This window comes from Rousettus aegyptiacus, unplaced genomic scaffold (assembly GCF_014176215.1).
Source record: "Rousettus aegyptiacus isolate mRouAeg1 unplaced genomic scaffold, mRouAeg1.p scaffold_m13_p_11, whole genome shotgun sequence".
NCBI lineage: Eukaryota > Metazoa > Chordata > Mammalia > Chiroptera > Pteropodidae > Rousettus > Rousettus aegyptiacus.
Window position 1 is genome coordinate 52,782,736 of NW_023416286.1, and position 72,089 is coordinate 52,854,824.

Genomic DNA, 72,089 nt, shown 5'->3' on the forward strand with positions numbered 1-72,089 from the left:
CAAGAGCCTAGTGTGGGAAGTGTAATAGGCATTGAAACTTTTTGTTCTTATTTACCTGCTAAAGTGAGCAATTAGGTTTGGAGAGTATGTTGCTTCTCTGGGATTATTTATCTTTGGGTTGAAGCAAAGCATAGGAAATTGATCTGAAAGAGATCTCTTTGTGGAAATGTTACGAATAAGTAAAAAAAAAAAAAAAAAAGCAGTGTGGTATGATGTGCTTTCATGAATACCATCATGTTTTCCTGAAAACACTGTAAAAAGAGAGGAGGAGAGGAGATATAAAAACAACCTTTTTTTTTTTTTTTTTTTTTTTGAGATCAGCGGCTTTATTTATAAAAGGTAGAACACATACTTACTCTAAGGACAGATTAACCACTATCTCTTCAATAAAGCAACTTATCTCAAATATGCATAATATTAAAATAAGAATTTAGAATATGAATTTTCCATTCACATTTTTTAAAAGCGATCACTATTTTGCTTTTTAAAAAATCAAGAGGAGTATGCAGAAAAACAAAGTTTGTGGGGGAAAAAGTTTCAATTACTTGTTTCTCTAAATTCAATAAAAGAAAATAGTTTTATTTAAATAATGTCACTGCTTACCAACAAGGCTATCTGTAGTGATCTTTTATTGTTGGTCAGCGTAAACTATAAATCTGGACTCTGTCCAGTCATTAAATTTTTAGTACGTCTTTAACAGTTATTATAGTTTGATTTTATCATATTATTAGTATTCTCATTGTCTTATCATAGTGTTATTTTGTCATAGTTTTTCAAAGTTTCCTTCATTTTTGCTTCGAAAAATAGCTGATACATAAAAAACATTACTATTAAATCATATGATAAATGTTAACATATTCACTGTTTATAAAATAAAACTCTATTATACCTTCTTAATGTTAATTTTACTCTTTAATTTCCTTTAGTAGAATCTGAAAAAACAGCGTAACATAAACACAATGCAATTCCTTTTGTTTTGCTTGCAGTTTAAAAATCACGAGATTCAGAAGCATCTTTTTTCATATTAACACTCTTTAACTTATAAAGCTTATAATTTGATGGAAATACATGCACTCATTTCTAAGTTATCAATGTCCCAGAATATTGTATGATTTAGTTTTTTAATCAACAAGGTGTGTTTAAAAAAATTACATAAATCAAGACATTTGGTTATATTTTCTTAAGTTCTCCAAGACAATTTACTTTTGGACTAAGACCAACTCCTGAAATTTAATCTTAAAAAAAAAAAATTGTTTTGCATAAAGTCTATGAACAAGAGAAAAAAGAAGAATATGCTATGCTTTTATGTACACCATTGTTTCCCCCTGAAAACACTACAATAAGAAAGGAAGTTCACAGAACATAAAGCAAATAATAAAAGGAAATGCAGAATGTTTCCATATCCTCACTGTAATGCTAGTGAATGAAACAGGAAACATGATAGCATATGATTATTTGACTATATATACTTTTGTGTGTTGAAATGTGACATCACTTTCCAACAGGGATTCCCTTTGCTAATGAGTATAAATCTGTCTCTAGCCATTTTCAGTCTTAAAAAAAAAAAAAATTTCTGTGAAGTGCTCTTCAAAGTGAATTGTCTTTGGAATAGGTGAGACTGTTATTTTTTCTACTGTTAAATCAACGGCATTGGTTTTAGATACTTCAGGTACTATGAAAGCTTCTAAATGTTTTGGGGTTTTTTTCCTGGACAAAAGGTAATTATTGAGTAATTACTAATCAGATTATAAAGTAATAAAAGATTCATTTTCACTTAAATACAAAATTTAAACATAGCCAACCTGTTTATTTTTACTGATTCAGATTGTCATAATGGATCTAATCAATGTGTGCTAATTGCCTATTCTACAGCAGGAAATCTGGGAAAAGACTTCAAATTGCTTGGGCTGTGGTCTCCTCGGCAACAAAGCATGGGAAACATATAGATACCTCAGTTTTCATCTGAGAGGACCCCAAGGAATTCAGCCCTCCAGTAAACACCAGATGTTTGCTTTGGCTTCCTTAAATATAGTTTTTCAGAAATGCATTCAGGTAGATTCCAGAGGTGCACAGGGGCATTTGCACAGCTTTTAATATTCACCACATGATCACACTTTTGTCTTACAGTCAAAAATATCATGGATGTGGGAATTGTTTGAGGCTAGAGCAAGTGATTTGAGGAAGGAGAAAAGATAGCTCTTGAATAGTGGAAACAGCAGGCAATGCAAGGGTGAGAAGGTTTTAAAGGTTGTATCTAGGAAAGTTATATCATCCCTTTGGAAATTAAGGACAGTTAATGTATGAGCCAGAGCTTGTACTCAGGATATCTTTTATAATTGTCTTTTCCTTTTTTTAATGCTCTTGTTATTTAATAAACACAGTTTTGAAAATGCCAGGCTGTCTTGCAGTCCTAATGGATTACTTGATCCAATTTTAGAAAAAAATTTAAAGGGGTGGAGGCATTTAACAATGAGAATATTTCTGGTGGTAGCAGGGAGTAACTACAATGTGAGAAACTCAAGATGAGCAAGGAACCCATAGGAGCTGTCCGAGATAACTCTTGCCACCGTGAGGGTCTCATCCCAGCTCTCTTCTCTGCTAAACTCTTAACCCGCTTTTTTTTTTTTTTAAAAAAAATGAATGCCATTTTTTTTCTAAGTTATGGAAAATAGTTAAGTGGGACCTCTTTTTACTCTACAAACTGTAGAGTAAATGACTAAAGTAGACAGTGTGGTATTTATTGAGTTCAATTTTCAAGAAAAAAAAAAAAACTTTCAACCGAGGATATCATATTGTATAGCAGGATGACTTTAAGTCCCAAGACAGATGCAAAGTGAATTATTTTCCTCAATCTTAGATGAAATTGTCAATTTGCATGATTTGTCTCAGAAACATGTTTTCCCCTGGTCTTGCTTTGTGGCTTCTCAGAGCACTCCAGTTATGGTAGTTTCTTTTTGATCTGCCTTTCTAGAAAACCTCCCATTTTGATTCACCTGCTTCTTTTACTCCGGGAAAAATATATTAGTGCTATTTGCCATTTCCTCTCTGCTGAGAGACCATTACCTCATCCAAATAAGCTTTGCATTTAAAGAGAAATACTTTATGTATTCACACAGACTGGGTAATACAGCAAGGACAGTATGGAAAATCCTTTCGGTCAGAGTGACAATGATCCAGTGAAAAGTCTGCTCGGTGCCAGTACCGGCTGCTATTTTCCAACTTATCTACCAAGTTTTCGCTTGTGTGAGGTTTGCAGGAAGTGTAAGCGGTATGCAGAATCCCTTCCTCCTATTTCAAGAAATTTTGATATCTTTATGCATTCTTATCATTCATGTTCAGATTTATCTTTAAGATAACCCACTTAAATTGAAAGTCTGCTTCAAAATATGAATAAAATTGTTATTCTCCACAAATATGTCATAACCTTAACACTCTTGAGTGTTCCATGTGCCAGTTCCCAATATCGACCAAAGACCCTTGTTTCAGAATTTGTTTGTATCATTTAAAATGAGCTAAGCAATAATTGTTGCTTGAGTAAAACCACCAATTTTTATCATTCAAACATATTTGTTTGAGAATGTTCATTAGTTAAATTTTTCTCTCTTTAGTGGGCAAATGCAAAATGTATGGTTCTTTTTGCAGCCCCCCTAGGTGTTCATTTTTTTTCCTAAGAGAATTTCTTCAGGGACCAATTATTATCTGAAATCTTTAATTAAATTTCTATGATTCTTAAATTTAAAAAAAATCTGTATGCCAATGTATTTAGGAATTCATTATAACTGACACTATTTTTGTTCTTTTAAAAGAAACATATAAATACTTTAGATTTTAAAAACTTACCTTTGACTTACTGTTTAGTGCACATTGATACAAAATGACACTGAACTTATAAGCCTTAAAATGACAGAGAAAGTGTGTTCCCTGGCCATAATGTAGGGACTAACATATTATAGATGTTCAGTAAATACGTGTGGGATAAAAGAATGAGAATGAGAGAGATATACCTACAAGGTCTAAGAGCTCTTTATTTCTGAAGTTGGTTCTGTTGATACAGCTGGATGGATACACTTGTATTTGCTTCTTCGTTATTGTTCCAAGTATACCTTTGATACCACACCTCTTGTCAAAAAGGTCCACTTGCCCAGTAAATAGTAAAGTATGGATTTTCCATTAAGAGTACAGAGGAACTGCTATCCTCGGTTGGAACTATCAGACAAATTCTATACTTTATTTGGGATAGAACATCTGAGAAAACAAGATCAGGAAACTGATAATTTGTTTTAAGTGTAAATGTCCCTGGTGGAACCAAATTTAAAACACTTATGCCTTAATTCTCAGGATAAATACTTTAACTAGAGGCAGTACCCTGAGCCAAGTTATCTTGCTAGCTATTGCTGAAGTAATCCCTGAGGAAACCAAGATCCAGACTCTATCGAGTGGTGTAAAGGGTGATGTCAACACCTTGAATTAAACCTTGAATATATATGTGTATGGTCCACTATAGAGAAAGTTTTGTTTAAATGTACGTGCAATATTATGTTTTCTTAACCATACAGGTGAAAATAAATAGTCAAAAGTAACTCCATTCTTAGACTAATGACATTTCAGGATATGGATATGGACGTGCTTCTAGCTTGTATTAATTCTGTTTTCTTTTCATACATATGTGTAAAGTAACTTGCAGTGGAGTGTGTGTGTGTGTGTGTGCGTGCGCACGTGCGTATGCAAGCGCATGTGTGCATTAGTTTCTTTGGTATAAAAGGTGGCCGGTAGGAGAAACATTTTTTATGTAAAATTATGGAGAAATAAATATCAATGAAATTCAAAAGCAACTTTTTTGATTTTCAAAATAAGCATTTATGTGACAAACCATAGTGCATATTTTAGTGTTTTTGTGTACTATAACTAAGAGGTATAGAATGGCGAGTGTTTCTCTTGGCTTAAAGGTAGTATCTAAACAACTTCAGTGCCAAGAATAATTCTCAAAAATGTGAGCATTAGTCATTGCATTTAAAAATCCATATGCGGTAAAATTCATTTAAGAGAGACATGTGTTTTAAGAGTTATCCAAGTCAAGTATTAAAAAGACAACCTGGCTGAAATTTTACTCTTTCTTTTGTTCTCTCTCTCTCTCTTTTTTTTTTCCCTTATCCATCTGAAAGCAATAATGTATCTCTTTCAATACAATTTTCTCTTATAGAAATATTTCTGCCTGACCACCTATTATGTTTAATTAACTAAATTTTCTAATATTTTGCTTACATATTTTTAATGTATGTAAGATTCTCTGTTAAATTTAGGCCAAAATTTACAATTAAGGTTCATATAACTAATGCTAATTAATAAATCCCCTTTATTTACTAAAACTGAAACAGAATGTGATGGCAAGTAAGAGTTGTTTTTTCTTCCTGACAATGTATGGATATTCCAATATTTACTGAAGAAATACAACTTTTTCCTAGCCACATGTAGGATATCTACAAGTGTTTGGAAAACTTGAGTGATTACTGTATGATATTTGGCTCTTTTTAGTTTTGGCCTCTCTTTTACTCTATAATTGGTGACTTAATTTGTAATTTTGTTGCTCAGTGTGAGCACCCATTAATCAGGAATTCTATGATTCGTAGGCCTTAGAGGGATGCATAGGGCTTAAATCTTTCCTGTAATTAGTCAGAAAGAGTATTTATCAGTGCTTATGCAGCAATCATAGAATAGATATTACCAACTTATGAAGTAGAACTCTAAACATTCTTCTGTTATGCAGGGTAGGTTGGTTATGCAGGGTTATGCAGGGTAGGTTGGCTACGCTGTGGCAAGATTGTAGCAGATCTAGTAGTACGGTTTCGGTGGGTTGACTAGGAGGGGATATCAAGGTATTCAGAGACAGAAAGCCTCTGAATACCTGAGCTAAGCCCTTGAGAATGGCTCTGGGAGTTAAAACCTGGAGTGGACACATTCAAACACCAAATTTAAAAATAAAGGATAGAATCAAAAATCAGAAGAGAACGAAGTTGCAAAAGAAGCATACTGGGAACAAATAAGCAAGAGCTTAAGATAGTGCTATGAACTGCTTACTGGATCAAGCCCTCTTTTGTTGTAAATGTATGGAATGCAGCATTTTGGGTTGACATAGAGTGCCATTTCTCAATCTTGGTGGCATACTGCAGTGACCTGGGGATCTTAAAAATATCTTGGAGATTCTGACTTAATTGTTCTGGGATATATAACCTTGATTCGGGGATTTTTGAAATTCCCTAGGTGATTCCAATACTCAAACAAGGTTGAGAACCACCGCACATGGGCTTGAAGGTAAGCCATAACAAAAGCATTAGTGGTAGTAAAAGGGAAACTAGGAAGCAAATGGAAATCAAGGTTTTAGCATGATTTGCCCCAATATCTTTCAAGAGCGACAAGGTGAACTGGAAGCCTTTGGTGCAGACTTTCATTCAGGTTCTGTATAACTCCCTTGTGACAAAACTAATACAAAAAATGGTAATTGTGAAAAAGTTAAAGGTTTTAACCAATGAGCTGCTATAGCCAGTTGACATGTTTAATGATGTTAAATGAAAAGTATCATGGCCTCATGATTTGTCTTGTCAGGAAAACCTGTTTTCAATTGGGTGCCCCTAGGAGAAGAGCTTCTTCCTGCTAAAAGGGTTATACTGTTTGTCATTATTTTGGGGTTAACGAAACACAATTTATGTGACATCCAGTTTCCACATATAGTTACAGGATGCCCACTTGAATTTGATATTTCAATAAATAATGAATAATTTTTTAGTGTATGTCTCTTACAATATCTGAGATATCCTTATACTAAAACATTATGCACTGTTTATTAAAATTTCAAATTTCACTGAGCACCCATTTTTTGTTTGCTTTTGTTTTTCTAAGTCTGGCTTCTCGACATGGAAAGAATCCATAGCCAGCTAAGTGAGAAATATACAGAGATAAAGCTGAGAGATGGATATACATTCATAGAAAACAAAACCCATTCTGGGAACAATAATTAACTGGTGGTAGGCATTCTTTTAGAATGTGTTTAGTAAACCCAAACAAAAAATAACTGTCAACACCACAATTCAAATTAAAATTATCTTTGAGTATTTTCTAAGTGAATTAGAAAGTTCTGCTATTTCTTATAAGATACCTGACATAAAAAAGTAACCATTCAGAGCCAACCTTATGCTAGAAAAAGAAGAGCATGGAGGCCACAGACAAATATCCACAGAACCTATAGAACTCAATCAGAAGAGAAAGAAGTAGACACCAAAGAAAAGGCAAAACTAATCTATGGTGATAAAAGTTAGAATGATGAATAACATAATCCCTATGGTAGGGAATTGATTGATAAACAGGCATGAGAGAAATTTCTGGAATGAAGGAATTGTTCCATATTTTGATTGGGGTGTGGGTTATAAGGATATATGCATTTATTAAGACTTATTAACATGTTAATTTAAAATTTGTCTATTATGCTTTAATTATTAAAAAAATTAATAATTTGGAAGACTCTGAGAGAGAGAATTGATAAATGCATTGAATTTAAAAGTGGAGAGCATTTCTAGTAAAATGTCACCAGGTTGTCTTACTCACCAACAACATGAACAGCTGTGATAAAGACAAAAATGACATTTTTATCAAATTTCAAGAAGAAATTAAGCTGAGTAATAGCATGCAAGTTAGTAACTAAACATTTGAAAAGATCTTGAAAATGAAGCAATGGATTCTGTCGGATGAAATATACTTGAGATAAATTAAAGGTTGAAGGTTGTAGATTTGAGGAGGGGAGTGCTGTTTTATAAGTATAGGTGTTCACAGTAATCCTTAGAAATTTTAGTTTGAAAAATGCACTTTCTTATAATTAAAAGTGTGGCATAATTATTAGAAAAGCTAATATGGTCTTACACTGAGATGTTTGAAGAGAACCCCACTCTCCTGTCTAAACCCTCTAACCAACTGGAGTGGACAGAGGAGCACGTAGATGGAAATTCAGATAACCCCTTCACTCTGGATCAGGGCTAGGTTGTAAGATTGTCTTGGGCATGTGGTAACAATGGGTTTCTGACCCTGAACTTCGGCATCTCATAGACTTATCCACACACTTACAGAAAGTCCTGCAGAACTGCTGGCCTCTCGTCTGAGGGCAGTCAACACCTTTACCACAAAGTCTAACATGACAGAGAACAGAATTCTTCCTCAATGCAGGCAGCTAGCCTTATAAGGAGGAGGGGGCCGAGTGAAGATGTCCAGTTCCTCCCCCAACATCCAGTCTGATTAGATACTTTGGCACCAAGGTATGACATAAGAATGAAGGTAGAGAGAGAGACCAGAAGTGGTATAAAAGTGAGTGCTCCTCTACTTTGAAGGACATATCAGGATTAGGGCGTGTTTCCACTTAACAATGAGCTGCTTTAATAATCAATTAGCTATGAAAAGCAGTGAGTAAGTAATAGATTAGATCTTCATACTGCAGTGCCTCCAGCAATCTGCTAAATCAAACAGCTCTTGATGTTATTTTTCAAAATTTATGCATACAGTTAACTAAAATACTTGTAAATATGTAGACCTAGCCTTTAAATGGAAAAATGTCAATAGTAGCAAATAATGGTGGGAGAAATTTAAGGTATTAGATGATAGAAGAAGGAAGTAAATCTCTGTCACGTAATTATACTTAATTTGGATATTGATTCAAAATGCGGGATACAACTTGTAGTGGAAAAAATCAATTTAATAGGGAAAGAAACATTAAATTGTGAAGAACAACCTACTGTTATTGAGATGATAACTATATGGAATCAGACTTTAGACCTAAATAGAGGTCCAAGGAAGAGTATTTTTCCAATTATCCCTCTAATGATGGAACTCAGCATATATCACATTAGTTACACTAACTGCTTTGCTTCTTTCTAAAAGAGAGCCTCCTGCCCTAATTGGAATGATTCCTTCAACAACCTGACTGGACACATGTAAAAAAATGGAAAAGAGTAAGACTTCGGCAGATATAACTGTGATATAAAAATGTGTTGTTTTCAATGATAGACTGTCAGATCAAGAAGTAATGAATAGAATCAATAAATACTAACAAAAGGAAATCACTAATATGGCTGGATATGTATTGATGTTTTACACACACGTGTGCATGTATACACAAATGACAGTAAATCATCTATGAAGAATATGGCCCATAGTTGCTTGTTACTACATTTTATCTTACTATGTTTATGAGGAAGACTGAGCACACTGTCATCTTCAGAGAGATAAAATCCTGTTAAACAGAAAATAAAGCTGGCAGTGAACTCCATCATTGCAATCATTTTCTGAACTCATGGAGGGAGATAGGAACATTTAACCAGAAATATCGTTCATATAAGTTACATTTCATCTCTTCCTCAGCACTTCCTGAAACTGATGTGGAGCTCTTTCACAACAATGTTCGTGTGTCTTTCCAGGACTACAGGGTTCTTGTACCTGAGAATTCAATAGAGAATGGCAATTTTAACTAGGCCCCTATTTTGGTGGTATTAACTTGGGGAGGGAGGATGAGTCCTATTTCTCCTTTACATTTCTTCATCACAGTTTTTGATTTAGCAACTGTGGAAAAAGGCAACCTGAGAAGCAAAGAATAGGGCACAATATATATGATCAATGTGTACAACATCATTAGAAAATACCAAAAAAGCTACCAAAACTTTGCAAAGAAACTTACATTTCATTCTCTATAAAAGAGACCTTTGGATTATTGGCATTTACATAGTTAAAAAAATTTTTTTTTAAGTTATACGTGTTCCAACAATTGGCATGTAGAAACAGTGATATAAACCTACTGATAAATTGTATATTTAGGAAAATTGATAGGTATGGAAGAAAATTAGTGGTTTTGTATATTGGTGAGAATATCTGAAATCAATCCTCAATTATGTCTTCAATCTTTTTTTTGTGTGTGAGATATGAGTTTGAGTTGTTTATACATAATGTTATAGTGCTTCAAAAAAGAAAGAACAAAGTAGCAACTAGCTCAGTCTTGATAAAACAGCTGTAATTTGGCTCAATTTGATGATTTAATATGATGAGTAATTTTTTTTCATCTGTTAAGAAAAATAACATTAAAATCCATCAATTGTTTTAGTCACCAGAAGATATTATGAATATCAGACCTTTAATGTAAATGAGTATTTTTAGAAGTTAATAAAAAGTAGAGGGGATTGTAATATTCTGACATTCTCTTCAAGTGTTGGGGAAACAAACCTCATGTTGTCTTATAATAATAGCAATATAAACTTATCACAGCCAGGAGATTTAAGAGACAGTAAAAAAAAAATCATGGAAAAATTTTAAATGTATTTAAAAATCATATTTAATATATGACATATATTTGGGAAAACTAAACTTTTAAAATGCCATTCTTTTCAACAAATGAGGAAGGGTTAAATATTTTATCATAAATTGTGTGATGGTATCTTTTGTAACTATTAAAATATTTTAAAAACTTTAAAAAATAAGAAAACGCTTATGTTATTTAAATATTTTTCAATGTCAGCATTATTGACATTTTGGGCAGATAATTCCTTTTGTGGCAAACTGGTGTATTATGGAATGTTTAGCAACGTTCTTGGTTTCTACCCATCATATGCCAGTAGCAATTCTCTAGTCTCCAAACCTTGTCAAATGCTCATGATTGGGCAAAATCACTTTGGGTTGAGAACCACTGCTTAAATTAAAAAAAAAAAATTCTTTTTACGTACGATAGATTTTCAAGGAAAAGTGACAAAATGAAATAAGAAAAATTCACAGGTCTCTTAATGGTGAATTTAGGAATGTTCATACATTTACAAATATTTTCTCTTGTTTCTTTACTCAATTTTCTATTTTGATTATTAATTAATTTTATAAAAATTATCTTAAAAAGCGAACTTAGCAACTTGTAGCTTAAAAATTATTTTAAAATGGAAGACATGTTTTTCTCTTACCCAATTGACCAACCACTTTTGTTTTTTGCAGCATAACCTTAAAATATTGAAGAAACCTGGAATAATCAAACATTTAAAAAAACTATTACTCATTATTTTTAGTTTTTGCAAGGCCAATATTACCTTAAAGTAATCCAAAGATAATTCTCATGTGTTCAAACAAGAGAAACATGACAGCACATTTAAATGTTATTATTCCTGCTTCTTCTATATCCTGTGACTAGTTTTGTCCTTCACGAGTAACAAGAATAATTGATCTGACTTATTTACTCCATCACGTTTGTAAAAGCTTTCCCAGATGGTTACTACATCTCTTCTTTACTCCTGATTTCCAGAATGAACTTGTCTAATTTTCTTTTTTAAAAAAATAATTTATTCTACACTTTTATCAGTTACGTAAAAATGAAAATTTAATGTATAATGGAAAAAGTGGAGCAATTTTATCTTCAATATAATGTATCCAATATATTGCTTTAACAACATAAATATACTTGTTTACCTACACAATTTTTATCTTATTTACTTAATTCTTTTTCATTAATATTTATTTATCTGTAATTAAAGATTTAGTTATTCTTATGGGAACAATTATACTCTCTGCTTATGATCTTCATTCTTTTCTTTTTAAAAAACTCCTAGGGTTTATAGTACAATTTCTTTTTTTCCTACAATAAGCTTGGAATTCTCCTTCCATCAATCATAATTATGGTTTAAAATGATCTTTCCCACCTTACTATCCTCCAAGATGTTAACTGTAGTTATATTTTTGCTTAAGTAAGCAATCCTTTTTAGCACTAAAATACCATTTTCTTTACCTTTGCTTGTTTCCTGTATCAGATAGACATTTGTTTAGCTGCAATATCATTAATACATATATTTTCTAATATTCCTGAACAAAATGTCATGAATAAATGTCTATGACAATTCACAGAAGTAAAAAATATTATATTTGTCTTGATATTTTTGTGATTATTCAGAGAATTACATTTGATATATGAAAAACTTCCCCTTAAAAATTAGAGAAAAACTTGCTATTTCAGGTGTGTGTGTTAGAATAGATAGAATGCAGTTATACAGGATCCTGTTAAACCTTAGTGAGGACTGGCTAAATTGTAAAGTTACTCTTGTCTATATGTCTGAATTTTCACTCTGTATTTGTGGTCCCTCCATTTTATTCTTCAACATTTTATATACCCTCTTTAAATTAAAATAAAAATTAACTGTCAAGAATGTTACCACTATTGCTGAAAAATCTTTAAATATTTGAATTGTCTGTAGCCATGTAATAATTTTAATTAATTAATTAATTTATTTATTTACTTATTTATTCATTTATTCATTCATTCAATAGACATTTTCTGAGCACAGGACATGTCTCAAGCAGAGGTAGCATAATGGCTGAACCATAGCCTCAGATTTAAATTTGGTTGATTTTTTTCTCAATTTTGAAGAAGTTTTTTTGTGCCTATTCTTTCTGGTGACCTTGCCCTTTTCTCATTAACTGAGATTGTATTAAATAGTCTGTTATTAGAAGTTTTAATGAAGCCTAAAGTAAAGCTTCATTCCACCTATAATTTTCTTTACTTCTCTAAAACATAGCAGTTAGTCATCATCTCAGGTACACTATTTATAATTTTTTTCTCATTACCATTTCACTCCAGCAACGAAATTACTTAACCATCACATGAATAATTCTAAGTCAGTTACACAAGAATAACTAGGAATTTGAGGAGAAAATGAATTTAAATTCCTCTATTTTCCTACCAATTTGAATTCAGAAAAGGAAAAGAAACGAGGGCCTAAGTACTTTGGAGTATCTTAGTAAGTTCACATGCTTGACAAAGATTGGGGAAAAAAATAAAATACATTCTTGTTTACAAATTCCTTTCAATGAAAAGAAACTTTGCACACATTTAATATATTCAAATAATTTATAAATTATATAATAACATGATACTATAACAATTATACATGCACTTTAAAAATCACAAACAAAAATTTAAAAGGACGAACTTTTAAGTATATAATAAAAATTTTACATTGTTCCCATCCCCCTAATATGGTTTAATAGCCCCTCATTTCAGGATAGACTGTGCTTTTGGAAACAACTGTAGACTTTGTTTTTTGCCTACATAAAATGCTAGTGATTATACTCAACTGCATAATCTCATAGAAATGTTTGCATAAAACAGTAATGAAATTGCATTATGTATAAAAAAATGTAGTCAAATAAGTTCATAAGAGGGCTAAACACATCAAATTAATACTGAGACTTTTCTTAGAAGATATTGCATGGTTTTTGATTTAAGATCAATGAGAAATCCCTCCTCATAAAAACAAAAACAAAACCAAAAACAAACTTATGATTTGGCTCATGTTATGAACAAATCCATTTTTTTCTAAGACTCCAGCCGAGTGGCAGGCACCTGCAAAGGGACACATACATGTGTAGGCACATGTACACACACTTACCACACACACACACACACACACACACACACACACACACACACACACAAATTCCTCTGAGAGTTTTAATTAGAATCCAAGTCATCATGGCGTTAAGAGATATACTAATAATCCTTTGAGCAAGGTGTTAATTGTTAATCTCATTTTTCCTGTCTAGTAGCCATGTATAACACTGTTTATAATAGGCTTCCTGTGGTAAAAGAATGGGCTGCTAAACCTCAATACATGTTTTCCAGTAATCATTTTAGTGACCATGGGTCCTTATAATAGTGGCTAATCTCCATAACATCATCATTAGTGGATGAGGGTAGCTAAAATTATAGAGACCCTTTGCTCTAATTATAGACTCTGAATTGCAAATCCATTCTTTAATCAAATGTAAATGCATTGTAAAGGGAATTGTAAGTTCTTTCCAGGGAGCAATATGCATTCATGCTAGCAGGCTAGAACCAAGCAATATAATGTGTTTGGGGAGCAATAACTGAATATGCTCTTTATAGAGCCTGAATTATAATATGGATCCTCATTGGAGAGATTGTCACAGGAAGTCGTATGTTTCTAGTTTTCTAGCATCATTACAAAGGCATGACATTAATATTTTATTTGTCCAGAATCCTCAATAGCAAGCCAGTCAAGTATGTTTTCAAATACCCACTTTTCCCATTATTTGCTTATATTCTGATGTTTTTAAGAGCATAAAGAGAGGAAACATGTCTCTAAAAATCCAGAATCCCATGAAATCCATTCAGTTTTATATATTTTGTTGTTATAAGGGTGAATTTCTATTATCTTTAACCTCTAACATACAAAACTTAAAACAAATCTATTTACCTCATCCCATAAATATTTTATCATTTAACGTGGAAAGTGAGATATATTTTTAGCTTATTTGCAACAATTTGATTTTAATAGAATACTGGGCAATTTATGGAGATTGTTTAAAAGTCTTATTAACTTTTAAGAGGATTATAGCTATAAACAAGCTTGTCTAGTGACTGCTGCTGCTATTGTCTTATTGACAAAATAGAAAAATCAGCTCTACACATTTTCTTGTCATAATGTAAGCAACACTTTTAAGTCAATTTTTATTGGCAGAAAATACAAACGCAAAGAGAAAAAGGAGCAGTAGAAGTGTTAGGAGGCCAATTTGTACACTCTCAAATATTTATTTTCATCTTCAGTATTTAATATGTTCCTATACAAAAACAAATAAATTCTTCCTAATCGTCTTTAATTTTTAGTTTGTGAGATGATCTAGAATCTTACCAGAAGAAACCTAATGAGAAATTATATACTTTCCACATCAAAATTGACTTGATTGTTCAAATAAGTCATGGTTTTTCTTAAAATCATTATTTTCTTTAATTAAGTTCCTTACCTACTTTCCTCTCTCCCCAAACCATCTTTCACCTATAAAATCAAAAGAAAGCTCATCATCTAATCTTAGCCCCTTTAATTGCATACTGCCTTTGTGTTATAATTGTTCCCTAATGTTTTTTTGAGCAAAATATAATTTATGTATAATTATACAATATTCACTGCTGAGAAATTTTAATAAATTACTCATTGAATGTTAATGAAAAATACAACTAAGTGTGGTGTGTTTTGATTTTTAAATTATTATTTCCCTTTTATGTTATAATAATTTTTGTTTTTAAACTGTTATTTTGAGATATTTCAGATTTTTGATTGAAATAAACAATCCATTTGCCAGGTAAGTCCAATAGAACAAAGAATAATTACACTCAATATTAATAAAACCTTGTGTTTAGCTTTTAGTTTTAAAGTAGAAAAATATCTTATTAGTTTCCCGGAAAACTGGAGGATTCATTTATTACCATGACGTTCTTCTCTTTGCTTTAATATTACTATGCTTTCTACAACAATTTTCCTATATTTGAATTATTGCTGAAAGTTACAAAGGTTAACATTAAATATATTAACTTTTTAATGTTATTCAGCTTTTTCAGCCATTAGTCTTCCTTAGACGTCTGCCATTATTTACATAATTATTTCGTCAATCTAGCCACAGCTTTTACCTTCAGAGTGTAATACAATGAGTATTCATATTTCATTCTGCTCAAGAAAGGCAAGGAGCTAGATGAATGGCAAAAATGGTGTCCATTCATAAGGCTGACCTGAAACAGATCTGTAGGGTGGTGGAGAATTTACTTCAAATCTATAGGAGAGAATGTGAGGCTAGAAGCAACAAGCTTCAAGTTGGCAGGTAGTGAACATACATTCATTGTCAGTGGGTTTTTGGAAAACCTATGTTGTGGTAGATATAAATTCTAATTTTTAAAGTAAATTCGGTTCTTATAAAATAAGCAATATTTCTACCATACACTAATGTATCATATTTTTAACTTGAATTACTTCTAGAGAAATCTTGTTTTTACCCTGAGTTTTTATCCTTACTAACCTGAATCTTTCTTGTTCACTCTTGCTTAGCAAATATACCTGGTGGTATTGAGGTTTACCGAGGCGGTTAATATCCAGTTGGTGCCTTCTTGACATTGTTAAATCACTTTCTGTGTTTTTGGTTATTATCCATTGAGATTTATGTGCTCATTGTGTTCAGCCAAAGGGCCACTGTGACAATGCCCTGAGTTATCTCACCCTCCCAAAGTAACTGTCTTGAAAAGGCAGATTTAGAGAGGATTTTTAAAGCTTAGTTTCACTCTTTCATTTCTCTAGAAGTACTATAATAACAAAGGATTCTATTTAAGTTTCAGACCCCACTGCGAATAGAAACTATTAAAACATGATGGAGTGTCTTATTCTTGTCAGACTTCTAGTCTAAAATTTTCAACTGCAGGATCTGCAATGGTATCTGACCAAAATGTGAACAAACATAGTGGATTTTAAGTTTTCTTTACACATAGTTGTAAACGTTTCATTTTTGTTTTTAACTCACCTTCAGCAGAGAATGTAATTATGGAAAAATAGTATAATAAATCAGGAAAAATTGCGCTGTCTTTAAGCCAGAATTCCAATCATTGTGATTTGTGTCACCACTCACTTCTGCTGATCTTTCTCTTCGGAAGAGTTTTGTTCTGAATATTTGTAGCTTTAGAGAGATGTTTCTGTAATTCATCTTTAAGTTTGTAATGTTTATATCTACCAAACTGAGGAAACTAGGCTCTCTTTTTTGTTAATCCATGAAGAAGTTATTTTTTTAAATATATATATTTTTCACAATTAAGAAGCATGCTCCTTACATGAAATAGAGGAAGAGTGTAAGTTGATGAACTGATTGTATTGCCTGTTATTACTATTCCATTACTGCTCTATTATTTACATTAAATCTAGAAAATAATGTTTATTTTAAAGTGAGAATCAGGAGGATTTATTACATTGATCTTTCCTAACACATGGCTAAATTTCATATCCTTTCATCTCCTACTCATTTGGCCACAACAGTCTCTGCTTTACAACTTTTCCCTTTAGGCCCTGTCCCTGGCCCCGACTTTTATGATTATTTACCCTCTTCAAACTTATTTGTTCATTTACTTCTTTTTAAATCATTACAGCCATTTCTCATGTCTCATGAACTAATTAGGAAAATCAGCAATTTCTTGGTAAGAGCAGAACAAAGGATAACTGTAAAAGAAGAGTTATCTAGAATACTAATATTACCCAATTTTAAAAATAGTACTTCAAATGCTTTCTAAAATATGTACATGTGTATTATCTTATGGGGTCCTAGTAATAATTCCATGGAATATTTAGATGTGTTGATTATTTTCTACGCATCTTCTCCCCAATCCCTTCTCTGTTATTTTCCCCCCTGTCTGCTCTGTTTATATCAGGCTTTCTTATAGCTAGCTTCCCAGGCTTGGTCTTCAGGAGGCACTATCAGGAGTTCTGAGGCAGATCTGAAGAGATCAGCTTTAAGCATCACATCTCCTAAAGTGGCTATTCCCCTTCAAGTAGAGTTCCCATGAGTTGCCTCATCTCCAAAGCTCCAGTGCTCAGTGGGCTACACTAACATGATTTCCTTGCTCATCCCTGAAGTTCTAGAGTTTGTAACAACTTCCTTCTGTGAACTGTCTTATCATCCCTTAAATTTGCTTATACCTTTGTAAGTAGTTCCTTTATGAACATCTTTATTTGGTCCCTATAGAGTGAATTCTACTTCCTGCTTATACTTTGAGTGACAATACTGGGCATATTTTTTTAGCTACGGATTTTATTGATGGGAAAATTAAAGCACAACAATGTAAGTGAGTCGTTTTAAGTCGTACAGGAAGTTCAAGATGGAGCCAGGCCCAGAAGCAAAGTCTTGGATTGGAAGAATCAACATAGTTAAAATGACCATATTACCTATAGCATTATACAGATTTAATGCAATCCTCATCAAAGTCCCATTGGCACTTTTTAAAGAAATAGAATAAAAAAATCATCAGATTTGTATAGAAGAACAAAAGACCCCGAATTGTCAAAGCCATCCTGAGAAAGAAGAACGAGGCTAGAGGCATCACTCTACTCGGCTTTAAATTATACTACAAAGTGACAGTAATCAAAACAGCAAGGTAGTGGCAGAAAAACAGACACACAGGCCAGTGGAACAGAATTGAGAGTCCAGAAGTAAACTCATATTTATATGGGCAAATAATTTTCAACAAAAAAGCCAAAAACGTACAGTGGAGAAAGAAAAACCTCTTCAATATATGGCGCTGGGAAAACTGAAAAGCTAACTGCAAAAGAATGAAACTAGACTGTTGTCTATCAGCACACACCAAAATTAACTGAAAATGGATTAAGGGCCTGAATATAAGACCTGAAACAATAAAATGCATAGAAGAAAACATAGAAACAAAACTCAAGGGCCTTGGACTTAAAGAGGATTTTATAAATTTGACCTCAAAAGCAAGGGAAGTAAAAGCGAAAATAAATGAAGAGGACTGCATCAAACTAAAAAGTTTCTGCACAGCAAAAGAAACTGTCAGCAGGTAGAGACAAGCATCCAAATAGGAAAATATATTTGCAAACAATGCCTCTGATAAGGGCCTAATATCCAAAATGTACAAATAACTCATACAACTCAATAATAACAAAAAACAAATGATCCAATCAAAAAATGAGCAGAGAACCTGAACAGACACTTCTCCCTAGAGGACATACAAATGGCCAAAAAATATATGAAAAGATACTCAACATTGCTACCTATTAGGGAAATATAAATCAAAACCACAATGAGATACCATTTCATACTTGTTAAAATAGTTATAATCAACAGAACAAGTAATAACAAATGCTGGAGAGAATGCAGAGAAAAAGGAACGAGAGGATGCAGAGAAAAAGGAACCCTCATATACTGCTGGTGGACAGCAAATTGGTACAGCCACTGTGGAAAATAGTACGGAGTTTCCTCAAAAAAGAATTGATTTACCATATGATCCAACAATCCCTCTGCTGGGTATTTACCCCAAAGACTTTGAAACTCATATCTGAAAAGATATCTGTACACCGATGTTCATAGCAACATTTTTCACAGTGGCCAGGCCATAGAAGCAACCGAAGTGTCTTACGATAGATGATTGGCTAAAGAAGCTGTTGTACATATATACAATGGAATAGTACTCAGCCATAAGAAGAGATGAAATACTGCCATTTTGCAAAAACATGGATGGACCTTGAAATAATCATACTAAGCAAAATAAGCCAGACTGACAAAGTTGAAAATCACATGATATCACTTATTTATCGGATATAAACCTAAAAGCAACAAATGATTAGGAAAGACAAGCAGAGACTCGTGGACATGAACTAGTGGTTACCAGAGGATAGGGAATAGGTAGAAGGGGTAAAGGGGTCAAATATGTGGTGGTAACAGAAAGAAATCTAACTATGAGAGGTGAACACATAGTATAAATATATATACATACCTTACTGTTAAAGTGTACAGATGAAACTTATTGGATTTTGTTAACCAATGTCACCATAAAAAAAAAAAAATGCTTACACCTTTGTAAGTAGTTCCCTTATGAACATCTTCATATGATCCCTGTAGAGTGAATTCTATTTCCTGCTTATACCTTGGCTAACGAAACGGCATATTTTATTAGCTGTGGATTTTATTGATGGGAAAATTAAAGCACAGCAATATAAGTAACTTATTTTAAGTCATATATGGAGTTTAGGATGGAGCCAGGCCTCGAAGCCAAGTCTCCCTGTGGGTAATTTATGCTCACCACACTTTTTATATTGCCTAATGATTATCTTAGTCAAATGAGTAGTAACATTGTTCCATCTTACTTACTGGAATAACCTAATATCCTGGAACAGTAAAAAACACTATGTGGCTGTCTCACCAACATATAACAAAGCCCCTGTAGCCTGCCTTCATGCATCATTGATAAGATAGAGTGAAAAACATTTATTTGGCCTAGTTTATGCACATAGATGCAGGTGATGAGTTTTGAGTATGGACGTGAGGATTATGAAGCAGTGGACACACACAGGGGAGCAACATTTTTTCAAGCTTGTAGCCAAGTATGTTTCCTCTGCAGCACGCTTTCTGAAGAGCACCTGTGCTGACCAGCAAGCTCAGAGCAACAGTGGACTTCCAGCAGGAGCACGCAATAGTACAACTGAGGAACAGTCCAGGTTCAAAATCCGTGACTACATCTAAGTTTAGTTTCCTGACCCTCCTAGAGATTTTTTGAGGCATCTAAATGATTTTTTACATAAATTCCATTATGCATGAACTAGTGTGAAAACTAGATATTCTACTGTCTGCAACTAACAGCTTTAGTCTAAGTCTTCTAGAGGAGATAGTAGTTATGCTTCTCTCCAGATATTTAAAGTTTCTTCATCCAGACTAAAAACTTTTTTTTTCTATTTGTCATACCATTTTTTTCTTTTTTACTGCAATAGGAGGTCTTACATATCCATTCCTGAAGGCGATGCTTTGTTTATTTCCATGTTCAAGGTTCCTCTCCTTTCTGTCAACCATAATTTACCGTCGTTGACTCTTTACTCTCTCCTTTCATGCAGTAAAACATGCATAAAGGAGATCTTTTCAGGGGATTTTTTTTCGTTTTATTTTGTTTGTTTTGTTTGTGTGATTTTTGTTTTGTTTTGTTTTACTTTGCTTTGTTTTGCTTGTGGCTGCTACTAAAGTTGTCTCTCAGGCAGTAAAGCTAAGTATAGAAGTTGGAGGTTTGAAACTTTTATCCCTCCCCTTCTCTATTGTGGAGAATAACATCCAATATAACTAGATTTTGTAAACTTTTATCTTCTCCCTTCTCCATGCCCCTGCCTATTTTCTTACAACTTGAGATAATAGAGCTCAAGGGGTGAATAAAATAAAGGAAGAAAAATAGTATAATACTTTGGGATTCACACACATTGAAATCTACCTTGTTTTTTCAAAAGAACCTGAGAAATAAAGATAGATTTATCCAAGTTCTACCAAATAAATGGAGAACCTGAAAGTACTTTAAGCTTCAAAGACTAACATTCTCTTTATTGACAGTCCCAAATGGTAAAAATCTTGTATTGGGGGCTTTCATTATGTCCTGTCCTTTCTTTGCTGTTTTCATCCATCAGCCCTACAACTTATATTTTTAAATTTTTGATTCTCTAATAATTTTATAATTAATAATATCAAGACATTGTTGAAACTGGCACACCCACATGTTTTTACACACAATGGTAATATATATGTCGATATGCATATATAAGTTATATTCGGTTTCAGCTCTTTTGCCTTTCTGCTGTTTACAGAAAAAAAGAAGTGTTTTGTAGGCTGATTGCATGTTTGTAGTTGCACTCCAGGTTTTTTTGATCCAGCTGGTGAGTGTCTCTCCTTATAACCAGTAGTTGTCTCTGAGTTATTGCCCAACTCCCAGTCAATGCTCCATTAGAACACAAGCCCTTAACCCATCTCTATTTTCAATAAAGAGTGTCTTGAAGTCTTTGATATTGAAGGACCTACTTAGAACTAGTTATGCTTTAAGCATTTTTTTCTTCACACATTCATTTATTTTACAAACATATATTTTGTGACATATAGAAGATGCTAAACACTTTCTGAGTTCTAGAGAGATGAAAAAGAACAAGAAAGATATGATTGGAAAAAAATAATGATAGTTACAGGATGGTGACCTCTTCAACTATAGATAATTTCTGAGCAAACAGTGACACAGAGGACCGAAGGATCAGGTTTGAGGAAAATAATTATGCGCATCATATCATTTCCTCTTGCTGTTCTCAAAGTAGAGAGTTCTACATCTTTAAATGAAGATCGTGTCATCAAAGGGCTTTGATTTAAAGCACTCATTTAAAAGATAATTATCCATTAGTATACATTTGAGAAACACCTTAAATCATAAATCCTTTGAAAATGAGGATCAGACTATTTTTTTAACAATTACATATAAAAGAAAAATCACATAAAAGAATTTTTATATTCTAGGATGAAACAATTGTTTTCTTTGTAAATTAATGTATGTGGCTTTAGTCTCCACTTATGAGAATAAATAATGTTCTGTTTTCAAAATGGTAATGTGTTTTATACATTGATATTGTGCATTTTAGGCAATTAAAGCTTTAGAAAGATGTACAGAGTGCTCATGTTTGCTGTATTATCAGCAGTCACATTACTGCAAGCACTTTGATTGCAAAATAATTAAAATTCCTTTTGCCAATGTATTAAAGTTAATTAATGAATATTAAAATAGGCAATCTATTTCCGACAGTGGTGTGTAAGGTTGTATTTGCTGATTTGTTATGAGCAAAGCCTACACCATCCAGTGCTAGCTGGTGACACTATGCTAAAAGAATTGTGGACAATTTAAACTTTAGATATTTGGTATATTTATGATTACACTTTTGAATTTCAGTTGTATATTCTCTTTGGTTCTTTTGCATTAAATGTATTTTCAAACATTTATTACTTTTATGTGTATATGAAAATAAAGTACCCTTCTGACTTCAGATGTGTACATGGTTAGACGATCAGATACCTAGGGTCATAAATAAAGTCAAACCATTGTTGTATAGATCAGGATGCAGTGGTGCATCATGCACCAACGATACTTGTTTTCTGCTCTCTTGGAAGTACCTTCCTTAGCAAAGGTCCCTGTTTTCGCATCTTTAAGATTTACAGTTGCAAGTAGCTGTTCAACTTAATCGTAAACCTGATCATATAGCAACTCTATTTATTTACCTCATATTCTAAGTGTGCCTTTTATTTTATTTTTTATATTATTTATTTATTTATTTATTTATTTATTTTTTTAGCTGAGGCAACCCTTGGTGACCTCACAGAGTGCAAGGACCTTGTCAGCTTACAATCCCTTACTTTTTATTTTTACACCAACATCACTTGGTCTTCCTAGGTGGTCTCTCATTCAAGAAGTAACCAGGCCCAACCCTGCTTAGCTTCCGAGATCAGATGGGATCGATTTTGTTCAGGGTAGTGTGGCTGTAGACTCTAAGTGTGCCTTTTAAATCGAAACAATAGATTATCCACTAGAGGACTGAGGAGGCTGTAATTTGGCAAGAAGTGTGCTGGAAATAGGGGTATCCAGGGCTCAAATTGAGTGCTTGAAAGTTTGCTTCAATCCACAATTCATGTACTGTGGCCCCAGGTTTTTTAATAGACGATCATTTCAGCCATTGGTTGGTGAGTCTGTTGGTACTAGAAGACTGAATCAGAACTTCGCAGTAAGGGCTTAACTTTTTTGAAATGGATTCTCAAATTTTCAAATATTCATATTCAAATGCACAAAAGGAGATTGTGCATCATATATTAATGTGATTGATGGAAATAAAAATTGCCCTGAAGAAACTGAAACCAATGCCCCTGGTGATTTTAAATCTCTTCATAAGTTTTCTTCAATGCATAGAAATGTCACTTTTGAGGTTTTGCAACTTTTCAGTCAAACCATAAAAGAAAATAAAATTTTATTTTTGGATTGTTCATTTGGATAATTCAGTTGGGATTATCCTTGAATGTTTCTGCATTCTCTTCATTTATATAAAAATTCATATAGATGTTGATAAATCTGATAAATTTCCATGTGAGAAACGATAGTCTTTGATATATTCTCCTGAATTAGGATTCCGTCTTCTTTTTCAAAAGATGACAGAATTCATCTTTTATGTGGGAGAAACAACTGATTAAAAAGAAAAGACTAAATAATCATTTGATTATAACTCAGGTTTAATGTTAAGTTTCAGCTGTGCTAATACAACTGACATTGACAAGCAGCTGGAATGCATAATTGGGTTAAAAGTATTTCTTCTTACCCCCTTACTAATGACAGGTTGGTAAGAGATGGTAATATTATCAAAGTAAACTTTTCCACAAAGGGTAATATACCAGGGCAATCAACTGGTATTAACTATGAAGCTTCCTGGATTTAGAATGTAAACTCTTTTTTTTCCTGTATTGGAAATGTTTCTTACATATGAATAGATAAAAATTAAATGGCATTTTAAAATGTTAATTTTAGAGCCATAAAAATTTAATATTCTGGACTCACTACAGTGGAGGCAATGCTTTTGTCCTTAAATTATGTCGACATATTCTTAAGTACATTGTTTTCTGGTTTAAATCCTCAGGGTTTAAAAACCCTAACACAGACTCATTAACTTTTCTCATTTTTGAGTCCTCTCTATTTGAACTTACTTTCCACAAAAAGACCAAAACATTTCTGATTAGGGCATGAACAGAAATGCTAACCACGAAAAGACAAGAAGACAAAAGTAAATTCTCATTCTTCTGTTTCTTTTTTGTTTTTTTTAGTCCCTGTCATTTTTCATTTCTTCTTGCCCTCTTGGCGCCCATGCAACCCCTGGTTATCTCTCTCTGAAAGCGCTAACTACTTCATAACGTAGTTATTTGTTTTCATGTCTCTTCCTGCTTTGTAAACCAGTACCACTAAAACAGGAATTGGAGGAACCCACTGATCCTGGAATAATTTTGGAACCAGGTTTTAAATGCATCGGCTATAGAACAGAGGTGGAGAAAGGAGCACAGGAAAAGTGCTGGGAGAAGAGGCTCCTCATTTATAAATACAGAGGTAATAAGGCCTACTTCCCAGATTTGTTGCAAAGATTAAATAAAATGACTTTTCTGTTCTGTTACTTAGAACTACTAGGGAAATAGAAGGCACTCTGGGAGGCTGGCAAGCAGTATATATATGGAAATGGGATACGTGGGCTTGCTTTTCCGGCTCTGGGGAGCTGATGAATACTAACTAGCATGGAGGAAAAAAAAAAAAAAAAAAAAAAAAAAAAGAAGGAAAGAAAGAAAGAAAGAAAAAAGGACCCCAAAAAAACCAATTATGTAAGTTTAGAACTTTCTTCATTGATCATTTCTAAACATGTTCAGTGAATAGTGCAAACACAATTTTGGACTGTTGATGAAACATATTCCACTGTGGCCAGTCCTAGAAGACCATACTGGGAGAATTTTAATCAATTTTTACTGCCACATTTAAGAGGCGTATTAACCTACTAGCATGTGTTCATAGATTGTGTTTGAATGCTTCTGCATTTAAGAAAACTGATGACAATTCTCAAAAAAACACCTTGGAAAAGAACAAGTAAAAAGATTATGAATTTTCTCTGAAGAAGACAATTATTACAAAAGAAGCAGGTTTAAGAATGGGGCAGCGAGCTAAGAATGGTTCTTACATGTTTTAATTTTGAGAAATAAAATTCCAAATGAGGATATTTTGTGACATAAAATTATACAAAATTCGAATCTGAGTATTGGAATACATACTGCCATGCTCACTAGTTTTCCACAGATGCCTTCATGCTACAACACAAGAATTGGGAATTTATGGCAGAGACTAAATGTCCTGCAATAATGAAAATATTTCTTATTGTCGATCACATTTTAGAGGATCCCAGGTTGAGGACTTTCAATGTATGAGCATTGGGAGGAGAGAGCATTTTGGCCTCCAGAGGACTTTATCGCTAGTGAATGTTCTGCCCATAGCGTAGATAACTGGGTTGTGGAATATAATGGGATATTGGCAAAGCAATGATGGACTTAAATGTTAGGAGGAGTAGACTCTTAGCAAGACAGTGAATCTTAAAAATTTGAAAATTGTGATATTACAAATAATGGAACAGATTATTGAACTTTCAATTTATTTCAGAAAATCTGATTAGCAGACAGAATTACTCCCTTTTCCTAGACGTGTGGAGTTTTTATTAGAGCTGCTTAGAAATGGCATTTCCTGTGTGAGAATGTTCCTTTGCATATTCCTTGTCACTGGCCTTCCTGGGGTGGAGAGACACAATGATGAGATTTAGGGGCAGTTCGATGTGAGTTTGCGTCTTTCTTTCTCATCTCGCTGTCTTTATGTAAAGAATTTCACCTCCGCATACCTCACCCTTTTCATCTATAAAACGGAAGAACTGCAGGACCATATGTGCAGCGATGCACCTGTATTGTGGTAGGACAATTCCACAGGCAGTGAGCTTCTTCTTCTACTGTGTTTACACACATACTGTGTTTTCATCTCTCTTTCTTCACTTGAATCATTTTGTTGTCATTTTACTTTTGTGCAAGATTGTCCTTTCCTTGAGATATAGACTCTTTGAAAACAAGGAACTTATCTTGTGCCTTTACCCTACTCCAGAACACAGCATACTACCTACTGCAAATTGGGCAAATAATACACTTTTTTTTTAAAAATGAAAACGTGTTTGTTTTAATTAGTATATACCTGTAGAGTGTTATACTTTTTTTCTCAGAAAGTGTCAATTACATTAAAAAGTCACAGTTTATCTGATATAGAATAAAGCTAATTAATCTATAATTCAATGGCCTAAACAATTATTTTGAGAATGTGAAAAATACTGAAATAATTTCTGACACAGCTGAAAAAAAAAATCTTTGTATTTGGCATTGCTGTGAAAATGAATAAAATTGGTTCTTTTCGGCTTGAAAATTCAAATATTATAGAATATCACTGTCCAATGGAATCAAATTATAAACTACAAATACAAACAGCATATGCAATTTAAATTTTTCTAATAACCTCATAAAAATATATAAACTGGAGATATTAATCTTATTAATATATTATATAACCAAATACATCCAAATGAGAATGTTAACATGTAATCAATATAATACTATTAATAATATATTTTACATTTTTTTTATGTATTAACTCCTCAAAATGCCACATGTATTTTACCTGTGTAGAGCTAATAGTTACTTGTGACTAGTAGCTACTATGCTAGACCTCACAGTTCTATAGTGTTTATGGTAAACTTGAGAGAATGTGACTATAAATTAAGCAAAATGCTTCACTCATCAGCTGGAATTTAGCAGAGAAAACTTCCTCCCAAGCCATCATTATTTGGAGATAATTCTGTCAACTAGGTAATTCTACCTGTGTATGAATGTGACTTAAAAAAAAAATTGGTGTTTGAACCATGGCACTGAATATGTTGATATTGTCCTCTCTAACCAGCCACTGGTAGAATTGTTTGAAGATCTGTCCATACATTTGATGCTGCCTCCTCCCCTGGTGAATACCTGAAGAGCTTGCTCAGAGAAACTCCTTGCTGGGGAAATCACTCTGGGACAGCTCGAGCTTCTGTTACTGTTGTTTCCTGGGAGCTGCTGACTGTGCCAGATTAGATGAAGCTGTGCTTAGGCATGTTCCTGTTCGTGATGAATGTGTCTCGGTGCAAGTCCCAATTTGTGCTGCTTGGCATCTGTGCAGACAGGCAGTGAGCTTCTGGCTAAACTTAACTGAATTGTATGGTCGGAGCTCAGTTTCATTGCCTCAGGTACATGCGACTGTAAGACATGCCTTTCTATGCAGACATACTTTTAAATGCAAGGCGAAGTTGAAAGCCGTAACAAGATGTGGGGCACGGTTTTTCCTGGGGGAGGGGGGAAAGGATATCGCTGATATAATTTACCTGTTTATTCACAAGCACATTATTAGTTACCAATAATGGGATTTTCTTGTCGTTTTCATTTCCTTTTAAAACCATATCGACAAAAACTTAGGCAGCTGTGATTTACATATTTAAAAAATAAATAATTGAAGCTTCGATATATTCTATTATACAGATTTTGAAAGCCCATTTTTGCTCTTGATAACTGTTTGGAAGGTTTTTATGGGCTGACAGCCAAGCCTAAAACTAGTTTTCTGGGAAAGGAAAGGAACGACGTAAAAGACCCCTTGCAGCTCCCGCCGTCTGCCATTCTCTGACTCTGAGATAAACCTTTGGCAATGTGATGACTTCCTAATGTCTGAAGTGCGAGTGACTTCAGAACACCATAAAGGGAAAACATCCAGCTGCAATTTATTATGGTCAGGTCAATTAAAAAGATTCAGAGCATTATCATCTTGTTTATATCTATCAGGGATCATTGGAGAGAAAAAATATGTCTTTGTGGTCTCAGCTCCTGTTTCCCCCTTCAGATAAAGAGCCGTAGAGACCCGTAAATAATTGTTGGGATACATTTCAGCAGCAGCTTCTCAACATAGGCAAGCTATTACATTTAAATTGGTTAATATTCTATTGTTAATGGTCTGCCTTTTCTATAGAAAGAATTCAGGAAAAGGATTGGATTGCTACATAAATAGCATGACTCTCTGTCTTGGCTTTTTCCTGTGAAGTTGCTGCCAAAGACGATTGCAGTCTTCGTGTTTGTTCAATAGGTAAAAAAAGCCTCACTTGTCACAAACGGTGTCTCATTTATTTATCTAGATCCCTTTCCTTCTGTTTCGCTGCATCCTGTTCTAAAAATACAAGCATATGGAATCTGACAGTGCTGGTTTCTGCCCTGTCAGTATTCTGTTTATGCCACTTGTTTCCTTTAAAGAAAATTACCTGCCTTCAATCTGACATCTCTTGAGACTAGTTTTATAATCCAAATATAGTATTTAGATGGTCAAGTGATTAAACAGTCCAGAATAATAGCTACAGTCTTCAGAATTTCACATATTTTTTTTCCTGTGCTTCAGGAGAAGTGTTTTAGGGCAGTAATTTGAAAACAAATTCAAACGTGGATGAAGAATAATATGAAGGAAATATGTAGTTCTTATGCCAAATGTCTTTCAAAATCTTAACCCACTAGTTTTCAATTCTGAATTACTACCCGCAAATACTGGGCTTGTCATCGTGAGGAGGTGTTCTTGAGAAGGTGCCTGACAATGTTTTTATCTTTGTTCTGTTAACTTCACTATTTCGGAGTTCTCTTGTCTAAAGATGAACGTGAGAACTGTGAAACCCTATTGAGATGACTGAACCTATTTGTGTGTGTGTGTGTGTGTGTGTGTGTGTGTGTGTGTGTGTATGTGTGTGTGTGTTTAAAGGACACATGCCAACCCAGGGCAGTTGTCATTAATGTCACTTACTGACAATTTTGATAATTTTTCTCTTTCTACTTTGGTCCATGTTCCTATTCCTAATTTGCTTTTTCTATCTTCCAAACTTATACGAAACATTTCTATTTAAATTCTTATCACATATCTTTTAATCTTTTTTACTGGTTGAGATAGAACTAAGTGGGAAGATAAAATTGAGAACAAAACGAGTGAAATTTCAAGGTAGTAGATAGAAATATGGTTCCAAGCAAAAGCAATTCCTCCCAAACCAAATGGCAATGCGCTGCTGTTTAGATTGTTAGTGAGTCCTTTAGTGAGAGCGTTCCTGGTACATGCCACCTTGAAAAGTCTCAGAGCCACTATGTGAAACAGACCCAAGGAGCACGGGGCACAGTAGAGAGAAAGCATGCCTACAGGAGGACAGATGAGCATGAGTATTGGTTCTGCTTGTACCTGTGTAAATTTGGATCTGACGTTTTAATTATTCACATCTATGTCCAATTGGGAAAATCATATTTGCCTTACCTCCCTTCCAGAATTATTGAGAGGATGAAATAAGCAAGTGGATATGAGAATGAAGTAAAGAGTTGCTGTAATAAAATTGCTCACTCTGTGGACATTAGGTTAGGTGTATGTTTTGAGGCCAATGGTTTCCTATTTCTGTTAGTGCCATCTTCCATATTTTCCTTCCGGAAAATTCTACCTCCTTTCTCTTGCTCAAAGGACTCAGCCTGCGGCAGGCCATGAGTCAATCTTTTGTGTACAACTTGTTGCAGGATAAAGACGGGGAAACACCAAGTTTCATCCACAGCACCATGAAGAATTCACCATGAGAAATTTAGTGGCAGAGACCAGTCTGGTTCTTTCCAGCACCAGCCATGTTTGAAATATGATAGGCACATAATAAAAAACATGCACCAAAAGTGATTCACTGCATAAGTGTACATATGAGTATTTTACATATAGTTACCTTTTACTTCAAGTTAACTTAGTTTATAGAATTTCACTAATAATATAGTCTCATGTTAATTTGATTTTGGAGCTTTGAAATAAAATATTTAAAATTTTACTTCTTGGGAGATTAAAATTTCATGTATCCAACTATTCCTGTGTCAAATTGTGTTCAGTAAATATTAGCTATATACCTTCAAATTATGAAATTAATTGTTTGAACCATGATATAGATTGGTCAACATTTTTATTTTTATATTTATTTTAGATATAAGGAACATTTTTTAAATTAAATCAATGAAATCATTTATACTTTAAAAAAAAACTGTCATTCAGCCAATATTTATTATGAGTCTATTCAGTGGCAAGTACTATGCTAGATTTTGAGAATAAAATAATAAGACCCAGTTCTTTCATTTCACCATTTTAAGATTTATAAAGTAGACAAATATGCAACAAGTTATTATTATAAAATGTTTCTAGTTCCATGAAGAGTAATGAATAAATGTTACAAGATCCCAGAGGAGACAGTACTCTTTCTCTTTCAACCATGAATAAAGACGAACAGCTTTGAAGGATGAGGTGACTTTGTGGTGATCCTGAAAGATATGTAAGAGTGTGTCGTGTGTGTGTGTGTGTGTGTGTGTGTGTGTGTGTGTGTGAGAGAGAGAGAGAGAGAGAGAGAGAGAGAGAGAGAGAAGTTTGTTTTGAGGGGATGATGTTGAAGAAACGTAATATTATGGTAGAAATGTGTGCTTTGGGAAGATCACTTTGTTGTGGTAGGCAGTGGTATATTGAAAGGGAAGGAACTGGTAGAAAAAAAGAAACAAGACTGATTAGGTAGGATACAATGAGGAAAGTTCGAGCGAGTATTCTGAGATCAAATATGAAAGTGGCAAGGTTCATGAAGGGTAGGAAACAAAACCAGGTGTTTCAGAGGCTGATTTCACAAGAGTGAGCACAAAATAGGATTTGTCTGTAGGGTGTGAGGAGAGGGCAATGCATGTCATAGTGAAGCAGAGAGAAGTATGCAGTAGTGCTGAAGGATAAATAATAATCCAGTTGTCTGAAAGATGGGGCGCAATATGAAAAGTAAGTTTGGAGAAAAGACAATACGTTTTCTATAATCTTGAAAATCAAGCGTGGTTTTTGAACCAGTAGCATTGGCATGACCCAAGAGCTTGTTCAGGCTCTTGGGCCCCACTCTAGCCCTACTGGATCTGCATTTTACATTAAATGAATCTCATATCCATTAAAGCATGGTCGGAGAACACTTCTAAAAGACTGACTTTGAGAAATCTGTATATTGTAAGAGAGCAGCTACAAAATCAACTCCTTACAAGTAAAGGAATATGAGGCCTAAATACAATTGTCCCAGGAATTAAAGACATCAAAACATTATTTTTAAGTGAAATTGACTTCAAATTCAGTGAAAATGGGATCCTAGGCTTAAAAGTTATGAACATTAACAAATATATAAACTGTTTTAAAAAGAGATGCCTGAATTAATCAGCCAATATGGAATATTTGGCCTTCAAACTAATAAACAAAATTTAGGTGCTCATGGAGTACTTGGAAAGTGATAAGGATCTGTGATGTTTTCTAAATACCGGTTTTAATTTTGTATCTTGTTGTGTTGTGTACTATGTTAAAAGCATTTAATTTCTAAGCAATGATTTTGGCTTGAAATAGTTGCATTTCTGAAGCATTATTTAAAATCACATCTTTCATATTTGGAGTCAAAATTGCTGCAGGAAAATTTTCTGATCGTCATATTTTGGTATTACATCTGCTCAGTCTTTATTTACAATAACGTAATGTGAAGCAATGACAAAATCACAAAAGATGTTTTAAATTAACAACTGTACTTCACCTTTTTGGTAAAGTTTGATTTTATCAAGCCTTTTCCCCCTGCACTCTCCAATTCCATCAGGATTGCCAACCCTGGAAATGAATCCCTTTATTAATAAACTAAACCAGGCAAAGCCAATCAGGGCTAGTCATATGCCAACTGGTTACAATAGCTGATTCTAATGATGAAATATAACCCAGTGCTAAAGTCAGACCCAAAACAAACAAACAAATTCCTCCAGATTGGATGCCACATGGGCTCACTTGAGACACTAGATATTCGGCATGAATTTTCTAATGGATGGAATCAGATTGAGTGTGAGCTTTGTTTTCAAGAACCATGTAATTTCTGTTCTCTGAAAATGATTTTAAAATAGCCAATATCTTTAGAGTCTCCCAGATTCCTGAGCTTGGCCTCTTTACAGTAGTTAATTTTATTTATTGTGATGATGTGGTATTTGGAACTCTACTTGTTCTTGACGCTTGTGGTTTTGATCCAGGCAAAACTCTATGACCACAATAACCACATTAACCTGGCTTCCAACCTCATATTTTACAAAGTAATTCAGTACTATCCCCTCTTCCTAAGAAGTCTTCAAGATGATAATTTATTTTTTTAAATATATAACATTTGAAAACACTTTTCTGTCTTCTCAAATTAATAAAAATTAGAAAACATTTTGCATTCTGACAATATATTATGTAGGCTAGGGATTGACTTTAGGTCTAGACAATCATTTTACTGCAAAGATAAACTTACCATAATTTATATTTAAATATGTATATACATATAATATATATTAATCTATACCTAGAATATTATAGATGCATATTATATATATGTTCCTGAAAAACTGATGAACATTACATGTTGTAACAACACCAAATAAAGAAATATAAATTTTTGTTATAAAACAGAAAGAGTTTGTCCACTTGGCGCTAGCAGAGCTAAACACTAAACACTAAGAATTGCAGTGAAGAAATATTGTCTGTTTTATTGATGGATGGCACAATCCAGGAGAATGGGAAGCTAATGCTCAAAAGCCTGAACTCCCCAATGGCATGTAGGTTATAGATTATATAGGGTAAAATCAGAACATGCCATGCAGGGGTCCCCAACTTTAGGATCCAGGTTGCACAGCAGGAAAAGCGTCGTCTGTATTTACAGCTACTCCCCAGCGCTAGCATCACTGCCTCAGCTCTACCTCAGATCACCAGGCATTTTTTTTCTCGTAGGAGCACTGGTCCCTGGTGCCAAAAAGGTTGGGGACTGCTTGAAAGGGTTCAGGATAGTGTTGGGAGTTGACTGGTTGGAGGTGAGATAAGAGTAATAAACAATTTGTTCTGGTCTTGGGGACAGTCCTGAGGTCTTTTCTGGTGTCTCTCTGTCTGGTTTCATGAGAAAGCAGCCAGGGGGTTGTTCCACTTTAGGGTTCAGGGGCTGAGATATAACTTAGGTCAAGATGTTATCTTTAGTCTGCTAGAGGTCTGGACTTTGTGACCATTAGTAAGGTCCAGGCTACCATCTTTTGCAGCCTCAGGGGTTGCTGCTTATCCAAGGGAGAGGCTAGGTCTCTGAGGGGATGGGGGAGAGAGAGAGAGAGAGAGAGAGAGAGAGAGAGAGAGAGAGCGAGAGAGAGAGCGCTAAGATTTCTAGAGCTAAGATTTAAAACTAAATTTAATCAAAGCCATTAAAATCCTTGGTTTTATTTTTAGTAGTCTGTTTGTGGATATTGCTGGCTCAAACTATTTTGCCTGCTTTGTCGTGCTGTTAAGTTAAAATAGAGATTGAAATTAATTAAAACTCAATTTGCCTGAACCAAGGCTTTGTTCCTGTGGCCTAACTGCTCCTCACATGAATATAAGGAGATGGGGAAAAGCACAAGAAGATGAGCAGTTTACAATTCATGTTTAGGGTACAGTCTTTTTGCTCTATAGATAACTCTTAGTAATCTGGTCTCTTAAACCTGGCCTCAGGAGGATTCATGTATAAAGCAAAAGCATTTTACAAACTGGTTCAAGTCTTGGCCTGAACTATTGAGAAGCTTTGACTTTGAGTCATGGCAATACAATGCGAGTAGTCTCACGAAGAGCTTTAAAAATGCACCAAACCCGAACCTGATAGAATTTGGTCATCATATTTTTACTTGCCTAGTAATATTTATAAATGCAATACCTTCTTTGCTTCCTACTCAATTTGAAATGTATCCTAATTAATGGGCAAATATAAAGATTGTCCATAATAGCAGAATCAAAGATTTCGACTTGCTGTGGGCTCATATATGAGTTTTTGCAAGTACCAGAAATAATATTCTATCCCCTTTTTTTGTGTCACCAAGTTGTCTCCTGAGCCATAGGTGGTGAATTGGATTTAAATGTTTTAATTACATTAGATTTCGCTACTATATGTATTCAAAATTATAATTGTATATAGAAATAGTGACACATTAAGATGATCAACAATAAAAAAATAAAATTTTAACATATTTTTATACATTCCAAAATATTTCAGATTCTAATCTTCAGTTCAAATCTCTCTTCTGATTCCAGACGCATTCCTCTGCCTGCTTTCTTGAAATGTATTATTGAATGTCTTATAAGCATCTCAGATTTATGATTCCCAAACTGGTTCCTGACTGTCTCCCCAAACCTGTTCATACTCTGTCTTCCTCTTCTTTGTATATGGCATTATAACCTACGCAGTTCCTCAAGCCAGCCAGAAGCCTAGGCATCATCTTTGATGGCTCTCTTCTTTTGCATGACTGCTGCCTAACCTTTTGCCAAATCCTGTTTCTTTTCTAAGATGTATGTCAAGTCCATCTGATTCTTTCCACTGCCCTGATAGCCCTTCCTCTTTGACCACTACAGTAGCCTTTTTTCTCTACTGCCAGTCTTCTACCAACTAAATCAGTCCCTTTACAGCATCTAGAGACCATATAAAGATATAAACTACATCATATTTTTTTCTTTGTATGAAGCTCGTTATTCACTTGGAATAAAATCCTAACTGCTCACCTCAGGCTACAAGGTTTCAATGACACCTATCACACCCATGTAAACTAATGCCACTCTCCAACTTGCTCATCAACTTCTGCGATGGCGACCACCTGCTGTGGGTTGGGTTCTGTTCCCAATTCCCAAAAAAATGTTAGAGTTTTAACTCCTGGTACCTGTGAATGTGACTTTATTTGCGCTGCCGAGGATGTAATTAAGTTAAGATGAGGTCATTAATGTGGGTTCTAATCCAAAATGACTGGTGTCCCAATAGGAGGAGAAGACACAGACTCACAGGGAGAACACCAGGTGATGATATAAGCAGAGATGGGAGTGATTCAGTTGCATGCCAAGGAAAGTCAAGAATCAAAAGTCCCCATCAAAGGCCCCCAAGAGGCAAGAAAAGAATCTACTCAGAATCTCAGGAAGTATGGCTCTCCTGACACCTCAATTTCAGACTTATAGTTTCCGGGACAGTGAGAAAATAAATTTCTGTTGTTTTACCACCAAGTTAGTGGTACTTTATTCCATCAGCCATGAAAAGTGAATCCACCTCCTTTCTGTTTTTTAAACACATGAATTTCTTTTCTATCTCAGAGCTTCCACGTCTATGGTTTCCACTGCCCAGAATATACTTTTTCACTCTAGTTTTCTGAACTTGAATCCAGCCTTTCTGGTCTTTGCTTAAATGTTACATCTTTAAATATGCCTTGTCTGACTATCCAACATAAAATCATTGCTCTTGTTTATGTTCCCCTGGAAGCATCCTGTCATTTAGGAACGACCCAGTGATTGATTGATGGGGACCTTTCGGGAGCAGGTTTCCTGCCTGCTCCACCTCTCAGACCTAGCCTCTGGTCATATTGTGAGGCCACATCACCATCAGACACACTCAACCATTGTTACTTTAGGGTCTTTGCACTGACTGTATAGTTTCTTCCTGCTGAACATACCAGAGTCAAATATCACTTTATATTATAGAGACTTTTCCAGACTACCTCAATTTATATACCCTTGGACTCCATTACACAGCCCTATTTTATTTTTCTAAATAGTCTCTACACTATTTGTTTACTTGTTTTTTATCAGTTACCTCTCTCTTCCACACGTACGTACATGTAAGAGACATAACTATATATATAATTTTAAAATCACTGTTTACCAGTCTCTATATAAGTGATAGACACATAGTAAGTATGCAATAAATAACTATTCAAGGGATGAGTAAATGAGGAATGATTTACTGCTCTCCCAAATTTCTTTTAAGTCTTGCATATAATGACCAGTGTTTTGTTTTAATTGCGAAAATGAAGTATCTAAGCATGTTCCTTTAATTAAAGTAAGTTTGAAAGTGAAAAGTACATCTAAAAAATCCCAGGTGCTTCTACAACATCTTTCTGTCACACAATATCTAGCAGAAAATGATAAATCAAGGAATTTGCATTTGGACATTACACTTTAGAAAGGGAAGCACCTTGTTTTGTCAATCAGAATCTCTGAGATCTTTGATGAATGGTAAGTGTCTGGAGCAAATGGGATAGTTACCAATGCCTTCAGGGTCGAACTGGTTTGCTTAGGTAAGTGCTTCCTGGTTTTGTTTTTACCAGAAACATAGCAGTAAGAAAAGACTGTCTCCTGCTAAATATGGATTTTGCTCATTTTAGTACAACTTAAAATCCCTGGATATTTTTACAAGTGGGATTCCTGAACATTTCCAAGTTTCAAAGAGTTCTGTTTAGCTTAAATAGTAGGAAAAATATGTGGTCACGGATCACCTCAGCTAAACTGTCACATGCAGAAAACAGGCTTCTAATGTAGTAGTAGTGTATTTTTTTCTGAATCTTCATGTATTAACACACTGGATAAATAAAAAGTGATAAATAAAACAAAAAAATCAAGTGCAATATTTTTATACTTTGTTGGCAATATATGTCTATATCTATAAGAATGTTATACATAGGATTTCATCTTCTACTCAAATGGGTTATGGTATATTTAGCAGTGTATTTACATATATTGGGAGAAAAACACTAAAATCTCATAAATATTCAGAAGTATTAAGACAAAGATTATACATATTGTGTATGTGTATATATACAGAGAGAGGGAAAGAGAGAAAGATTCGTAGGATATAGTTAAAGGCTAAATTTCGACATAGCTCAACTTTTCTCATTAGAATCTTCAGTCAGCTAAAATCTAACTTTCCCAATCATTGGCCGAGTTTTTATTTGTCTGTCATTACCCTAAAGTTTTGTGTGGATCTCAGAGGCTGTGCAGATGCAGTTGCAAGAGAACTGGGTTTGTCTACACTGAGCGTACTTTTCACATATGTAAACCATATTGTTTTTAATAGTACGTGAACTGTTCAATGTGTAGTAGCATTTCTTAGTTGTTGTGAACATTCCTTGGAGAGATATTTTTTTATCAATTCTGTAATGAGTAGATTAAATTTCTGTGCGTGTGGATCATGTGAGAAGATAGGGCCTCGCACTAGAGACCTCAGAAAGTGAGCTTTCATAGACTGGCTGAATTCAAGGGTGATAGTATTCTTCTAAATGATCTCTGAGCATGAATGGGGTCATTCCCTTCAGGGACTAGGCTATACGTTATGAAAGGAGCTGTTCGACACAGAGGACTAATAACTCATCCCAGAAGCAAAAGTCATGAAGCTGCATGCTTTTCTCTACAGGTTGCTGGGTCCCAACTAGCAGGAGTTGACATGGAATTTCAAAAGGAAGACAAAACACAGCACACCTATAAATAGTACTCGGATGGACACATATATTCCATTATTGGGTGCTTTAGGGTCAAATAGGATCCAGGCCTCTACCACCTATTCCTATAATGTAGCTCTTACCCTTAACTGTCATCCTCGCATCTGCTCTCTTTTCCACATCTTTTTTTTCCTTCAAAGTTATCGGCCTAGGTTTGGATACTGCCTTCATAAGTCTATATTCCTAGGAAGTATAATTAATAATCTATAACCTTTTACTCTCAGTGTGGTTGTTAAAGGGATGATATTTTTCAGATATATTTAAAGCTACTTTTTTTTTTCTAGAGTACAAAAAGAAAATAAGATTTGATTAATCTTACTAGCTCAAATAGCTCCAGATCAAATTTATGATAATTTTGCTATTCAAAGATGAAGTGATTTGCACAAAACTTTAGATAATAGATTCTGTTAAAGAGAAAACCACAGGCCCAAAATAACATCACTTGTACTAAAGTCCATATCAAACCTAGATTTAATACCTGACCTAACAGCTATTTCAACCTCTCTAGAAATATAACTTTAATTGATCAGCCTAGAATTTTCTGACCAAACACCAGTAATCTGTCACTTGAGTCCTCTCCCCATGCCCCCACCCCAAAAAGAAAAGGTAATCTGCATGATAAAAACCCTTGCCATTCTCTTCCCCTCTAAAGATAAAGATGTTCTGGTCTAAAAATAATCCTTTCTTTTCTTTTGTTAAAAGTTCCCTTGCCCCGCCCTTTTTCCTATAAAACCTTTCATTTTGTACAACCTAGATTCATGAATTGCTTAATAGTGCCAATTAGATCTTCACGTTTACTCATTTGAATTTTATTTTTTAAACTTTACAGTTTCTCGAAGAAAACTGCTGGATCCAAGTAGAGTTACAGACATGGCCCCAGGACTTTGCCCACAATAAATAAGTCTAGGGAACCTCTCTCATGAAGATAATAGTAACAGGCCATTTTCAGGAATTGAGGGCACATTGTATGCTTATGCTGAGGTATCACTTTCAGTAGTCAGTCATCTCTGACTTGGCTGGACAAATGTAACATATCACATTAATGAATTATCACTATCTAGTAATATTCTAGTGCGGCATTCACAGAGTTATTGGAAGGATTACAGAAACCTAACCACAATAGAAATCCACATTCCTATAATAATAATTTTTAAAATTTAGATAATTAGGACACTTCTGAGCTCAATTCTATGACTCTCTTTCCTCAGCATTGTGCGGTAGTGAGTGGAATCAGAAGCTGGCCTTGCACAGTGCTTATTGCTTTGGAAAATCACCCTGTTCGTGCTCTGGGGCTGCTGATTTATAAAGTGACACAGCTCCTCTGTGGCAGCACCTCCAATATGGGACCTGTGCATAATTAGAGCATGTTCCCAACCTCATGCTGTGTCCTCAGACACATCCATGGCCTCACTCAGGTCACTGTTTCTCTTCTAGGGTGTTCGCTAAGACATGCTTTGGTCAAACAGATGACAGAACCAGAACCATCACAGAAATACGAGGTCATAAGAGATGGTAGCAAATTCTGATTTGTTGGAAATCTAAAGCTGCTGTAAGCAAGTAACATTTTCTTTTAAATTATATGAAAACTATCCTTTTTTTCCCCTGCAGGATTATATTTGTCACATATGAAAATTCTAAGTCTCCAGTGGAATCTATTTATTATTTTCTAGGACCCAAGTCCTCTAGTAAGTATTAGAAAATCACATCACATAATGTTTGCCAAGGCTGCGTTTTGCATGTGGAAGATTTGTTTGTCAGCTGTAGAAGAACCCACAGCCAGACAAAACTCTAGGGAGCTCACATGGGTTGGTAGCAAAGGTGGGGATTAGCTTACTTGTTCTTCTTTCCCCCTGATCTGCTTCTCTTTAGGCTAGAAAAATATACCTAAATTGAGGAGGAAACATGGTTTACTTAGCAGATGCTTTCTGAGAAGAAGAGACTCTACTTTTGGTCCCAGTTCTGTTGTTTCTTGTTACTGTCATCTTTGGTAAGTCCCTGAACTTCTCAGGGTCTCAGTTGCATCCTCTTCAGAATTTAGAGGTTTCAAGTGTGAGCATTAATATATGTATTTTAATGTGTCTGCAAAGTGATGTGGGACAATTATACGGCATTTTCTGAGAGGATGAGATCATTCTTTTTGGTTATTTTAGGTGGATCTAGCTGCTTTGGATTTGTACGTGCAGTGGCAGCTTAGTATGCCTGTTAGCTAATAACGTTCTAGGAATTTGAATGTGGAGAAAGAAAGGCAGTGAGATCATGGCTACTGAGACTCTACCAAGGGCTGCTTGTTTCATGGATCGTTAGATAGGACAATTTTCAGAGTTAGATGTTCTCATCATTATTTTTAGAGATGTGAAAAGCGAAGCCCAAATAAGCTTAATAACCTGCCCTCACATCATAGAGCTGATATAGCCAATGGATTTGAACCCAGAATTTCCTTCTATATCCTGCCATGGCCACCCGTCAAGTCGTCTGCCCCTTACTTCAGTTGGTACCCAGCTGGAAAGGGTTACTAAAGTGAACAAACAAGATGAGACAGGTATGAAAATACTCAGGCATCTTAATCCAAGAGGCCTGGTGGCTGTGAAATTTCGATCTGGGAAAAGAGATCCTCTGGCTTCCCTGTTCTTCCCTTTGGCCCTCTGAGGGGTCCAGTTGTTCCCTGTTTGTAGGAGCATGTTTGATCCTTGGGGAATGTGCTTTGCTGCACGCTTCAAAATGGAAGCTGCTGTTGTGATGTGAAGCCAGTGTCTGCCTTCTTCTGAATGAACTTGACTGTGTCTGCTTTAAGCAGGGCACCAAAATACTTGGGAAAAAAGTAGCCCAGGGAAAGTGGCATTTTCTAAAGGATCTAATTGGGTCTAGGTGATTAATACTTCTTGAGCACCAAGAGCCCAAATTCATTGATTCTTCAGTATAATACAATACTGTCTTTTTTTTTTTTTTTTAATCCTAGCACATGTGAGAGAGAAGCTAGTAAGGAATCAGAAATTTGTCCCATAATATCCATTACTGAGGAAATAAGTATTAAAGGAGGTTGTTAATTGGAAGGAGGAAATAAGTTCCAAAATATCTTGAAAATTATTAATATGTGGATTTCATTAACAAGAGTTTTGACTGTCCTCAGAAGCCAATCAATGCCCTACCCGGGAGTCCCTTAAAGTTCCCTAAATTTTGAAAATTCATACATAACAGAAAAATATTGAGAAAATAGTAGAAGGGCCTTGCATTCGTGGGAAAACTTGCTTTACTCATAGCAGGATGTGAATTTACCCTATTCCTTGTTAAGCCAATAACAGTACCATGTAAAAATAGTAGCATTTTAGAAATGAACAAATTAACTATGCACTATTCCATGTTTTTAACTATGAACAATCTCATTGTAATTCAAAAGATTTCAGATAATTAGATTTAATGGAATCTGGTGAATACTCAGTAGCTTTCTAATTCATTGTATTTGGTAGCAATTTTGTGGGCAATTACATGTATTGGATGTTTTGGATGCCTGAAAACCATGTATGTTTTTGGTATTAGAACATAATTAACATAAAGTGATTAAATGGCATGAATAAAAATGCAAATAGATGACAAGTCATTGAGTAGGAAAGAAATTGATGGAAGAAAAGAAAAATGGGCCAATGAGAAGGATGGCAAGGTGGTTAAGGAAGGAACAAAAGAGAAATTGTTATCAAGCTACAAGGCAACAATTCTGGTTAATTCTCTGAGGGTTATTTCTTCTCAGTGTTATGGCAGCGCAGGGAGAATAAGTTAAAATTCTGAACTTAAAAAAATTAGAAGGCACTCTCTTTTCCTTTATCAATGGTAGTTTCCTAATGGGACTGTCTACCTCTCTAGGTGTATGTGTGTATGTGTGTGTGTGTGTGTGTGTGTGTGTGTGTGTGTGTGTGTGTCTGTCTGTGTGTCTGTGTGTCTGTGCATCTGTGTGTGTCTATGTCTGTGTCTGTGTGGGGCTCTTTCATGCACCATCTATTGCATTCCGGTCCCTAGTTTTCAAGCTTCTTCAGTACAGGAGGGACATTCCCCGACTCTGCATGACAGGAAACCCATCATAATGAGAAACACTAGTTTTAATGAGAAATGAATGAGGGTCTATCTTGTTTTTTATCAAACACCATAATGACTGATTCTTATAAGGGAAGAAAAAAAAAAAAAAAAGGAAAGCTGTTGTGTCTCACTACCTAGCACCAGCTTGTGGTACACAAATCTGAGACAGTATTTTGAAAATCACTCTCGCCTAGAATATGGTATAACTGAGCCTGCACTTAGGTTATTGTGAAACTTGTCAAGCCCATTTTGTTTCTTACAACCTGCTCCTCTCTCCATCCAGTTAATGTTCAGTTTTTTTTTTAAATACGTATTTCCGAAATTTAAATTATAGCATACTGCTGTGATAAATTTTCCCATATCTTCTTTAAACCGGTACTATTTTCACTTAACATTTTAATTCAATTTGATTTACTTTTTAAAGTACATTTATTTAATAAGAAAATGCTATATGTGAAAACTCAGTATCGTGCTTCATTAATACAAGAAAACCTAAAATGCAAGGACAATGCAAGTGATGATATTAAATTATAAAATAACAGCAATAAACAAGACAACAAAGGGCCTAGACAGTGTAATTAATTTTCAATAAGGTTTATTCTTAGGGAATTGGCTGGCTGGGAAAGTAACGGGGGCCTGTGGAAAGTAGGAGTAGAAGTAATATTTAAGAAAGGTTATGGGAGAAAACAGTTTAGTTGAAAAAAAATGGATCCTCTCTTAACTCTGAGTAGTTGAAGGGGGTTTACCTCCAGCTCCTCACATTAAACCTTTTGCCCAAGATTTTTCTAGTACTGATATTACAACCAATAGTATAATTTAAAAATCCATACACACACACACACACAAAGGGGAGAATATGAAAAAAACTCACTTAGTTGAAATACCAAAACAAACTAAAAATTCTCACCAAAACTCATGTCTAAAAATAGCCTTACAATTTTATTCCTTGAGATTTTACTCTAAAAACTGTCAAAAAAGAGTTCACTGATTTTCACTAAACGCAGCATTTTCTGCCTGAGTGCTATGATAATATCTGTAAAATTAAGTTTGGATTATGCTGGTTACAGATGAATGTGTAAAGAATATGTAGGTATTAATGTCATCGCTGAAAGTTTGGGCACTGTCGATGACAGTGTCTCATACCACGTTCTAGAAAACCCTGTGTAGACAGGAACACATACTTTGCCTCTTTTTAATCACACTTCCTCCTACCCTTGCATGCTAAGTGCATTCTACGGCAACTCTTTCTCTGTGATCAAAGACCTGCCCCTCTCACCTTTAAGGGCAGAGGATGTTATTTTAGCAGCCTGTTTGAAACTGAGCTCTCTTTGGTGGTCACATCCCTTGAGAAAAATAAGCACGTGGAAAGACTCGAAATCACTGGTTAGTTACATACTAACCAGTGAGTTAGCTTGGAAAACAATATGTATGCACTGGAAATAAAAGTGTCCTTCCACTTCATCTTCTTTTATAGCAAGCACTTGGATATCAACTCTGGGGAAATGGGGAGAGAATTTAATATACTTCTAATATACTTCTGAGTGTCTCAGAAATACTATTTCCTGTGTCCTATAGAAAAGAAGTGGCTGCGCCATTATTTTGGCTTATTATGTACAAAATCAATAAAGTAGGACTTTAATTTAAGGGAGGGTCCTATCTTCCAATGGGCAGCAGGATTACTGCAGCCAGAAGGTGAAAAAGGTCATCCTTATCTTTGAGAATGCCATAGAAAGACATTTGAGAACAAAGTACTGTCAAAAGCTTCCCAGTCCTCTTACTTTGAAACCCCAGAGCAGTGGGCTACAGTCCCCACCTGTATGTGGAGGGAGAGAGGCTCAGCTTGGCCTCTGGTCTTTTCTTTGGGAAGTATGTTCAGTAACAGTCACTTGGAATGACAAAGCTTGTTACCAGCCACTGTAATGAGCTCACAAACTTCTTACTAACTTATTTCTAACCTCACTTTCACTTTGTGTCTCATAGTATTGATGTCTTGTTTCTCTATTCTGGAGCCTAATTCTTGAGAGCCACCCCGGGCCCCCATTACTTGAGCACTGACTTCCACTTATTAGTCTCCTGCTTGTCCTCTTTGGAACTAGAGCTCAACCTTATACCACGTCCTGAGGAGGAGACGCCTTTACCTCTCCAAGCCCAGCGCCCCCCTCGTGATGTTCAAGGGGGAATAATAGGCAGCAGTGCTAAAAATAACACAAAGTTAAACATGCAATTTGTGCTTATAAAAGCATGCATTGGGAGTTCCCTCTCAGAATGGTATTAAGTAAACCTGAATATAAACTTTCAGATGAAACAGAGGAAAGGCAACTGAAGAATATTTCAACAAACCATAAATCTTATCTTAATGGGAAATTTAAAGTACTCGAAGCAAGAGAAAAGTGACAGAAAAGAAGTAAAACTAATATGATCACACTGAAATCAACCCTGGTCACCAGCAAAGACACTTTGCATTTTCAAGGAAAATCTTCTGGATAATGTTTCCTGAAAACCAGATGGGAAGTGAGATTAGCTATTTTCTCTCCAAAGTAACTTGTGTTTTTGTCATTCTAATGTAACATTTGCAGAAAATCAACAATATGCTGGCCTTCTGTTAGGCATGGCCCCTTATAAAATGATTTTATTCAGTGTGAGACAATGATAATCATAGGAGAAGTCCAAGTCTTGGGCCACATTGAAGGTTAGGGACAGAAATTAGGACAAGAAAGGGCATGAGAAAAGAAAATTACATTTTGAAGCCAAATGAGCAATAAAAGTTAATTAAAACTACAGTCACGCGTTATTAGAAAATTACAGCAAAATCTGAGCACATTACAATAACACTTCATTTGTATAACAACTTCTGGGATACACGTATCCCACAGAAGTGAATTTCCAGATAACTGAGGCTTATACAATTGCTATCAAATTTCAACCTAACAATTTTTGCCGGATCTGGCCAAGAATGATTTGTGTACTTCTCTTGCCTTTCTAAAAGAGATGACTGATCATATTTTGGTCCTCGATTGATAATGTTTAGAAAACACTATCAACATTCACTATAATTTTAGTGAGTTTATAAGGTACTGTCCAAAGCTAGACACATCAATGTTAAAGTGGCCCTTTTAGTCACTATGCCAGGACTCGGTGTAAACAGGCTCTGTATCGGGAAGTTGGGGATGTGGTTATTCTATAACTCTGTTATAAAGTTTTCTGCACGCAATTTTGTCTTTCAGCATCTTTTGTTTTTGAGGGTCAGGGTAGTCATTTTGCTGGCCTCAAACAGGTCTCATGTCCAAAATTTCTTCTAGTTCACTGCTTCAAATGGTGGGCTTTCAAATGGGAAATCAAATGGCTAAGCTAATTTAAAAAAATACATATTAAATAAGGATCATATGTCTCAGAGTCTAAATAGAAGAGTGGCATAAGTGACCTTATTAAGTGAATTGTCAGGTATTTAAGCTATGGGTTTAGAGTCTTGGGGAGTGAATGCAGGTCTCGGTTTAAGTCGGAGGTGGGTGTTAAGTGAAACATCTTTTTCTGAAATTAGGTGAGAAATTAAATTGCATTCTGTCTATATAGTTTGTTTCGTATCATTAAGGTTGATTTTGTTCTTCACGATTTACCATGAGAATAAAGGAAGCTATTGTAGGTGTCTCTCCTGGAACACTTCAGTGGCCAAAGGGATGTGTACTAGTTGGCAGGAGCCCACAGTCAATGTTTGCACAGCCTCACCATAGTGTCTTGTCTGAATAAGTGGGGATAATGGCATAGCAATAACTGCCAAGATGTGCAGGGTGCTTATGAGATGCCAGATGCTCTCCTAAGCACACTATGCACATCGACACGTGCTCCAATATTACATGTGAAATAATGTGATTTTAAATTCAAAGTGATATAATTTAATTCTAATAATATTATAAATAATGCTGTAGTGAACACTGGTGCCAGGCAGGAGGAATTTGACAGATAGAAGTGCAGCATCCCAGTGGAATCCCAGTGTAGTAGGAAAGCCTGGGAGTAGAACTCTCTGGGAGCAATGTGGCATCATCTCCCGTTTCCTGTCGGGAATATCAGGATTCAAACATTACGAGTAAATCTTGTTTCTGTCATCAACATTTCAGGGACAAAGACACAAAAATTCAATCCCAAAGGATGTTTATCATCAATTATTTTGACTTTACTACAACTATCTGTGGGTTATTAAGATAGCCACTTCATCATCCCTGTGATCATGTGCTAGACAGGTGTTGGCAAGAGCCAGCTGGCCTTGCACCTGCTCCTTAAAAGCAAGATGGGAGTAAATGAACTTGGCAGACTGTGTACTCATCTTTCCATTACTTTACATTATAGAAAGGCATTTACTTTGTGTTTATATGACAAATGGTTCTGTGATTTCAATTCTCTTTCTTTTCTTAAAAATTTAACTTTAGTATTTCACATCTGGGTTACTATACATAGAGTGAGTAAAATAATTTTGCTACTCAGTAAGCAATTACTTTTTGTGAAAATTGGGTGGGTTGATATAACATTCTTCCAAGAACCCAGAACCTAAATGTATTTAGATAAATAACACATAGTATATTATATCACACAATGTTCAACTGATTTCTCAGATAAACCTACCATAGCATGAGGAGAAGTCAAATGTAGTGTACCTTTTGCATAGTAGAGTCTGGAAAATTCTGGCAATCAATCAGTCATGCAAGATAAATGGTTACTTAATAAATTTAATTCTTACCTGCTACATGTTTTCAATCTAAACAGAAATTAAAAACAGAGTTAGTTGCATAGGAGTGTGCACACTTTAAGCTGATTACACATTCTGTAGTCAAGGCCATTGAGTGAACAAGCAAATTATTATTTATACCAAAAACAGTAGCTATGACTGGGGTTTGGTAATGAGTGAATTCTCTCACTCCCATGCATAAGTCATTATTTGCGTGAAGCGTGAAGTGGCCAGGGAGTTGTCATTTGAGCTCTCGGTGGGAACAGGTTCCTAGGGCAGAAGAGATGGACCGTTCTGAGTTCTTTGAAGCAGAAGGGAGTGTGCTTTATAACCATGGGAAAGAGGGATGTTCTGAGAGTAAGGCGTGACACTAGGAGGGAGAGAAGTTACAGAAGGAGTGGTGAGGATAGTAGTTAGAGCATGAGAAGGGAGGGAGAGGATTTTGATGACACTTTTTGTCAGTTTAATAGTGTTTCTGGGTCATCAATACCAACTTCACCCAACTTGTGATCTCTGTTTCAACATCACTGCTACTTCTTAAACTGGATTAAACAATAGATGGATAGACGGATGGTGAGATAGATTTTCTTATTATATAATTTGTCATTGATTTCAGAGAGTATAGTAAAAAGCTATCATCTCTAAAAATGATTGAGCAAAGCTAAAGAACGATGTGTAGAGGTAGTAAATAGAAAACAGAGAGGGAAACATGTAACTTCTAATCAGCTAGGTCTACATGCCACACCTATAGAAATAAGACTTTGAGTGACAATTCATTCTTTTATGTATCTTTTCAGAATTCAGTTATCCATTTATTCGCCTTAATAAGCATGTATTGATTACTATTTTATGCCAGGAGATGTGGAAAATTTTTGGTAATAGTATGTTGAAAATTTTCTGGTAGGGGATAAATTCACAAAAGTATGTAGCTATTATGTAATGTGGTAAAATAACAGAAGGGGAAAATGTCTTGAAAGCAGAAGACAGAATTAATCATTGCATCTGTGGAATAGATGAAGAATTTCCAGATATATTTGATGTGGGCATAGAAGAGTGAGTAGAAGTTTGCCAGCCCTAGAAAAGGGGACAGTACAGAGTTAAAAGTGCTAATGCTCCACACAGACCGCCAAGGTTGGAATCTGACTTCTGTTTCTCACCAGTTCCATGACTTTGCAAAATCTACTTAATTTTCTTGTCTTCGTATTTTCATTCGTGAGGAAAGGAGATAATAATAGTAGGTATTCCAGAAGATTATTATCCAACAAGGAATTCCAGGCACAGAACTCGGTTTGTGTAAAGGCAAGTGTATGGAAGGACATTACATACTTTTGAAAGCCTAAAGCTTTACTGCAATGAGGGGTGAGGTGGAAGCAGAGGGTGAGCTGGAGCAGCACCTGGAGCTGGGTATGAACTTGTAGGTCAGACCTGAGGCTGTGAGGCAGTGGAAATTCACTGGCTAAGTAAAAGCTGGAGGGGATGTGATTGCATAGGCTGTTAACAAGGCCATCCTGGAGCTGTATTGAAGGTAAAATCAGAAAGTAAAGAATTTGAGCCCAGCTGGCCAGTTCTATAAGGCTTAGACTATTTCACAGTCTAGAGCTGAAATTATGGGAGTGGCAGGGGCAAGAAGAAGCTAGTTTCTGCAGTCATGTCTGAATTAAAACCAAGAAGACTGAGTGCTATTTGAATGTGAGGTCAAAAAAAAAAAAAAAAAACTTTGAGATGGCTCTGATGTTTGTAGTTTGTGTGACAGGGTAGCTGATAGCATCATTAACATACAGAAAATAGAAAATGCAGAATTCGAAAGAGAAAATAATGGAATAATAAAGTATTTTCTTGGGAGTTGGGGCAGTTAATAAGCTTGTATGCTACTGGACTTCCGAAAAGAGACATCCAGGGGTGGCTTGACATAGGGAATACAGATTTTGTCCTCACCACACAGACTGTGGGTATAGCTGGGCGGTGGGGTGAATGAAGTCTTGGAGGAGTCAAGGCAGAGTAAGACTCTTCAGGAATGCTGGGATCATGTGATCTTGATCATATCCTTTAACCTCCAGACCCAGCAGCATTCTACTTGTCTCACACTGAACTTTCTAACTTTCTCCTGATATTTGTGTCTGCTCACTTCATAACTTCCCCACCCCTCAAGCCCTCAGGTGGGATATTCTGACTCAGCTTTCCTTTGGGCCGCAGTGTGTATTTACATCTAAATGTGCTGCTGGCAGACACTTGTGGCAACTAAATGATGTGGTCCAGCCTCTCCCTCAGGGTGAGGAGATAAAGGAGGCAGAGGAAGCAAAGCTATCTGCAAAGGAGAGACAAAGATGTGACAAAGAGGGGAACATCAGGTCTCTTGATAATCGAGGTGGGTCAAATAGATATCACTCATCTTGCTTCTTTAAAAACCATTGTAAAATGACAAATTTTGCATCTCCTGACTATTGTTTGGGATGAGAAAAAAGTAAGAGACTTTTTTTCTTTCTAGGAAGGCTATATCTGCTTCAGAAACAAGGATTCGATTTATCCTTCCAAATAGTGGGCTACACTGTAACTTAATTTTTGGGTCTGAGTTTCCTCGTGAGAGAGATCAGAACAAGAGCTTTTCTACAACACACATATGTGTTTATTTTCTCTTTTCCACCTTCTAACTATAAAATGTTACGGGATTTAAATGTTATTGGATTTTCACCAATCTTATAACTCGATCTGAAATATTCACTTCCTCTAAAACTTATTATGAAGGCCCATTTGCGAGATCATATCAGTGAAAATGGGAGGTTGGTTGAGAACCTTACAGCAGAGTTTGGGTGTCCTGAGGACTTTGGTGTCCCTAGGACCAAAGGTCCCTGGTGGTATATAGCATTTGGGAAGGTGCTGATATCTTGTTTTAGTTTTGTGTAGTTTATTGACTGGGAGTTATTAGACTTTTTAAATTCTCTTTTTTCATTTGAGTTAGAAAATAGTAACAATACTGTGAGAACTACCATTAACTGACTAGTTAATATAGTTCTACACATTGCATTAAGCTCTGTGCAGAAGCGATATTACTTAGTCTTTGTAACAAACTTATGAGCTCTAAAAGCATCCACCATCCACGTTTACAGAGGGGAAAACATGGATTTTGAGATAGAGTAAAGTAACTATTTCAAGGTCACTCAGCTAAAATGAGACAAGGGCAAGAAGGCCAAGCCTGTCTGGTTCTCCTGTGCCTCGCAGTCTGCCTGTTCTAAGCAAGATTCGAGAAGCATCTCTTTGATACATGAAGAGCTATGAGAAACTGAATAGATGAAACTTGATCCTCAATTTCCTTCCATAATTTAATTCCAGGGGCCTCATTTGTGGGTGAACATGATCATCTATTATACAGTGCAGGCCATGCCAGTCAATTACTCTGTTCACGTACAAGTTGCTGCCATTGATTCACTGTTTTGAGAGAGCACCTTAATTTTCCAGGTGTTGCTCTTCCTGTTCTCTATAGCTAAAGATCCTTGAGGAAGGGACACTTAGTCTCCTTCTCTACTAACAAGGAGTTTACGGGAAGCTTAAAGGAGCTTATGAGGTTAAGGTGTCCTTTTGATTGTAAAACATAACACAAATAGAAAAATAATATGATTTTGATTTCCAAGAATATGTCTTATGTCAACACTTTTCACGTTATCCAAAGTAAATCAATAAGATAGTCAAAATGATAACTGACTTGCTGAGCGCCAACACTGTGCATTGTATTAGGTTAAGAAGTTTATGCAATTTTTTCAGATAGCTTCCAAACAATCCTATGGGATCTGTAGGATAAAAAAAAAAAAAATCTTAATTTCACAGATGGAGAAACAGCTCTAAGTGCTTAACAAATTTGACGAAATCATCTGAATATGAACCCCGGAGGTTTGATGCAAGATGATTTTTTAGGATCTCTCCAGCTGTTACATTTATACCTTCTTTGTTATGTGATTTGTTTCACTTAATAAACAGAAATTCACAAATCTAGTTTTCAACATTGCATTTCTAATTCAATGTTTTAAAATTTTAGCATTACCCTATGATGATTAAATTTTTAGATTGGTCAACATATATATTTGTGGATTTCTCTTCCTTTCTTCTTTTGTCAGATATCCATGAACTTGACCTATTTCATTTTAGGCATAAACGGATGATCAGCAAAAGTCGCTAATATCTCCTGTTAGCCTGAGAGTTCTCAGACAGGTAATCATCCTGGAGTGAGACATATATCTGAAGTATATTACTCTGAACAAGAAAGAAATGTAATGGTAGGAAGAAATCTGGATTCAATTAGTGTAGTGCTATTAACTCAGTTCTGGACAGACTAAATGCAATTAATACCGTGTTCCTTGGATAACTATAGTCTTTGCATCAGAAGTCTCCTGGTATATGGTCCGGTGACTACTCTTTCCATGGCAATCTTTGACAGATAAGGTCATATTTTATGTTTAAATTTATACTCAGTTTTTGATATTTTATTATATTAATATAATGATTTCTTCATGTTTTAAACACTCATCTTGTGCAGTATATTTAAAAACTATAAAATAATAAACTTTGCTTTTTTTAAGTCTCTAGTGGTCATGGGTGCTTTTGACCCATTCCAATATTTATAGCTAAAGAGATACAATGAGGGCCAATTGTTACTTCTCATACTTAGGAAGCAGGTGTTCTCTAGGCAAACACATCCTAAGAGTAGAGCTTCTGTATCTCCTGGGCTTAAAATCCTTTGCAAATCCATTGTTGGCTACAAACCCTCAGGGATATTTTCCTCTGAAGCCAAAAGCACTGTCATTTCCTACCTTGGTAAGCAACAAAACTCATTGTCTCCACATATACAATTTTTATAAAGAAATATATCTCAGATTATATTTTATGTTTAATAGTTGCTATACAGCAAATAAGGTCTACACAATCTTTTTAATCTCAACCTAACAAAAATAGCCTTTTGAAAGTTTCCTGGGAGAGCAACATCCTGGGAGGGTGCCCGTGCATGTAATAGAGGAGTTGGCATTGCTGAAAGTACCTGGTGGAGACATTAACACAGTGTGTCGTGTTGTAAGTTCAGGAATACAAACCCAGGCTCCAGCTTCTATATCACTCCCACCAAAATTTCCAAGCTACCTCACAACTCTAATCATCATGATGTTTTGGTATTTAAAATGACACCAGACTAATCTGTTTTATTTCAGCAGGTCTTAGATATGAATTACATTTTATAAAGTTACATTTAGTCTTAAACCAGAAATTACTGGACATTTTTTTGGGGGGGAGAGGGCATTTTTATGTTTATTAATGCTTTTATTGAGTTACTTATGTAACTGTGAGATTTCCAGCCATTGTTCTGTTTTACCTTGCTTACCTATTAGAGAAGTCTTAGGCACTTTCACACCCAGAAATCAAGGCAGCACAAGGAAAAGTATGTCGGCTTTGTAAAAGTAAGCCGGTGTTTACAGAGGACCTATTATCTGGCTCTGTGCTAGGGGACACTCTTCTAGATTAGTTGTTAGATATTTAGATATAATCTGCTATATTTTAATAGGCATAAGTGGGTGAGAGAAATGTCTTAACTGAGGAAACTGATTAAAAAGTAGCAAAGCCGAGGTACAAAGTTTCTCTCAGCATGTTCTTCCACATTATGCCTTCTGCTTTTTCACCTTTATTTTTACATTGAGTCAATGACTCAATTACTCATCTCACAGTTTAGACACTACTTAAAAATCTCCAGTCACATGTCTCCCAGAACTCTTGCTTCTCAGTGTCTGACTCTGCCTTCCTGACCTTCCTTATACTGGTCGAGCCCCTGCCATGGCTCACTTTCCTGGGCCTCGTCCATATCTTTCCCATCCTGAAGTACCTGCCCATTTTCCCCAGCTTCCCTTGAATTTTTGAGATGCTACATCTGGTCTTCCATGTGCAAAGCTTAGCCCACATTGTGAACAAAAGTATTCTACTGAGAACCTGTGTGTGTGTGTGTGCGTGCATGCTCATGAAAGAGAGTAAACATTACACAGGGACAAACTGTACAGATAAACTTTCCTATGAACCTGAGAGTGCCCTCAGTTGGCCTCCTGGGCTTCCACGTAAACACTGGGCTCTAATACCCACCCTATGTGGTACACATATCTAATGGCCTTCTGCCCAGATCTTGTGGTTGCTTTCATGAGCCAGGGTGAGCTAATGTTGCCTTTGGGTCTGGGTCAGGCTGAGTCTCTAGGTAGAAGTTAAGGGCGCAGCCGAGGAATGCAGAGCCCACGTTGGGCCTCCAAACAGGTCCCAGCCCTGGACCCCTACCAGGCTTCCCTCTTCGATTGCTGCTCACATAACCAAGAGTTCATTATTTCTGATACTTCTCATTTTTAGCTCAAATTATTGGCTTATTTATCAAGGCATATATCTTGGTCAAGTTAAAGTGCAAGAAGGATCTTGCTGTGCTTTTTACACACCAATGCATACAGGATCACCTTGAACTGCTGCAGGCCATTAGTGTTAACAGATGCTGTGATAATAATTCTTGAAACTATTGCTTGAGGAGTGCTCCTTTGAATGATCTCATTCATAATGATGAAGGCCATAAATTCTCAGGAATGTTAGACAAATTCCTGACCTGTCTGTGACTATGGGAACTAACTGATGTTTTCAGGTAAGGCCCTGAAGTTCAAAGAAAATCAGTCCTGCAGCTTTTGTTTTTTATTTGCATGACTTAAAGCTGAGCCAACCCACTGTGCTTAGTGAGGTTCAAAATAAGGTCTAAATAATCTTTTCAATTTGAGGCTGTCAGCCTGCTTGGTGACACCCTGTTAATTCCAGTTTGGGTCAATACCAGAAGCAGAATTGTCATAATGCCTGAGAGAAGGTTTGCGGTTCTGTTGGAATGGAGGACACAGGTATGGGAGAGGATTCTGACAGATATTGTGATACAGGTCAATTTTCCAGAAAGAGAAACAGATTGCTGGACAAAGGAGAGTGAAAAAAAGAGACAAGAGAGATTTAAACAAAAAGAAAAAAAAAAAGAACATGATTTATGCATCCCCTAGAGTCGTCTGACACTCTTACTTATGTCTTCAGAGCTGGAGCTAGCTGCATGTCCTCTGGTACAAACATTAAATGTCAGGCTGCATGCTCACACTTTCACCTGTTTATCTTCTTCTAATTCCAAAATCAATTCCTAATTGCCTTAAGTTCAGAAACCATGGGAATATATATTCTGTCCCTGCAGTTTAAAAATTCTTAAAACTTAATATATACCATTATATATAATAGTGCATTTTATAACGGTTATTCAGAAAAGCAATGTTCTGTTAAGACAAAGTGTAAAAAAAATAAGTTGATTTTCTTAAACAGTGAATAAAAAATTGCCTCAGAACATCCATTCACCTTTCCTTTTCTTTTCTTGCCATGTTACCTACTGATAACACCGGCAAATTACTTAAGACTCTAAGTGAAGTGAAAAGATTTTTAGCTCTATTTTTGCAAAATCTGCTTCAGTTTTTAGGTGTTAAAAACATCAAACCCCAGGGGAAGATCCTACAGATTTATGATGCAACTTTGTGTAGTTTTAATTATATTCTAAAAAGGTTTCCATTTTCACCCCAACAAAAAACATTTTAATGGTGTGGAGAAAAAAGTTTCAATCCTCTGCAATTGAATTATTTCACATAATTTTATTATTCAAAGCTTGTGCTAAAAATCCTATGATTCCATACAATAGAAGTATTTAAGTCATTGATTGTATCAGCCAATTCTGTAGGAAAAAAAAAAGACTAGAGTTATAGTGTGACTATTAGAGTTCATATCAATGATGTAGCAGAGAAGGCTTCAAATTCAGAGGTAACATCTTTGTGTACCACTGATTGTAAAACGTGGACTTTCAATTGTCACTGTGTATTATCTCTTATGCAGCTCTATGAAATTTGTACTATTTCTATTGCCATTTTACAGATGAGAAAACTGAGACCTAGAGAGATTTCATGACATTTTGAAATTTTGCCAGTACAGTGGCTAACTGATCCACGCCTTGTGTGTGGCCTCTTCTCCGCTCTGCTATGTGCACTACAGAGGAGCTTTATGACAATGCGACTTGGGCAATAAACACTTGAAAATTACATGTTTATCCTCTGGTTTTCATTATCTCTTTAAGCTGATTATATTTTTGGACAGTATCTTGTTGCTCCAGATAACTTACTCAGCAATATATTCAGCTCGATTTGTTATAGCAACTCTACCTAATGTGTCTGGGTCAGTCTAGGTCATCTGGTTGTATAATAATCACATTTATTTGGCTCTTTCTATCTGCTGATTTTCCATTTGTTTAATACAGAATTTTGAGAACTGAGGTAATTTTTAATAATACAAATCAAAAAAAATGTTATTAAAAGTATATAGGTAATTAGGTAATTAGATGTTATTCAAATCTCTAGAGAATTTAAATGCTATAAAATATATGGACAAGTTAAGTGTTATTAAAAATATTTAAATACTCAAGACAACAATTTTCTGTAGGGGACTAAAGTGTTTGTATTTCACTTTATTAGTGAAGTGAGTGTTATCTATGTACTATTTTCTCAAACAGTCTGGAAAGTTCAGATTATCTAAACTAGTGTGAGCTCTGGCTCTGATTAAATGAGGTCACCATGGACGCTTTGCTAATCCTGATGAAACCACGGCTGATACTTACTTTGAGTATTATTATACAGATCAGATAAGATGATGTATAAAAAAGGGTTCTGATTTCATCTGATCTCGGAAGCTAAGCAGGGTTGGGCCTAGTTAGTTCTTGGATGGGAGACCACTTAGGAATACCAGGTGCTATAAGCATTAAAAAAAAAAGGGGGGGGGGGCTCAAAGACTGTTAAGCACTATCTAAATATTAGTTCTCATCATCCACCTTACTGAAAAATCATCTCTTATGTGCTTTCGCACTATTCTCCTTCTAAATCATGGCCACTGGGTAACACATCCCCAGTGGATGCTCGTTGGACCTCCTCACTATGCCGACAACCCTAGATGTTTAATAAATCAAATACTTGTGTCTGCCAGCCCTTTTCTACATCTGGATTTCTTGTAATGTGCCAATCTTAATGAAGTTGTCTTGCTGCTATCTAAAAACCTTTGGACACCTCAGGGCATAATGACTAAGCTAGGGTGTATAGTAATAATAAAAATGTGGCACGAGCTGGATGGGCTGTAGCTTGAGTTAAGTTTGACATAACCTGATGAAATTTCCTGACATGTAATCTACATCTTTTGCTTCTTTTAGACAAGAAGGCGCAATGGGAGACTGCGGGCCTTTTGGCATTGACCCACAAGAATTATATATCTATGAGACAACATTAATTTGTATTGCATAACTCACATTGAATAAAAACAAGTTTGTATTCAAGAATCATGAATTTGCAGTTAATTAATCGCCCTTGTAAATGTTAGGGTGGATTATTGGTTAGTCACATGCATTTTTGTTCCCAGAATGAAGGCAGGTGTGTCACTCTGGTTCACATGATAATTTTTCTTGCAAGAATTGGCCTACCCTGCTTCTACTGTTTCTACACCCTCTGCATTAAGCTGGGCCTAAATACTTACCTGTACAAGTGTGTTATTATGAAGCAAGACTATTCACAAGGATTTCAAAAGTGATTTAGTTAGCATCTCTGCATTTCATGGCTTGAAAATAACTAATTAAATTCTCTTTATTTTACAAACATGGAAGGAGAGACACTGAAAGGCTAAAGAAGTCACTAAGGTCAGAGCTTGCGATATCTAATGAGATTGGCCATTTAGTAAGGAAGCGTGGGGCATTGTGAACCAAAAGAAAATAATAGGTTTATTTCTCTTATTTACATACAATAAATCCAAATTTGTAAGAAATTTCAATTCTTGAAGAAAGTAATCTTCATGATAATTGTTGAATAAATAATATATATGCAAATGAAAATCTTTCCAAATATTATTCAAATTCATGTCCAAAATAATTCATAAACAATGCAAGATTTTAGAATTCATTCAAAAATATCCTTCAATTTATCTTTAAAAATAATTAGTATATTTCAATTACTCAAAGGTGTCTTAAGGCCATTTTGACAATAAAATGATTTATCATTATGACATTTTCAGAGTGGATCATTCTTCTGCTTTACAGACACTGCTAAAAACCTTTTTTAAGATAGACAGCTGAAACAAAAGGAAGAATTGATTTTAGAGCTTATCAGCAGAAAAATATTGAAGATTAGGATCATTTACTTTTAATATATATTCAGAAATTTATTCCTACAGAAAGCTAGTTTTGGTACCAGTGACTCTTAGCTGCAGTTTGGGTAGCTTATAGTGTTTCCAATTATTTCAAAGAGAAGGCATCGTCAAAATAATTTATTAAATAAAATTTAGTTTAATTCTATTTTACTTAAAAAAAGAAATGAGTACATGGCACATAAACCCGCTGAGCTACTGGAGGGAATGGCTGGCACTGGCATTTCCTCCAAATCAGTAGAACTCAGAGGGACTCTCAGTTCCAAATAGGCGTGGAGCTATTTTTTGTTCTAAAGAGAAAAGTTGTTTTTTAAAATATGTTTTGAAAGCATCTGATTGGTGCCAAAAAAAAAAAAAATCAATCAAAATGTCAAGTGATCAACTTTGAGGCAATCCACATCAATTTTATACCATATTAATAAAGGGAACAGCATGTGGAAGCTACAACTCAGGAGGTGGGTTATTATGGGTTGAATTGTGACCCGCCCCAAAGAAATATATTGAAGTTCTAACCCCAAGTATCCATGAATATGACCTCATTTGGAAATAGATTAAGATTAAGGTGGACCCTAATCCAATATGATTGTTGTTCTTATAAGAACATGAGAAGATACAAAGGCACACAGGGAGAAATCCATATGATGACAGAGGCAGAGATTTGAGTGGTTTAAGCCGAGGAATGCCGACAACTGCAGGCCACTACCAGAAGCTAGGAAGTGGTAAAGAAAGATTCTACCCAATGTCTCAGAGGAAGAGCTGCCGACATCTTGAACTTCTATCCTCTAGAATTGTGGGAGACTACATTTTGGTAGCTTTAAACCACCCAGTTTGTGGTAGTTTGTTACAGCAGCTTCAGGAAATCAACATAGATTTCAACGTGTGTGTGTGTATGTGTGTGTGTGTGTGTGTGTGTGTGTGTATACATACACAAAATATAGTAGCCACTTCAGAATGCAGGGGAAAAAATTATGTTGACTTATATAACAATGGCAACATAAATGAGAATTCACTTGAGCTCTTCTATTTCAGTGGATTTTTAGTAATGTATTCAATTTATTAAGTGTTTCTCTTTTTTTTTTTGAAATCGTTAGCTTATTTCTCCATCTATAATCTTCAGACTAATTCTAAACTTCAAAGCTTCAAGGTTTCAGATTTGAAATTATTGCTCTTCACCATGACACTCCTAAAATGGGTCATCTGTCTCGAATCAGTATTCTATGCCTTAAACACCCATTATCTAAATTACAGGACAGTTATTCTTCTATAGTTATTTGCTAATGTGGATATTCTATTTGTCCACCAAGCTAATTTAAAGGTAACTGTGACAGCAGTATTATATATGGATTAATTTGTGCCCCACCCCCGCAAAGAGATATATTGAAGTAGTGACCCCTTCAGTACTTCATAATATGACCATACTTGGAACAGGGTCTTTGCATGTGTAATCAAGGTAAAATGGGATCATTAATGTAGACCTTAATCTATTATGGCTTGCATCTTTAAAAGAAGAGAAAACGAAGGTATTCGCGGGAAGAATAACACATGACAATGGAGACAGAAAGAGATTATAGGGGTAGAGCTGCAAGCCAACAGACACCAAAGATTGCTGGCAACCACCAGAAGCTAAGAAAACTGCATGGGACAGATTTCTCCCTTAGAGCCTTCTAGAGAATATTGCTCTGCCGACATCTTGACTTCAGACTTCTAACTTCTAGAATTGTAAGAGAATATATTTCTCTTGTCTTAAGAAACTTAGTTTATGTTTCTTTGAATATTAGCCTTAGAAAACTAATACACATATAAAACATAAAAAGTCTAACTGTAACTGTTCTATAAAAAATAGAAATAAATTATGAAAGTCCTTGACCTTTCTATTTCCAAAAGCATGATCTTAAACATTAATTTTCTAAGCAATACAGAAAATGCCATTTTCAAGTGGTTAGTTCATAGAAAGCTGAACAATAATCTTTGATTTATCTGTGAAAACTCGAGAGAGTTTTTAGAATTGAAGTTTCAGAATTTTATGGGTCATAGAAGAGAAGTAAGGTTACATTAAGTTCTTGATCCTGTATGTGCATGCAAAAAAGTAACCAAAGTAGTCACTCGTGTTAAATTCATTGTCTCTACAAGACATTTTGAATAACAGTATTTAGATGAAAGAGTTATAACGATGGCAAGCAATTAGAAATTTAGAAATTAATTCAATATTATTTTTAAAGAAAAACATTAAATTTAAATGACTTGTGCCTTTGACCACCTCTCCATATTGCTAAACTGTCTGCTATGGCACATATTTTACCAACACAGTCGATATTCCCCCTGGAGAGCTTTGTCCTGTGGCATGTGGCCAACATCTCTTTGACATACCTCCCTACCCTCTAGAATCCGCCTTTTTTGTTTCAAGGTATAGATTTCTTGTCATTTGACTAGTCCGTCTAAAGAAACCCAATGGATTCTGAATTTAGCAGGTTTTTTTTTTTCCTAAATAACTAGTCTTCCCATCCATTAAAAAAATGAATGACTATACCTAGTGCTCCTTTTAAGTCATGAGTTCCATTAAGGAGGATGAATGGGATTTTTTTTTTTTTTTTTTTTATCTGCAGCACTTAGGACTGCACTGGGCACATGGATTATCATGAGGTCAAAGTTAGATCAAATGGATGTATCTACTCTAATATCTACAGGTAAGTAAAGGAATGCTGGGAAATTTAAAGGTTATTTTTTCTCTTTCATTTTTGCTTGCTTGTCTTCCTTCCTTCCTCCCTCCCTCCCTCCCTCCCTCCCTCCCTCCCTTCCTTCCTTCCTTCCTTCCTTCCTTCCTTCCTTCCTTCCTTCCTTCCTTCTTTTGTTCTTTTCTTCCTTCTTTCCCTTCCCTAGTCTCTTTTTCAATCATAGTTGCTACAAAACTGAGGAATCCTGAGAGTTAGCATTAATGACTGAATTTTGGTCTATTGACATTTACAAAAAAAAAAATTATTTAAGAGTACTTTCTCAAGTTGGCACAAAAAAAGTTGATCATGATTGTATATTAAAAAGTAGCAGAGACTTATGTTAGCAAGTTTGCATAGACTTGTTAAGCATTAAATGTGTCATTTGTGTGGATCATATCAAAATGAAGATGCCTGAGTTTATTTTATAACAGAAAATCAAGATGTTAGGTAATAAAAAAAAAACATTCAATAATGATACTTTATCATTGTTTCTCAATAAAGAATTAGTTATTATTTTACTTTTAACTTGTTTGCATTGGATTTTTCTTCTCTGCGAAAGGTGTGTTATCAAAGAAATAAGCAAGTAAGTAAAATTCAGGATACAAAATGCAGGCACAAATTGGCCCCTTTTTTGTTAGAAGAGGTAAATACAACAAAAGATGTTAATTTCTTTGTTTTGCTACATCAAGTGTAAAGAAGTTACTTTACAAAACACTCTTAGCAAGGACAAAATAATGCATCTTGGTAACGAGTCAAGAGTATGTATACGAATCTCTAAAGTGTGACAAAATGTCACACTTTTTGGAGAATGAACATCACTCCATGCAAAGATTAATGATGGAGGTAAAGGAAATTCTTTCTGGTTTTTAGTTGTTTCTTTCTTCTTTTTTAAAGTGTTAACATTTTAAGCGGGCGATTCTCTGCCTCTACTTTCTGTCTCTCTGCCTCTCTGTCTCTCTCTCTATCTCTGTTCCTGTCTCTGTCTCTGTTTCTGTCTCTCTCTGTCTCTGTCTCTCTCTCATTTTGTTTTTTATCCCATTAACATTTTTAGATATGCTATCAACATCTGAGCCCTTGTATGTGGAAAAAAAAAATCTCTAGAAAATTTTATATGCATTGAGCATAGCCTTAGAAGGATTAGAAAGATTAAAAAAGAATGTGTTTTTATTATATGTTTATATAATAGACCAATAATTGAGGGCAGCACAAGGACAAAGGCAAGCAAGAAAGACATGTAAAATGATACAGAAGCAGTTCGGAAAACTAACGAATTAATAAGTCAAAGGGATGTTAGAAATGAGATGACACTATGCTTTATCTGTTTGCAATGTTGGAAAATTAGTGAATATTACTTTAAGAGAAGGAGGACTGAGGGAATGTGTATGATGAGCTTAGTGAGAGAAGGTTCAGGGATGGACCAGAGACGTCTGGCATGGATGGGCATTTAAAAAAGTTTTGATAAACTTCCTGCACTTTTATTACTCTATATTAGTGTTAACGTTGATGAACATGGCTCAGAATGTGCAGAATAATAAAAAAGTGAAAGATCCTGACAATTTGAACTCAGCTTCAGTGACTAACCCTGAGGATGTCCTGTTTAGAGGAGTTCAGTGTAAGTTTAAGCAACTGCATTTTTAGTGTAGGTAAATTTAAAACCAAGATGAGAACATGAAATTTATGCTTTAAGAAAATGGACAAGGAGAAAGAAAATAATTTTTATTATATGACGTTTTTGATACGGTAGACATTAAGCTAGATGCTCTAGATATCTAAGTTACTTTTCAAAAACTATGTTGACATTTTCTTTTCTTTGCAGATGAATGCATTAAGGGTCTAAGAGGTTAGAGAATTTCTTCAATGTCATACAATGATCTAGGTTGACACAACCTCCGAGCCATTCATTCTTCGAGACTATTCTTAACTTTTCAGTTTTCACTTCCTTTCACATGACAACTGACAGATGACTCTCTATGTGTAAATCTCCTGTAGGAATACCTGAAGTTAGATTAAAATTCTACCTGTAAATCCACTTCTTTCTTATCTACCCAAGAACACATGTAAATAATAATACCATTTTTAAAAGGTAATCTTAAATCTGTTCTAATAAAAATGCCACCTACCATTTATTAAGTTCTTACACTGGGCCAGACAAAGAACTAAATGTCTTATAAGTATTATATGTTTAATCTTCATACTAAGCCAATAAGGCTAAATTTGGCTTAGAAGTTAGGAAGAGGCAATAGCAAGGTTTTAATCCATATTTCTAATCCTAGAGTGCTTTTCTCCACCACTGTTCTCTCTTGCTCTCTCTCTGTATACATACAGTGGTTATACACTTTATATGTACTTAATGAATATTTACTACATGCATAAGTCATAAGATTTATTTAAAACATGAGCCACTCTCAACCTTTGTTCTCATAATTAATATATATATGAATATATATACATATATATGCATATGAATATATGTGTATATATGTGTGTATATGTGTGTGTGTGTGTGTGTATATACACACACACACGCATGAAAATTACTGTATGTGCTCTTACAGCAAGTATCTGGTACAAGTTTGTAATTATATGAGGGAAGGTTGGAAAAACTATATTTTCAGTTGAGAAATAAGACTGACTTAAGATATTTAAAATAATACTAAAACTTATCCTCAACCCAAAACAAAAGATCTGATTTACAAAGATATTCCTATTTTTGACACTCAAATGAACATTGGGGAGAGTTACAATTGAGTGAATTCCAAATCCTTTTCCAGCTTAGAGACTGATTCAGTGAAATTAAAACACAGTCAAAGACACAATTTCTTACTCACTTTTAAGAATATTGCCCAATGTCTCTTAGAATAGATTTAGTTCATAATGTTCTCTCTAAAGTTTTATATTACCTCATGGTTAAGTGACTTGCCTGAGATCACACCTTGAGTCACTGGCTGAGCAAAGAACAGAACTAACAGCTTTAAGTTTTCAGTCCTTGTCTAGGTCATAGAGTCCTGCTGCCTGGCTTAACCCAGTTTTCAAATGCATATCTCTGAAAAACAAATGAAGACCCAGAGACCTATGCCTTGAATGCTATATGTAGTGTAATGTAAATCAGTCGCGACTTTAAACATATTACTGTGCCCAAACTGGACCCTGTCAACCTCCTTGAGGACTTAGTCATTCTAAAAAGAAATTTACCTTTTTATGAGATAATATGCCAATACCTTGTGGAGGAGGAAGAAATTTTCCTCTACCCTTCTAGGTTCTTACAGGTGATCTAATAATCAAATTGACATAGACGGTTTAATAAAAGAAAACAACTAAATTTAAATATATATACGAGAACCCCACATACATGAGAGGTTCAGAGACAGACAGGCAAAATGAGGCATATATAACATTGTGAGCTAAGGATAAGGTAAGGTGCCTGAGGCCTCAGAGGGAGGGAGGGTATTGCAAGATAGTAATTAGATACTAACCCTGCCATATTGATAGATTATAAAAAGTTGTTTTTTGTAATAACTCATTATGGACTAGGTCCCCAATTTAGATTATTTCAGGTAGTTAAGGGAAGGACATACATTTCTCATGAGCCTATAGGTTCATGATTGCCTTCAGTTCAAAGTAATCCACATGCCAAAGTAGTTTATCTTGAGGAGATTTGTTCTGAACCACTTTAATGGTAGCCAAAATTTAAAAAAAGAGCTGGCATTTCTGTAATATTTTTTTGAAAGATAAACGTTTACTTGGAAAATTAACCTTTTTAATACCATTTGCATATGAACTTGAAAGAGAAAATTTAAGCTGGATGGGCTATGATGAATAAACTTTAGAAAAAATATATACTTGATGTGGTTTTCAGTTTTCTTAAACATACATTTCTCTTGCTAAGTCGGTTTTTTATCCCCACTCCAGAGCTTGTAGGTGAAATATTTGTGGAAATATTAAGTGCACAGAAATCTTAATACTTCTTTTTAAAATATATATATTCTCATTTTCTTCCATGGATATTGATTGCATAACGCTGCCCCCAAGTTATTTTAAAATAATTTTAGAACAATTTATGGCATTTTATTTACAAAAGTATCCTCAGTTTATAATATTATTCTTTTTTTTTTTCTGCAGTAAAACGATTATCATTATTCTAAAATGTACTTGCCTCTTGCACAGCTTCCAAAAAGAATTCATCCAGGCCACGGGGATAGATCACTTATCTATGATCCTCATCTCTCATTTAGTATCACTCGTCAGGGGAACGAATGAACCACTATTTTAAAGACTTCTCTCTGGCTTTGCTTCCTGAGATCACTTCCAATAGGTTTTACCAGTGAGTCTTCAGAAAGCTAGCCATGCAAAGGAGCATACATATGCTAGTGCTAATTAAAATAAGAAAAATAAATAAATAAACATTACAGCATATTTCTTTTCTAAATATGTTACATGGGATTTTCTCTGCATTTATTGGCTTTGTTGATACTCTGAAAAAAAATGTATAAAATGTTTAATGTTGGAAAAGAAAAGAGATGCCTAATGATTGTTGTCAAAGTATAAACCAATGTTTGTAAAATACATTGAGATTCAGAGGGACGCTGGAGGGAGCTGAAGCAAAGTCAGCACAGATGAAACCATGGCACGTCAAGTACTTCTCAAAGATTTTCAGTGACAGCAGGTAGCAGAAATCCTTGCCCACAGACATGACCTTCAATTAACCATATAAGAGATATTCCCTTAATTCTCCTTCCCTTAGTAGAGCTCATTCGTTTGAGGCTCCAGCCACTGTGGTGACTACCTTCCCATTCAGCAAGTGATGGTAAAAGCAAAGCCATCAGCTGAGGTGAAGGCTGTCATGTCTGGAAGCCGTGGCCTTTGCTCACAACCAGGACAAGATGGGATGATCATGTTAGGAGAAGAGTCTCTTCTATTTTGTGTCCTGTATTCAGGTAAATCAGTGGTGCTGATCATTGCTATACAGTTGCCCCCTCTTACATATGGGGAATACCTTCCAGGACTCCCAGTGGATGCCTGAAACCACAGATTGTATCAAACCCTATATATACTATTTTATTTCCTATGCATATATTCCTATTATTTAGTTTAATTTATAAATTAAGCGCAGTAAGAGATTAATAATAATAAAATAAAGTGAACAATTATAATAATATACTGTGATGAAGTCATATGCATATGGTTTCTCTTCCTCAAAATACCGTATTGCACTATACTCACCCAGCTTCTGGTGATGGCGATGTGAGATGAGACATTGCCTATGTGATAAGATGAAGTGAGATGAATGATGTAGGCATAGAGATGTAGGTTTAGGCTACTGTATGGGTTACTTGAACGAAGGCGCTGCAATACCTCAACAGTCAATCTGATCACTGAAACGGCAACTAAGTGACCAGAGGGTGGGTGACTTATACTGCATGGAAACAGTGAACAAAGGGATGGTTCACACTTGGGGCAAGATGGGCAGGGTAGCATGAGACTTCATCACTTCACTTCCAACAATATGCAATTTAAAACTTATGTACTTGGTACTATTTGTGATTTCAATCTTAGAACATGTCCAAGGGATTGGATATGGAGGAACGACTGCATATGTAAAATTACAGTGAATGAGGCAGCTACGATACAGCCAGAAAACAATGAGGTTTGTTATGGGTGTTGCCGTCAGGGAGGGGATTTTCCTCATATAGTGAACAACTCTTGGTAAAGATCCAAACAAAATAATCTTCCTTCAGTGTACATGGCAGTTGAATTCTTGGAAAATTCAGTATATATTAAAACCAAGCAAGATATACTTTGGATTCACATGTAAAATTAAGTTAAAATCTTGGCCCATGTTGTTAGATGTCTGGGGGGACACTGAAAATTCACTCAGGCATAGGAAAATAAATAAAAATAAAACTTAAGAATGTTTGTTTCTGGAATATTTTATTTGATATTTTTGGACCACAGTTGAGCACTCATAATTGGAACCACAAAAAACAAAACCTTGGATGGGAAGAACTACTGTATTAAATATGTCGAGAGTAGCAATAGAGTGTATTAAGAAAGATCACCTTTCAACTTAGATGGTACATTTTCTATCTATCTGGGACTCTAAATCTTTCTGCTTTATCATAATAGAGAGGTTCGTGTTTTAGAATTTTATAATTTCTACTTTTTCAACTGAATTATGAGTATTGATGAAGAAAAAATAAATTTACCTTTTTTATTCAATTAATCAGATTTTACTTTCCTCGATGGGAAATAAAAATAAGAATATATAATAGAAATAGTAAGAAAACAAATTAATAATCATATAATAATAATACAAAAATAATAGATGTCCAGTGAGATATCTTTTCTTTCTTTTCCCATTTTACAAATGGGTTCTCTCAGATTACATACAAGAATAAATTATATAATGAAGAAATTTTCTTTCTCATATTCTTAATAATTGAGGGCTAAACCAAATTAAGAATACCTATAGAATCTATAAGATCCTTTAGTTCTTGCTTTTTTCATTTATGTTCAACTCTTTATATGAATATTTAGAAATGTGATGTTAAATGTTCTGATTATTATATTAATAGCTATATGAATTAAGAGGTTCTGGTTTTTGCAAGTTTCCTAGAGTATCTTTTTATCTTGATGGAGTCTGCCAAATAATTCTCCATACTTTCTTAAATACCAATTCACATATTATGTTTTTATTCAAAAAACCTTTATATTGCTATTAGGGATTTGGATCAATTTTGCCAGAGCTATGTGTCAAAGATCAACTCTTTTATTAGTCTTATGTGAATAAAGGTTATAATTATAATCCAATATGACTGATTTATGTGCGTGACTTTTCATTAATTTCTAATAGCCTTGTTATCTCTTTGGATTTCATGTAACATGTTCGGTATAATTTTGAAATATAAGAGGAGTGTGTGGAAAGATGACAGAGAGATTTTTTTTCCCAACCACATCTATACCTATTGAATTTCTGAAAAAACATTAAGCCTGTCTTGGACAGTGAATAATGCTAATCATAAGGCTTCAGCATTCATTCAATGAAAGAAGTATACAAAAATTACTGTCTACAGTCTAGTTTGGTTGCTTCTCTGAAAAACCAGATCTATTTCAAGATGTGAAAACTAACAAAGTAAAAAAAAAAAAAAAAAAAAAAAACTAAGCTAAAATGATTACATTAAAGCAATAGAATTTTATTAGCTTATATTAAAATAAAAATGAGTCAAGTAATAGAGAATAAGTGTAAATAATCAGAACAAAAACATTAAAAAGCCTCAGCTTTGTAAAGCTACTACAATTCACTCAAAGCTTCTCTCAGGACTTCCTAGTAGCCAAAGTAAACATAGAAAATCAGAAGTTTTATGGTTCTCCCTTTCTAATGAAAGAAAGTATATTAATTAGTCAGGAGAGATAACTTTGTTCTAATCTGAGTTTTTCCATGTCTTTTACATGGAAATATTAAATGTCATAGTGAAAGCTCTCTTCAAAAGCAGTGTTACCAAATAAATAAGTAAATAAATAAATAAAAAGTAGTGGTGTTCCACCTATGGCTATAATTTATAGCCATATTTTATAAAAGCTGCTAGAAGACATTGTTTGGCTTTACGAAAGCATAAAGTCGTTTCATCTGCCAAACCGTCAACATCAAAAAGAGCTGATCGGCATCATTAAGTACCTGTGAATTGTATAGCCTTTATGTTGTAACGACTGATAAGAACACAGGCTCTGAATCAGACGATCTATATTCATATTCGACCCCCAGCTATGCTTCTCAGTAGCTATGTAACCAACGGTAAGGCACTGACCAACATCTTTGTATGAGGAATAAATTGCTTAGAACATATTAAGTGCATTAAGATAAGTTAGTCATTATTGGTTTTACTTATTAGTATTATTATCAGTATTTCCTTTCAAAACCAGGGTTAGCCTATGTCTCCAAATGTACCCTAGTAAAGAAGAATCTGTGTCCAAGTAGATTGTGTTGTGTCTTATTTCCCTCTCACATTTGACGTTCATAACATGTTTGGAAGAATCATGTTCTATTGCTTCAAAATTATTGTGAAAAAAAAATTTTCATGAGAGGGGCAACATTTGTAATGCTTGTCACATCTTATGTTACTCTTCCATGGAATGTCAAAAATAAATAAAAGGAAAAGGAGCTGTATCTAAGTATACAATTGTGCACTTTTTAAGTATAAAATACAATATTCATGGTGGTAGGCAGTGGTGGGGAATAAAGACTTCATAACTCATACTATAAAATATGATTTATGGTGTCATGAGCTCAGAGGCCAAATGACAGTCATAATGAAGTCTGGGAATATAAGTCACTTCTCTCACTATTTCCCCAGAGGTATCCACTGGATTTGGCTCATCACTTAGATCAGGCGTCCCCAACCCCTGAACTGCAGACCAGTACCGGTCCGTGGCCTATGAGGAACCAGGCCGCACAGCAAGAGGTGAGCGGCAGGTGAGTGAGCGAAGCTTCATCTTGTTTTGCAGCCACTCCCCAGCACTAGCATCACCACCTCAGCTCCACCTGAGATCGTCAGGCATTAGATTCTTACAAGAGCACCACTCCCTGGTACCAAAAAGGTTGGGGACCTCAGACTTAGATCATGGAAATCCTGGGACAAGAACAAAATTCTTCTGCCTTCTCTCACTCATATTATTAAAATCAGCTTACAATTCATTTGCCCAAGACATACAAACACAATGATCTTAGGTAAAATGCTTGACCTCCTTGGACATCAGTTAATTTATTTGCATTTGAAATGAAAAGACCTCCTCTTTCTGTTTCACAGGTAAGCTGTGTCGATCTAATGAGAACTACAATAGTGAAAGTCAAATGACATCGTGAAAAAACAGAATAGAGTGGGAAATATCTCTGCTTAGATTGGTTACAAACTGGGTGAGATTATTCCTTTAACCCCTCTGAGAATGAGCTTTATCCTTTGTAACATGATTGTATCATTATCCATTTTACAGTTATAGTATTATATTCATTGATTCTTTCAACATATACTTATTGAATGTCTATTGTGTACCAAGTTCTGATTTATATATACTTAATGATATGTTAGAAATTGAAGTTAAGGAAGACCATATCCTTATCCTCCCCTGTTGTCATCACTGTCATCATTGCAGCGGTTAAATTTTTTTTTTTTTCTGCAGTTGTAATGGCAAATGATTTTCACTGTGCTGCTGCTATTCTCATCTGGATCATCATATTTTATCCTCACAACATTTTTATCTATATCATAGTGCTAATAACACCATTTTACAGATGGGGAACTCGAAGCTCAGAGAGTTTAAGTAACTTAGAAATTTTAACACAGAACTAGTTTCCATTGGTTATTATAAAGCATTGGTGATTGTTATTAAATACTGTTTCTCATATCCACAGTTTACTCTAAAGGTTTTAGGGACTCCTAAAGGCCAATGAATACAGACAAAGAAATCCAGGCATAGAATGCGGACCTCACTCCTATTTTATATAATTACATGAACAGATGGGAAAGGCTAATGACTTTTAGTCCCAGTTGCGTTAAACAAGATTAAAGATGCTGGCAAAGACTAAAGATCTGTGCGGAAGACTTTATATCTCATTACTCATATCCTAAGTCATTCAGTCTCTTAGTCTTGCCATTATTTTTTTAGTCTGTACTGTGGATTGTGTGTGTACTGCAATCTGATTTTCCTAATGATGTAACAGAACCCGAATGACTGCTCCCCAAAAAGTTTTTGTTTTCTCCTTATAGGACCCTAGAATAGACTGCAGCATTTGTGTTTGCAGCATCATAGCTGTTTCAAGACCTGCTACTTAATTAACTGTTGATGGACCATCTGGGCTGTTCAGAGTTTTGCATGGCATTTTCTCCAGCTCACCTTGAAATCTTACATTCAGACACATTTGTCTACTTAAGAACAAGGTTCTTGGGTAAACAGTGAGATCTATGCATGAGCCATTATAGAATTGTAGGGAAAAAAAACAGCCACATTTGATTAGTTTTAGTCTAGAATATGCATAGGTTAGTATAAAGGAATTATTCTGTTTTTCGTATAATCTTTCTACACAAATTATGGAGCACAATACTTCATTCAGTTCCCCTCACCTCATATTGCTTTATGATTCAGCCTTATTGCTTTAATTCTGTTCAACTTCAAGTTCTGGCAATTGAATAAAATAAGATATGGGAACATGTTGCAAATACGTTAACCATATTTCCAATATTACAAAAAAAGATGTTTATGGAAAACATATTGTTTCATATATATTTTCCTTAGATTGGTTGAATGATGTATTCCATTTACACACCAAGGGTTCTTTGTAACATAAGTCATATCCAAAGACTGCCTGCTGTTGCCATCACTATGCAGAGGATATACGTAATGCATTTCCTTATGAATAAGTCTTTAGTCTGTTAATGCAGTGAGCTGGTAATTGAGATTAAACTGTCTCAAACAGGCACACATATAACAAATTAAAAACAAATATATATGTATGTGTGTGCACACACACACACACACACATTATGTGTTCCAGATTAAGATATATTATGGTCATGTCAGTTTGTATGAGTGAGCTTAAGATGTTGTAAACAAGAAATAATATAAATCTTTATTTTTCCTGTGCAAAGGCTCTTGAATATATGCTATATATTATATAGTATTCTGTTTCTATATTTCTCGGGGCTAGTACGTTTAACATTCTTTCTAATAAAAATAGACCATGACATTTTTTTTTCTTTTTGGAGAAAGAACATATAAACTCAATCTGTAAAATGTAAGCAGCTTAATTTAGAATTACTCAAACATATTCGAAAGAAAAAATTTAAAGATAAGCAATGGTATGAGAACATGATCATAAATATATATATAATTGACATTCTAAGTTCTATATTATTTATGTCACTTTTTTTCAAAACACAATAAACTTTTAGTCTGTCTTACTTTCTATAGTATTATACTATAAACTCTAAAAATCATTACGAATATTACAAATACAAGTATTGCTATTGCAAAAACCCAAAAGGCAATACACATAAATTTAGTTAACCATAATGTATCACTCTGAAAAAGTTCCAAATCAGCAGAACAAAAAGATAGCTTAAAAAGTACTACAGAATGGTGAAGATGGTGATTATGATGATAAAACTAACAACAGAAATAATAAATATCATCCTAAAAGAAATTCAGTCATTAAGAAATTACTATGTGACCCTAAAAAAAAACTATTAGCTTAAGTTTTTTTTGTTAGAGATGAAAGCAGTATTGTTTTTTAGGTCCATTTAGCATGCTTCAACTTTGACCCAACATAACTTCTAGGTTTGTACAAGTACATAGCCAATCAACCACAACTCTGAGTAATCATGACAGAAGTTTTTGATCAGCGTTATTAAAGGGCAAGTTGCTTTCTCCAAAGGCTGCTTGGGAAAGCTTTTCATTCAGTTAAACTTCCTCTGACTATATATACATGCCTACACACTAGTTCTTTTATTTATTATTGTCAGTGATATTTCCAAACAATTTTTAACAATTTCCCTTAGGTTGTCTCTAAACTTATTATAAATTTAAAAGTATAATTAAGAATAATCTTGGTGTTCTAAATCTTATATTATAGAAAGACCTGTTATCCTGTGATACTAAGGTAGGAATATACTTAAACAACAATCAATAATTTTTTATAGTAGACATGGAGGGATTTCTGTAAGTAGTATTGCTAAAGGCCAGGATTTTTTCATCTTTTTTTCTTACCAAATAGTTTTCAGAAAATAAAATTAAAATAAGGGGAAATATTCAAATAGTAAAGAAGTTTACTTTTGGGGAGGGGGAGTCTTTCTTCTTCCTAAATAAACCATTCTTTGTTGTTGTTGTTGTTGTTGTGTTTTATTTACTTACACTGTAAAGGGAAAAGGAATTGAAAGAATGCTAGACATGTTAAAAAAGCAAATTTAAGAGTTTAAGTTTTCTGAGGTAGACACTAAGGGGAAGGAATACAGTTCAGCGTAATCATTAAAGACTTTCCTTTCAGGGTCAATCTGATCCTGGATTTGAGTTCTGGCTAGTCCACTTATTAGCTGGATACCCTCGGGTAATTGAATTAACTTCTGAGTTTGTTCTTCTTTAAGTGATGATAAATTTAGTTACTTATCCTGCAGAGATGTTATGAGATTCTTTGTTTTACTGAATTTGGGTATCTTTGATTCATCTGTTATGCATTGCATAAACTGTCTAATGTACTTGGTGGTTCAACATTGTGACTCGAGATGACAAACAAGTAGAGGGTGGTTTCTTGGTGGAATGAATAACAGGGCTTGTTGTAAAAAATTTCAAAATGATGACTTTATCCAATCTAGTAACTTCTGGTTGTATCCCACAGCAGAGAATCAGAAGATATTAAGGAGCTGAGTTATCCAGAAGAAGTGGCAAGGGTGAATAATTAATCACCTAACATTCTAGGTGGAACTGTTGCCATATTATGTTAGTTTCTAATATCTATAATTAATTGTGAAGATCCCACATTAACAGAAGAAAATTCAAAACATAGAGGAATGATAGTGGTCAGAACCTGTAGATCCAACTCAATCCCTAAGGAAAAGCATTTTAATAAATCAAACCTAAGAACACTAATGTTACAGAGCTAAGAAGTGAAGACTGAAAATTAGGAGAAGGCAAAAGCTTTTTTATTCGAAAAATGGGCCAACTTTTTGTTCTTCTTTTTGGGGGCTTTTCTTATCCTCTTGAGTTTTCCTTTTGAATTGCATTGTTCTGCTCTTCTCTCCTAGGAAGTCCATGTATATGGTGAACTTAAAGGATGAGGTTCTCTTCTCTTGAGAGTTACATCCTAACATATTTCCCATTCCTTACCTGAAGGATAAGTGGTTACCGAACTAACAGCCAGAAGGACAGAGGTTTGGGCTGAATACTCTTTTTATACCTCATTTAGTTCATTGGGGTCTAATATTTTGACATTATAGAATTATTTTTCCAACTGAGCTGGCAATGTGTGTGTAGCT